General features: G+C 43.9%; 1 long non-coding RNA gene across 2 annotated transcripts; it reads left to right on the top strand.

The window, feature by feature from the left end:
* The first annotated feature begins 37,600 nt into the window (after positions 1–37,600).
* LOC138428257 (uncharacterized) lies at positions 37,601–61,310 on the top strand. Of its 2 annotated transcripts, none has more exons than XR_011252361.1 (3): positions 37,601–37,741; positions 50,898–51,055; positions 58,121–61,310. It is a non-coding gene; the product is annotated as an uncharacterized lncRNA (long non-coding RNA). The 2 variants fall into 2 exon arrangements; XR_011252362.1 differs by having other exon boundaries at positions 37,626–37,741; positions 50,893–51,055.
* The last annotated feature ends 10,779 nt before the right edge of the window (positions 61,311–72,089 follow it).

Here is a 72,089-nt window from a genome sequence, read left to right as displayed (position 1 = left end):
AGCTCATTACACAGTTCTTTCTCTGCTTCTCGGCCCTTCTCTACTCTGCCTTGCTGGCTCTTCTACTTGACCTGCCATGGCAGGCCCCCTTCAACCGTGTAGATTCTTCCATCAGGCTCTCCATCCTCGGCAGTCTCTCCTCCCTTCTCCCAGATACTCCTCAGTTCTTATTACCCTGACACAGTTTCGCAACCAGTGAGGTCTGAGCAAATGCTCGATGAGCTTGTTATTTACTTATGGCACCAAGACGTGACTCTACCATTTCCCCTATTTATTGCCCCCAGCAGAATTCATGATGCTTGTTAGCATGATGAACAATCCCAGGGATGGATTTGAGTTGGACGTACTGTGGTAGACATTGTTAGTTGCCCATCTAATGTTTCCCTTCTTTTTGATCCATGAGATTCTTATTTTATTCAGTATAGTAACATGCCCAGCCATAGCCCTTTAATCTTAAGCCTAAGATAATCACAACACTCATACTCCCATTTCTCAGCTTCTGTTATAGCCAGGAGCGACCATGTGACACTGTAATGGAAACTATACAAGACCCCTTTGGGAAAGGATTTATTTCCTAATTACAAGGCACAATGTTTGAAGAGAAAGTGCATTGGTGAACCTTTAACTTCTCCCTGCCTTGAACATCATTAGAATGTTTGGGACCCATACTTACCATTTTGCAACCATAAGGCAATAAGCCCGAGAATGAAAAGTCAACACATTAAATATGGTAAATAGAAGGATAGGAAGAAGTTGGATGATTGTTGTCTTTGTTGGATCAGTACATCAACATGCAGCTACCTCTCAACTTCCTGTTGTTTTTCAGTCACTAAGTCATGTCCGACTCTTTGCATCCCCATGGGCTACAGCATGCCAGGCCTCCCTGTTCCTCACTATCTCTGGGAGTTTGCCCAAGTTCCTATCCATTGAATCAGTGATGCCAACCATCCAACCATCCAACCATCTCATCCTCTGTGGTCCCCTTCTCCTTTTGCCTCCAATCTTTCCCAACATAAAGGTCTTTTCTAATTGTTCACATCAGGTGGCCAAAGTATTGGTGCTTCAGCTTTAGCATCAGTCCTTCTGTCTTGACTAGTTAAGCCACTGTGTTAGTCAGTTATTCTATTACTTGCGTCTGAAAGCATTTCTAACTTGTGCAACCATATTCATATTTTGAGAGCCTGAAGCAATGCATGAACATTGTACACAGAACCAAATGCTTTGAACCCGTACAGGAACAGATGTTGTCCTATGAAAAAGAAACTTTCAGGAAATTAACATCATATGCATATGCATCTAAGTATTCTCCACTTACCAGGCAAATAAACCCTCTCAATGACAAAGGATGACGTGTCAATTGTAGTCATAACAATTAATTAAATAATAGAACAAAGGAAACTGTAGAAAGAGAACATTAATCCCACTGGCCAAGGAAAAAGTAACATTGGCTCACATTTTTAAATAATTAAATTTTTATCTGCAAAGAAGATCCCACTAATATTTACATATTAACTTTATTTCACTATTTGTTAACGAAAGCTCCATCCCCTTGTCTTCGTGATTCCTTGAGAGATCTTTTCTCAGAGCAATAGTCCTGCCTGTCTTTCCATCCTACTCTTTCCTTTCCATGCAGAGAGTGAGTTGCCTGATAAGAAAGTTTTGGAGGAGGTTCTGGGCATATTGTACCCAGCTTCTCCCCGGCTAGAGTACGTGCTATGTGTGTTCAGTAATGTCTGACTGTTGGCGACCCCGTGGGCTGTAGCCCGCCAGGCCCCTCTGTCCATGGGATTCTCCAGGCAAGAATACTGGAGTGGACTGCCATTTCTTCCTCCAGGGCATCTTCCAAATCCAGGGTCTGAACCTGTGTCTCCTACATCTCCTGCATCGGCAGGCAGGTTCTTTACCACTAGCACCACCTTAGATTATATAAATTAGCATATAAATTATGTCTGCATGGTAATTGCAGCTGTGAGTCTGGACAAGCTTATCTGGGGAAAGTTATATAAAATACAGTCAAAGACCAAGACCTTCAGAATACTAACATTTAATGGTCAAGTAGAGGGGTATGAGTCTAGCAAGGAGAATGACAATGAGAAGTTATAGAAGTTATAGGAAGAAAACCAAGAAAATATTGTGCAAGCTGGGAGGAAAGGCGTATAGAAGAGAGTTGTGCTCAACTCTGCAAAACATTGCCAAGACAGGGAAGAAGAGAGCTGAAAAGTGTTCATCCCCTGACTTTAGTCCCTGAGACTTTAACCAGAGTGTCATCACTGGAGTGATGGGGCAGAAACCTTGTTGGAGTGTGAGTACTGAGTGAAAAGTGTTTAGGAGAGGACACAGTAACTTTAAGAAAAATTCTGCTAGAATTTAGTGTGAAGGGATGAAAAGAGAGGGAGGTCTAAAGCTGAAGAGTATTTTTAAAATGTGATTTAAGATGATTTAATGAGTCCAATGGTAAGGGTTTGCTTGAGAAGAAGAGTCTGAATATATCAAAGAAAAAGAATTATTTTTAAGTGTGAGGTTCCTAAAGAGATGGGAGAGGGTCAAAGGCAAAGTGGAGCCTAAGAATTGACTTTAGGTGGGAGGATGAATAGCTCTTCCATCTTTAAAGGAAGGAAGGAAGCATAGAGGTAGGTTTGTAGATCAGAAGGCAACGCGTTCTTGTTGGATGGCCTCCATCTCCTGTGTGAAGGGAATGAGATCACAGGCTGAAAGTGAAGGGGGAGCTACAGGCTGAGGAGGAGAGTGGAGGAGACCTGAGTAGCAACTGAGGGTAAGACATTGAGTTGACCGGCACCCTCGTGTGGACAGTATTTGTGACCCATTTGAGGTGGATTGTCATGAACTTACAGTGAACGAGTAATAATTTTTTGAAAAGTGAAGCACAGGTATTTTAAAATTCTCCCTAAATACTCTATTGCCTGGGTTTGTTTATATCACCCATTTAGAAAAATCCTGGTTGTTTGTCAAGTCTTGTCTTCTTGTATGTCCAGTTATTTTTTATTGAGTGCTTAGCTGCTAAATAGAAGCCATCAGCATATCATCACACAGTTTCTATAAGGCAGACATTCAGGGCCAGTTTATCTGGGTGGTTCTATTTAGGTTCTATTTAGGGTGCTCCCATGACGGTTTCCGTGGTGGCTCAGTGATAAAAAAAACAACAAAAAAGAAAACAAACAAAAAAACGCGCCTGCCAGTGCAGGAGATGTGGGTTCAATCCCTGAGTTGAGAAGACCCCCTGGAAAGGAAATGGCAACCCATTCCAGTATTCTTGCCGGTATAATCCCATTGACAGAGGAGCCTGGTGGGCTACAGTCCATAGGGTGGCGAAAGAGTCAGATGTGACTGAGCGACTGAAGAACAGCCGCAGCGGGAGTTTGTACTCAAGGTATTAACCAGAGCTGTGGTCGTCTCGAGGCTGGGCTGGAGCTGTGGGATCCCTTCCCAGGTTGGAGCACTCACCTGGCTGTTGCTGAAAGGCTGTGGCCTCAGTTTCTCAGCATGTGGACTCTGCAGAGAGCCGCTTGGGAGCCCTCTGACTTGGCAGCTGCCTTCCCAGAAGGAGTGGTGTAAGGAGCAAGATGGAAGGGAGTGCTCACCTGTTTTTGATTGAGTGTTTGGCAGAGAAAATTTGAGACACTGGGTGCTGTTTCCTTCCTTCCAAGAATATTTGCCGTTGTTGCTGGCAAAGAGCTGGGTTAAGGGCACTGGCCATCCCAGGTCCTTCATCCAGTCAGGAATGGATAAGAAATGCTTGTCCCTGTGAGGATGCAGATATTGCCAGTGCACTCTTATTTCTTGGGTGTGGCCCTTTGGTGACCTGACTAATTTCATGAGGTGCTTACCAGACAGGCCTTGAACTCCAAGCTTTGAGGCCCCAGACGCTGGAGACTCTCGGAATTTCTGCCTAGTTCTCAGTCTCCCAGCTGTGCTTTCAGAATTAGAGGTGCCTGAAGGGCCCTGGTTCTCAGACATTAGGGGACATCAGAATGAACTCGATGGTTTGTTGAAGCAGATTTCTGGGTCTCATTCCCAGGTTTCTGATTGAGTGGATCCAGGGTGGAACCTGAGAATGTGCATTTTGAACCAGTTCCTGGGTGCTCACATCTGGAGAAACGCCATTCAAGAGGAAAGGCAGCCTTGAATGGGCTTCCTTCCTCTTTGGAATTTGACAGTTTGTTTTCTCACTGCCTGCGTAACTTGTCAGTGTCATTAAACTGATGTTTCTTTTAACATGTTTCTTATGATCAGAGAGAGGGTTGTTCTGAACCATCTACTCTGCTGTTGCTGGAAGAAAAACTTTCAAACTAATAATAATGACTAACACAACAGAGAAAGTATGATGTATCAGACCAAGGCTGGCATGACTGCTGATGGAACAACCCTACAGGGTGTCACACACATTGTCTTTCAAATGCTTGGCAGCACCATGCTGGTGGAGTTGTGCAATCCAGCAGCCCTCTGTAGCTGGGTCCTGTGCAAAGATCTCAGTATATATTATTTCATTTATCCTCACAAACTTCCTGTCACCCTTATTTTCAGATGAGGAAAGTGAAATTTAAAAGGAATAACTTTCCAAAGGTCACAGGGTTTGCCAATTGCTAAGACTCTATTACTCAGTATGTGGGAAACCAAGTTTGGATTAAGCCTTTGACCTCCCTGCCTTCCCGGTCTGTAAAATGGGCACAAGAGTATTTATTCTCCACTTCAGAACTAGGTAGAGCAAACTAATGAAGCAGTGGACTTATACTCTTGAGAGTTTTGGGGATAAGAGAATTAACTTTCAGAAAATGGTTTTGTGACAAAGGCAGAAACACCTCCAGTTGTTAAGCAAGCAAATGAAGACGACCAATGGAGCAGAGCTAAGGCCAAAGCGGCTGTTTCAAAGAGCCCTGCAGAGCCATGGTGGGATGAAACCAACTTTCAAATGGCACCCTGCTTTAATAAAAAGCAATGGCTTTAAAAAGCAGTGGTTTCATCTACTGGGGCATGTTAGACCAGGTTTCTCCTCCCCTTGTTTCCCTGTTTCTCTTCAAGACATCAGGTGTTGAATTCATTTCTTCTTTCTTTTTCTCTCCTCCCTCAATGACTAATGGCCAAATGTTCACTTAAAAAGTAAGGATTTTGAGAGCCTCTAGACACTTCAGAGGACAGAGGATGAGATGGTTGGATGGCATCACTGACTTGACAGACACGAGTTTGAGCAATCTTTGGGAGTTGGTGATGGACAGGGAAGCCTGGCGTGCTGTAGTCCATGGGGTTGCAAAGAGTCACACAGACTGAGTGACTGAACTGACTGAGACACTTCAGACATTATTATTGCAACATATAGCTCTTTACCTGCAGGTCACAGGTTCTCGGGTAGGTTGGGTCAATAGTGATAAGTCTGATACTGGCCATTGGTCAGTTGCATGGTTCACGTGAAATGGGCTGATGGGCTTGGCTCGCACACCAATCCACATGGGAAGGGCATGGCCAGATGCTGGTTGGCATGTTCAACACAGAGCCTGTGGCCTCAGCTGGAAGGGATTCAGCTTTGCTGAGATTGCCTCCTGGAGATATGTATATGCAGTAAGAGAGAAAGGCATGAGCTGCTTGGAAAGAGAGAGATGAGAGATTGTCTGAACGTTCCACCTTCTTGACTACAAAGAAGATACCTCTTTCCAGACCCAGGGAGGAGGTTGGCTTCCTGGTTTGTCCTTCACTTTGGGACACTTTATCCAGCAGAGAAGACAGTTGTCGGTAGTAAATGATGCAGGTAATGTTGTACAGAAGAAAATGCTCTTGCTGTTTCTAATAGAGAGGAGCCGAGTGGAGAACACCCAGGAAGGGGAGTAAGACAGGAATGCACGGGCATGAATGTACTTAGAGGGAGAGACCTGTCTTTCCTCTTCCACGCATAAACCATCAAGCGAGATTCTGGGGAGCAAGCGACAGGACGTCCTGCTGCTTCTCTGTTGTCTGGTTTTCTCCCAGCTGACTTCATGCTTTTACAGGAAGGCAGGATCTCAGCCCACTGCTCCTGTTATCTCCTGTGGGGTCAATGTCAAGGATAGATGTGGATACGGCCACCCCCCAACTCCTGTCCTCCACTGAGGGGTATTATGTATTGCCGTCTCTGAGTCTAGGTGTTTTCAGACCAGTTTTGGCTCAAGAAACATACAAAATGCTTTTAAGTTTTTTTTATTTTTTCAAAGAGGCACCTACATTTTTTAAGCTCCTTTTTTTCTTTTCTTAAATTTTATTTTACTATGTTGTCCCTATTACCAAAGTCCTTGTCTGAATCCAAGGGTCTTCCTGACTTTGGTCTGAGTGTTTGAATCTTCATCACATCATCAGTAGAATGGAATATGGTGAGATTCAAATTTCAGTGGGTTGATGTGTGAATGACATCGCAAAGGCAGCAGTGAAGAAGACGAACTCTTCTTTCCAGAAATCTGGTGGTGGGGGAGAAAGACAGAGCAACAGGGAGGTGGGGGGCAAGGGATTGCAGGGAGGTTTCTTAAGATGAGCGAGGAATTGTGCACATATTTTCAGTCTGAGAGATGGTGACGAGAGAGAATAAAATTGTGCTGGACAGAAGGGGCATGCCAGAGAAGCAGGAGAGGAGAGGAATCAACTGCATGCTGCTGCTGCTGCTAAGTTGCTTCAGTCGTGTCCGACTCTGTGCGACCCACAGACAGCAGCCCAGCAGTCTCTGCCGTCCTTGGGATTCTCCAGGCAAGAACACTGGAGTGGGTTGCCATTTCCTTCTCCAATGCATGAAAGTGAAAAGTGAAAGTGAAGTCGCTCAGTCATGTCCGACTCTTCGCAACACCATGGACTGCAGCCTACCAGGCTCCTCTGCCCATGGGATTTTCCAGGCAAGAGTACTGGAGTGGGGTGCCATTGCCTTCTCCGAATCAACTGCATAGGAGGAGGTAATCCCGAGGAAGACGAGGTTCCGAGGAAGGGAAGAGTGCTGTTATAGACCTATGTCAGACGTGGAGAGGTGAGTTTTGGGCGCTCCCTCAACAGTGCTCTATCTTCTTTGCACAGTAAAAGTCAGAGCTGTTCACTGAGAGGTGACTGGGAGCCTGAGGAATTGCCAAAGATTTGTGGGGAAGAGGAAGGAGATCACAAAGAAACAAGCGGAGGACTGCTGGCTGGGCTGGGTTGAATGAATTTATCCTCTCTATCTGTATACGGAGAGCATCTTTAAAGTCATCCAGCAAAGCTTGCTTTTCAGTCATGTGGTGGGGGTCACTGCTTTCTATTACACAAGGAGGTTTGACGGGAAGATTGGAGGGAAAACAGGCTATAGAAAATTCCACCCACAATATACATGGAATGGGGGGGGGAAGCCCAATTGGGGTTGTCAAAAAGTTTTCAAAGAACTTTACCAAAAAAACAAAACAAAACAAAGCAACCTCTCTCTTATTTAAGTCAAAGCAGCATGGAAAATAATAATATGGCATTCAAGCTCCATTCTCTCTGTTGGGGGCGATGCTTGAAGAAAAAAGTGTATTCTGTGGTTAGTCATATTTTAATTGGTTACAATATGAAGCAAAAGTTCAAAATGAAATGCTAGAAATGTCTCCCCTCTGGAACATTCAATTAAGATCCATGGGGGGAAAAAAACCCTCAAAAATGACAGCCAGAGAAAAACAACAACAAAAGTCACTGTGAGCCTAGATTTAGGCAGGCAGATGGCGTTGAAATGAGTCAAGTGTGTGTGTGTGTGTAGGGGGGGTGGGGGATGGGTACATTGAGGATGGGGTGGGGAGAGGGGAGGCTGAAGGAGTTAACCCTGGTCACTCAGCCCAGCCTTTGCACTAAGCATTAGTCCCCCTGCAAGGGTGTTTTGCTCTGAGCAAAAGTGTAATATGGACAGAATTCCTCCTAAGCACCTGGAGATCTGCCTTTCCACGCCCTTCTTGGCCATTGTAGTTCCTGCTTCCAACCCTTAGGAATATCCAGTGTCTTTTCTCACGCCTTCACTCAAAGGATTTGAAATGTATTCACACTTAGGTAAAAATAACTGAAGATAGAAAAGACCAGTTACTTATCTCAGGGGTATTCTCACTTTAATAAGGCGAATCTTAGGTAAAATAAATGTTACTGGACTCTGAAATAGCATCACATGCAGAGACGCCTGTTCTGCTTATTCATTAAAAGCACTCTGAGACCATCCCCCTTGCCTGCCAGGAAGAAACCTATGCGGGATAGCTTAGCGAATTGTTTGAGTTCTGGAAGGAGGCTGAGAAATTTTAACATGTTGTATCGCTCAAGATGATGTTAGAATCATCATAATAAAAAGCAAACGGTTATTATAGACAAAATGATCTGTGAACTCTTTAGCGTTTAACATTGCACCTGACAATTTTTTTGTTTTTCCTCAAAGGAGACATTACACGCCTCCCAGGTGGGTCCCAGGCCCATCACACATCCACCTGCAGAGAAGCAAGTGCCTGTCTGTGCCCACAGGTTTGGCAAAATCCTTGGCCATCACACCCTGTACCGAAGTCCTCATGCAGAGCCAACCTGGTCCCTTGTGAGTGCACTTGGTCCTCATAGCCACTGTGTGAAGGAGGCACGTAGTCTCAGTGGTACAGAAAGGGGAGCCGAGACAGAGCTCAAGCGAGTTGCCCAAACACACACAGTATGCAGGTGGTGGAGCTGGGATTTGAACCCCAGGCTTCAAAGGGGTAGAGTAAGTCTGGATTCTAAGCACTGCGAACTGTCTTTGAGAACTTGAGATGGACATCATAGAAGCGGTTATTTCTGAACTGGTGTTGAAGGATGAGTTTTCCAGGTTGGCATTGGGGTGAGTGGGATTAGGTTGCTTTTCCACACATGTGACAGATCCTCAGAGATTTGGGGAAGACAGTAGCTTGGCAAGGTGGACGGCTTAGGATGGACGTGGAAGTGGGGCTGATCATCCATCCCATGTCAGTTAGCACATGACAACCTGAGTTTTCATCTATCTTCCCAGCATAGTCACAAATGGCACCTTGGGTTTGGCTCGTGTTATGTGGTCCCCTCCCTTTGGGGGCCCTGTTCACGTGGAACCTTGAATGGCCTGTTGCAGAGTTTGGATTTTATTCTATGGGGTGGGATGACAGGTTTGATGCCCAGAATTTCTTGGGAAAAGGATGGGAGTCCGAGAAAGGAGCCTAATCCTATGGTACCAAATGACCCGCTTTGTTGCCTTGTGAAAATGAAATGAAATGGTTGAGAGTAGATGCGTAGCAGTCCATTGGTCAGTATAGACTCACTCCTCGTGCTCACTGCTTTTTTTCTCTTCTTCTCTTTCTCCTCTTTCCCCCACCCTCCCACTTCATTCCTCCTCTTCCTTTCCTCATTTTCTTCTCCTGACCATTATTCCTGGGAATCATAACCCAGCCCCCTCTCTCCTCTGCAGTTACTCTTCTCCGCTCTTCCCCTGCCTAACTTCCCTTCCTTTCTCAGGAAGCAGGGGCTGGAGAGCTTTCAGAGGGGCAGGTGCAGGGAAGGATGGTGAACCCATCCTAAGAAATAGAATCTAAGGACCATCTTAAGGTAGCCTGACTGTGGGAGGCCATTCGACCTTTGAAAAATTACCTTGAATTTTAAAATCTCCGCAAACTCAACTGAAGGCTGTTACATTGGATACTTATTCAACCTCATCCTGTAGTAGAGGGGGAAAAAAGTCCCACAACAACTGAAAGCCCACGTTTTAATTCTCACAGCTGGGGATCTGGTCAGGGTCATGTTTTATCAATATAAACAGCATACAGCCGGCAGTCTAATATTCATATCTAATAGAGCGAGCATCACACATCCGCGTCACACATCAAACACCGTATGTTTTTGAAGCAGATATCAAATAACGTTTCCACTCTCGATTATGTTCTCTTTGTTCTAGGGCACTAGAAAAGAAATGAGTAAAAAGTCCCTGGTCACATTATTTTGGAAGCTGATACCAGCAGGCTAAACAGTGAGCAAGGGAAGGGCTGGGGGAAATGATACCTATTTATTAAGCACCATCAATACATGAGGAACATGATAGACATTACGTTACATCTTCCAACAGCCTTATGAGTAGGAACTCTTATTCCCATTTTACAGGTGAGGAAACCATGGCCAGAGAGTAAATACTTGATAGTCATACCAACAGGAAATGCTAGAGCTGGGATCCAAGTTCAAGTGCTTCATAACAGCAGCCATATTTTTGCAACTACTAATACCCTAATGTCACCAAAATATATATCCATGGATAAATTCATAGTGAGGGGTCTGCCTGACATTGGATCTGCTTATGGCTTATCCAGTATACACCACTATGGCATCCAGCCCATTAGATCATTCCTTCCTTGATGCTGGTTTCCTGACCTTCCTTCTAATGCCCCGGCTGCCTCCCAATCCCCTTTACCGGTTCACCTTCTCCTGGAGATTTTAAATCTCTTTAAACTACCCACTTCTCTCCACCTGTTCTGCCAGTGTGTGTTAGTCTCTCAGTCATGTCTGACTCTTTTGTGATCCCATGGACTATAGCCCATGAGACTCCTCTGTCCATGGGATTTCCCAGGCAAGAATACTGGAGTGGGTTGCCGTGGCCTCCTCCCGGGGATCGTCCTGACCCAGGGACTGAATTCAGGTCTCCTGCACTGCAGGCAGATTCTTTACTGTCTGAGCCATGTACCCCAGTCCAAAGCATCAGTTTCTTCTACCTTGACTGTTCATAGGCCTCTGAATACTCTTGGAGAGACTTCAAGTGTGTGCACTACAGAGACCACCCTCTACTGACCTCTTATAATAGCCTCCCATATGCTTAGGGTAAAATAGGGAAATAGTAATGATCCTTACCATAGCCAGAAACATCTGTGTGTTCTCCACGCCCTCCACCTCCAGTTTCATCTTAGGACCCTCTATCCCTCGCTTTCTGCTCCTGACATTCTGGCTTTCTCTTTGTCCCTCAAATGACCATGTTTGTTTTAGCATCAAGGCCTGTGGGTAGACTTGTCTCCTGGTCTGAATGCTGCTACCCCAGTCTTTGCTGAGCTCTTGTTTATCTTTCCAGAGCTAAACTTCTTCAGGAAAATTTCCCAGAATGCCTGAAGAGTAGCGTGAGTCTTTCTGTTACGGGCTCTCCTGGCACCTTGTACTTCTCTTTCATAATAGTTATCACAGGTGACTATTTGTGTAGTGTTTGGTTTAATGTCTCTCTCTGCTGCTAGTTTCTAAGTCCTTGAGGACTTAGTCAAGACCCTCCACTGCACTCCCATCATCCAGAACAGTACCTGTATCATGTAGAATAAGTTAATGAGAGAAAAAATATTTCAGTTTTCAAAATCATTAATGCCAAGGTAAATTTGCAGTGCTGTTGTGTATAATATTAATGTGATTTGAAGATCAAAACTCATAGTCCATGCCTTCCCAACTGCTTCCTCACCTCAATGCCCTTTTCCAGTGAGTCCAGGGTTCTACCCGGATGTCTACCAATACTGCCACTTCTACAAACTCTGTTTTGAGTACATTTCCCTCCTGCGTCCCCTCTGGTTCTCATCATCTCCATTTCAGCTACTGGCATCGCCATTTCCTTTACCTCTTTCTTTCTTTATTTTTTATGTATTTTTTTCCTTTACCTCTTTAAAGTCAAAACAAAAGATGCTTTAAAAAGCATGTATAGAGTACATTTTTGATTATAAAAAATTTATATGTTCATTGTAGAAATTTGAACAATGTATTTATAAAAAAGTAAGAAAGTGAAAATGAGTTTTGTCTAGCCAGCAATAATCATTATAAATATTTTGGTTACAATTCTTATTTTTTCACATACATATACATTATTTTTTAAATGTGGCAGGGTTCTGCCTTTTGTTTTTGTTTTTTTTTTTTATTTTTATTTATTTATTTGTTGACTTTACAATACTGTATTGCTTTTGCCATACATTGACATGAATCTGCCACAGGTGTACGTGAGTTCCCAACCCTGAACCCCCCTCCCACCACCCTCCCCATATCATCTCTCTGGATTATCCCAGTGCACCAGCCCCAAGCATCCTGTATCCTGTATCAAACCTAGACTAGTGATTCATTTCTTACATGAAAGTATACATGTTTCAATGCCATTCTCCCAAATCATCCCACCCTCTCCCTCTCCCACAGAGTCCAAAAGTCTGTTCTTTACATCTGTGTCTCTTTTGCTGTCTCGCATACAGGGTTATCATTACCATCTTTCTAAATTCCATATATATGCTTTAGTATACTGTATTGGTGTTTTTCTTTCTGGCTTACTTCACTCTGTATAATCGGCTCCAGTTTCATCCACCTCATTAGAACTGATTCAGATGTATTCTTTATAATGGCTGAGTAATACTCCATTGTGTATATGTACCACAGCTTTCTTATCCATTTGTCTGCTGATGGACATCTAGGTTGCTTCCATGTCCTGGCTATTATAAACAGTGCTGCGATGAACATTGGGGTACATGTGTCTCTTATTATTATGGGAATTTTCAAAGTAGAAAAAATATAAATGAATAATTATCACCATTTTGTCATTCTTGTTTTATTTCATTCCTTTATTTTTGAGTATTGTGAAGCAAATTCCAGATTTCATATAATTTCACCCTATAATATCTCAGTATGCATTTCTAACACTGAAAGCTTAAAAAAATAAGTAAAATGTTATTGTTACACCTTAACAAAACTAAGAGCAAATACTCAATTTCATTTAATATTTAGTCCACGTTTGGCTTTCTGTGTCCAAAATGTTTTTTTTTTTTTTTTACAGTTAGCTTGTTTGATTTAGAATCCAAAGTCTACATACTTTATTTGATTTATACATACAGATTTTAAAAAATTAGGAACATATTATGCAAGCTCTTTATAATCTGCTTTTTAAATTAATGTCTTATGCACATTTTCCCATGTATTAAAAATTTTTGTTCAGTGATTTTAAGGTCTATACAATATTCCATACTTCTTACATTCAACAGTTTAGTCTTATTGGACATTTAGCTTATTTTCAAATGTATCACCCATGAGAAAGGCTTTGATATACATACATGAGAAGTGACTCATGGGATGTAGAAAACCTGGGCTCAAGATGAATAAGCCTATTTGTTAGATTTTCTGATACTGCCAAATTGCTCTCCAGAAGGTATGCATCAGTTTTCCCATGAACAGTGTATTCCTTACAAACACTAGGTATTACAATATAAAAATTATTATTGCTTTTATCCAAGTCAATAGGTAAAATAATACTTTTTATTTTTATTTTCATTCTTTAGTGTGGTTAAATGTGACTTCATATGTTTAGTAGCCTTTTAGATTTTAGGGGGAAATTTTTATGTTCATATTATTTGTCCATTTTTCTAATATGTTTTATACTTTCATTGTTAATTTGTAAGGGTTTTTGGTGTGTTTGTTTTATTTTTTGGTAAACTTTACCAAGGTCATCTTGTAAGTAGTGTATTTTGGAGTTTGTTGTTTGTCTTTCTAAAATTATGTTTTATTCTTCCCTATTACATCCTTAATCAATCCTTTTTTTTTTTTTTTTTGCTTTTTTAACTGGGGTATAGTTTCTTTCCCAAGTAGCACAATGGTAAAGAGTCTGCCTGACAGTTCAGGAGATACAAGAGACAAGAGTTTGATCTCTGGATTGGGAAGATCCACTGGAGTAGGAAATGGCCATCCACTCAGGTATTCTTGCCTGGAAAATTCCGTGGACAGAGAAGCTTGGTGGGCCACAGTCCATGGGGTCACAAAGAGTCAGACATGACTGAGTGTGCAAGCACACACTCATAGTTGCTTTACAATGCTGTGTTCATTTCTGCAGGACAATGAAGTGAATCAGCTGTATGTCTATTTTTGATCCTTGTTCCCTAACAGTTTCTTAAATGTGCCAACTCTTCTTTCATATCATAATGCTGCGACTCTAACTGAACTTCTCAACAGCTCTTTCCTCTGACTGACTTAGAAAAACATCACTCTCTTTTCTGGTCCATTGTGAGGGCTGCTGGCTATTGAGTATAACTATAGCCACTTTCATTGCATTGCTTCTCTATTCGTGACTGGATAATAGCTTTTTATAGCATATCAGATGAAATCTAAACTTTTCTTCCCACCATTGAGTAACATCCATAGTTTGATTTAAACACTCTTTTCTAAACTTATTCGTGACTCCTCTTGTGCAGGGACCATCCATGGCAGCCTGGATGATGTTCTTGCGCTCTTCATCAGACAGCTCTTCTAACCCTGTTCTTGTTTATCCTCTTTGTGAAGGACACTCCAATCCAAACCTCTCCACCTTTCAAGGTCCACCTTCAAGTCCCACCTGCTCTGTGGAGTCTTCTGTGAGTTGTCTCAGCCCAGAGATCTCTTCTTCCCGTAGGTCTCCAAATACTTAGTCAGATCCATAGATCTTTTGGCATCTCTTGATTATTCAATGAGCCCGGTGGGCTGCCGTCTATGGGGTCACACAGAGTCGGACACAACAGAAGCAACTTAGCAGCAGCAGCAGCAATTATTCAACTATATAAATTTGGCTTCCTCAGTAGGAGTTTGATGACCTTTTTGAGAGCAGGCACTGTATCACCTTCTTTTGATTCTCCTGTATTGCTTGCCCCACGTTTGGACACTTACTAACAACGAATTCTTAATGACTTGAGTCTACTCGGGAGGATAACATTACACGTTTTCTAAGAACAGAACAGGTACTTTCAATCATTTTCCCAGTAGTGATCAAAATGTTTACAGAACATCTATAATCTTTAACCCTGTCTTCCCTTTGACTAGGTCCATAAAGCATACCAGGAATGATTGGATTACATCTTCATTCAACAAGAGTACAGTAGAATTTTCCTTTGTATACAATGGTAACTGACTCCCTGTAAGCAATTTAATGATGTCAGTAGATGGACCAGCTGCAGTGTTCCTGTTTCAGCTGGGAGAAGGGGAGCTATGAGAGTCAATAGATTTCTTTAGAAGCCGAATGACAAACTCAAGATGATCATCACAGAAGCCGTATTCCATTATTAGGAAGAAAAGACAGATGAGCTCAGCCCTCACTTAATAAAAGTTAAACACACAGGTAAAAAGGGAATCCATTTGCTTATGCTCATATCAGAGGAGAACTTTGAAAGTCAAGGGGGTATATCCAGTTGTTTTCAGAGAGGCATCTCCTGGGAACCATCAATGTCATCCACAGAAAGTCACTATCTTTGCTTTAGTGGAGGATAGATCATCTCCCAGTGGGTCAGCTTTTCAAGATTCCATGATGAATTCTACTCCTAGAAATGTCTGAACCAAAGAAGAATCTTAAGGATTCTGATTCTAAATACAAACTTAAGCTGTGAGATAATTGTCCTGGCTAAGTGGCAGGTCTTCAGAGAAATTAGTAGAATGACATTTTAACAGAGTTCATGTTGTTTTGTTCAAAGTATTTTAGGTACCTAAAAAAGTGCTTGGCAGTGAGTAGGCACCCAATAAATATTTGTTGAGTTTAATTCAATTGAACTGTTCTTAAATTTTTGGTCTTGTGGTTGCATGGATACATATGTATACACTTATAAATAGAAATAAAAAGTGCATGCTTGCACATGTTCCAAGTCACTAAATGTACTGACTATAATGGTAGGTTTCAATTAACAGAGTCTCTCACCATTCACTCACCCATTCAGTCGATATTTGTTGGGTGACTATTAAGTACCAGTCACTGTGGTTGTTATCAGGGGTACAGCCTGGCACCCACCTGCCTGTATTTACAGTGTCCAGGAAAGATAGTCAGGTAAACAGATTGCTATAGTAGAGGTGTCAGATGCAGTGGTAATCAAAGGCAGCGTAAGGACAGCTACCCCCATCTTAGGATATCAGGGATGGTTTCTCCAAGGAGGTGCTGCTCAAGCTGAGACTGAAGGATGGAGGCCTTTCTGGAGCAGCCCAGAGAGCAGAGGAAAAAGGTGTGTCTGCTTGCCTGTCTAAGGAAGATCCTCCTCCTGCTCTTTCCTCAAGCATCTGCCCCCACCTTCTCCCCGCTGGTGGTGAGATGGGGCCACTCTGACATGGGAAACACGGATCCCAGATGAACTGTGTCAGCGCTTGCTGGTGTGGGATGGGTGGGGCACGGGCTGTGCGTCCTTCCTCCAGTGAGTGCTCTGCATGCCTCCTGCCTGTGACTCGCCCAGGGCCCAGTCCAGTGGCCGGGGCCTCCAGGACTCCGCTGCACTGTGGTGGGCAGTGCCGCTGTGCTGGTTGCAAGCACCACCACCCCTGGGCTCTCAGGCCTCCCTGCTACTGTCACTTCCTCAAAGAAATCCTGGACTCCCTGCCTTAGTCTCCTGAGTGTCTATAAGTAAGCCAGCGTCCATAGGGAGACCCTCATCTCTTTCTCTATTTCCAGAAAAGTGGAGAGAATAATGTGCTATATGAAGTTTATTCCCCTGAACTCAAGGGGCCCAGAATTCCTTCCTGGGCTCCCCTCTCTATAGGCTCCGTTGAGACTCTCTTGTGCTCTCTTACCTTGGCTTCCGCCTGGAGGAACAACTCTGTAAGCACTGTCCGTGGCTCCTGATTTCTGTGGTGTTGAGACTATATCATAACAAAGGCCATTATTTAGTGAGTACCTACTATGAGCCAGGGATTTTGCTATCATGATCTTCAATAATATTAACAACCCTGCAAAATAAATAGCAGTATCAGGTGAGAAAACAGACTCAAGAGAAATTTAATAATGTGCCCAGGGTCATACTAAGGTACAGATTTAGAATTCCAACTCTGGTGCATCTTGTTCCAAAGCCAAGAGCTTTCTAGACTGTCAAATGACTATCCCTCCACCCCATCATTCTCCTAATGCCTTGTTTCCAAGGCAGTCCTCTGTCAGAAAGCATTAGCTTTCTACACCCCGTCTCCCCATCATGGTAGGAAAGAGGTTTCTGCCTCCAGATTGTCTCAGGCAGCCCCCTGATGACAGCGCACATGATTCCAGGACATTCAGGTGCATTCTGTCATGGTCAGGAGCGTGTGACGTCTCCTACCTCCCAATCCCAACGCTTAAAACAGTGGCAAAAAAGAGCTCTGTAATGGATTTTAACCTTTGAGTTTATTAATATTTTTAAATGGTTGTGGTACAGCAGCCACTAAGAATACAAAGACAGGAGAGAAATCCTACCCTCAAGTCCAGTGAAAGAGCCAGATTCAAGGTCAAATAATGATGACAATGTAGTACAGCAAATGCAACATTGGACTGTATATAAGGAAGAGTGATGAGAGACAGGCAAGACCAGCTCTGCTTAGGGAGTTGGGGAGAATTCAGAGGCAGACGAGGCTTGGTCCGGGCAATGAAGGATGAGTCGGAGTTTGGTGGACAAATAAGGGAGGGACAGAACACTGGGGTCAAAGGGAGTCTGGAGTCCATTGCAGGGTCCTGTCCTGGATGGCTGACGTTACTTGCATGGGCCAGGATCAGGCACTTACTCAGCTCCCCTTTTCATGGAAAGCATGCTATAAAAGCTACCAGTGGATCTTCACTAAATCTTATCTGGCTTTGCGTGTCCGATGCAACTTCAGAAACATCTGGGCCAATGTTCTTGTTTCCTCAGATGAGCACAAAACCCCTTAGTCCTAATGTTTTCTGCAGCAGGAAGGGCCTTCCAGGAGTCCATGTTGTAAAGGAAGCTGGAGCTACTCAGCTTGCAGTTGTCATCAGCGTGCAGCGGGACCCTCCTAGGCACGCCAGCACACCCAAGCTACCAGCAGCCAGCAAGGAGAAAGGGGCTGACCGTCTTCCCATTTCTTCCTTTGATGATAGGGAGTCTGTTAATGATGAGTGGGAAAGTCAGTATTTCCCAAGAAAGGACATTTTAGTGTTTTTAAGTAACATTTCTATGTTTTTGTTGTTGCTCAGTCTCTGTCATGTCTGACTCTTTGTGACCCCGTGGACTGCAGCACGCCAGGCTTCCCGTCCTTCACTATCTCACAGAGCTTGTGCAAACGCACGTCCGTTGATTTGGTGATGCCATCCAAACACTGCATCCTCTGCTGCCCCCTTCTCCTCCTGCCCCCAATCCCTCCCAGCATCAGCGTCTTTTCCAATGAGTCGGCTCTTTGCATCAGGTGGCCAAAGTATTGGAGCTTCAGCTTCAGTGTTAGTCCTTCCAATGAATATTCAGGGTTGACTTCCTTTAGGATTGACTGGTTTGATCTCCTTGCTGTCCAAGGGGCTCTCAAGAGTCTTCTCCAACACCACATTTTGAAAGCGTCAGTTCTTTGACACTCAGCCTTCTTTATCATCTAATTGCAAAAGTAACACATGTTCATTGTACAAAAGTTGAAAAGTAGGGAAGAAAATATTACCTATCCAACTTTTACTAAGAGTAATGATGTCAATATTCTGTTCTTCATGTGTGCATTTGAGAAAAAACAGAAAAAGAATAATAGTGTGCTGTACAAACTCTTTTTCACTTATTAGTATGATGGAAATATTATATCATTAGTACACTTCTGGTGTGTTATTTTTAATGGCTTTATAATATTCTCTACCTTATTCATGACTTATTTAAAGTCTTCTATCACTGGGCAAGGGCATCCCAGGTGGCACCAGTGGTAAAGAACCTGCCTGCCAATGCATGAGACCCAGGAGCCGCCATTTGTATCGCTGGGTCAAGAAGATCCCCTAGAGGAGGAAATGGCAACCTACCCCAGTATTCTTGCTTAGAGAATCCCATGGACAGAGGAGCCTGGTGAGCTAGATAGAGTTCTTGGAGTCATAAAGAGTGGGACACAACTGAGTGTTTAAGCACATCACTAGGCGTGGAGATTGTTTTTTTAATTTTTTACAGTCATAAAACTGTGATAAACATCTTGTAGCTAAATCCTTGGGCACATATGTGATTACTCTAATTCCAGGAAGAGTGTTAAGCAGGCATACCAGGTTGAGAAGTAAGCCTTCCAGGCAGCCGTGTGGATGGCAGCTTGCTTGAGAAGTTGTCTCCTTGGTTGCCTGGGCTTAGGATGGTGGACCAACCAGAACCCTGGGCTCCCCTTGCTAAGCTGGTTCGGAACTGATACCACCAGGGACTCCTGCTTTGGCTCTGAGCCTGGCTATTGGACTGGGGCCTCCCAGTTGAGAGTCACCACTTAAGGTGGGATAGCACCATGGGGAGAGGAGAGGGTTCTCTCTAAATTTGCATGACACCAGGCTTCTATTCAGTGTTTTGGATAATTAAAAGTAGACCCCCACCCAGGCCACATTTTTAGTCTAAAATGTACTGCAGGTGGATTTTGGAATTGGTTCCTGGGAGACAGAGAGAAGCACCATCCCCTGGAATATCTAAACTAGGTGGAGAAGTAGCCTCAGACGTGTTGTGCAGAGCAGACCCTCCACAGGCCACGTTCCTGATGACTTCCGCAGTCCTCTCATCTGGTGAATATCAGACCTGATTTTAGAGGATGACCAGACTCAGAATATAAGCTTTGAATAACTAAGTCAACCCCTGTGGAGTGACAGACACATCCTTCTTCTCCATAACTTCAGCCTTAAATCCTCTGTTCTCTCTGATGTTTGGGGAGGGCCCATGCCTTCCTTAGTTTCCTTGGTTGGGTGATGCTCGGCTTGCCTGCAGTGACGGCCGAGGCACCCTCTAGGGCCCTCTGCCTGGGTAATGGAGCCTCCTACAGAAGTCCCGCCAGAATGAGAAGGGGATGAATCCATACCCAGCTGTCCCCACCTTCTAGTCCCTGGCTTGCAATGTAATGAGGACCCTTGGAACAGGGCCATAGACTTCCTGCTTCTCCCTCTGGGGTCCTCAACTTTTTTTTTTCACTTGGAGTTAAAATGACTGGCACAGCAGGAACACAAACATGGTTGTGAGATGGTGATGAGGCTATAGCATCATTGCCACGGCCTGGCCTGCATTTGTCCCAAACCTCATTCAACACACATTCATCACTAGAATGGGATATATTCATTTATTTATCACTGCAGTCTTTAAAGGCAAGAATCTTGAACTTGTTCACTGGTCTATCCTCAGGCACGTAGTATGCCCTCAATAAACATTTATTAATGAGTGGATGAATGAAGGAATGGAGCGTGTCCTGTGGCCAAGGTACTGTGCTAGATGCTGGGAAAGCAACCGGGTAGGATGGAAAGGCCACGAGATTTGCAGTCACACGGTCGGTCATGGGTTCCCATCCACGTTCTGGCCTCCGTTTCCTCTTTCAGGAAATGGGGCTCACAGTGCCCCCCTTATACGGAGAGTGTGATGATTGTAACTGTTGGTCAGTGCCTAGTCCCGCACCTGGGCGGTTATCATCCATCTCCTTCTGCACATCCTGGACCACACATCTCCCTGAGGACTCAGCCAGGCTGAGAAGATGCTTGAGAAGCGAGGGCTGCCTGTTCGGCATTGGGCCACCGCTCCCTGGTACCTGGTGGAGAAAGCTGGCTGTGCTTGCATCATGTCATCCATCTCTTTTCAGGCCACCACCTGGAGCCGGGAACTGGAACGTGTGAGCTCCAGCAGCAGCTGGTTCATCTTATAGCCACAGCCCAGACACATGGTGAATTTAGGAAAGAGAAGAAGAGGTGTTCATCTCTCTCTGAGGGAAAAAAAAAAGAAAGGAGCGAGGCCTCACTTTTACCGTGTACACCGGCATGTTGGCTTGGCAGCTGATCTATTTCATTTTATAGTTTACTTTGCAGAAGACTGTTTGATTCCAGCGTGTGCACACCAGAGGTTCGCTGAATTTAAAAGTCAAGCGTGGAAGATGTCCACTGTCTACATCAGAGGAGGCCAGGCAGTGGCGTGAATCATAATTCTTTGTGCACTTAAATTCCCCAAACTCCTTGCTTATGTGCTTAAATAAAAGGCTCTGTATTGAGTACCAGTTATTAGCCAGTTGATTACATTTCAGAAGAATGTCTGAACTTCCCAAGGCTTCTATTTCACACCAGAAACCTAGGCTGAAATATTTTCATGTGGTAACACTTTTGATAGAGGCAAAATAATTTAAACAAATAATTAGCCTTGAGAACAAAAGTGTACACAAAAGCACAATTAATGAATTTACTAATTGTCCTTCCCTGCTGTGGACATTGCTCAAAGTTGAATTTTAAGCTGTTACATAAATATAAACTACTGTAGCAAGCCACACAACTGGATGACTCACCATTAGTCATTACTGTTGCCTCGAAAACAAACCTGAGCTCTCAGAGAGAAAATGTGTTCACCTAAGCAGACATTATTTGGAAAATAAAGCCAGTCTTACATGATAAACTGTTCTTTGAGTCTGTGGGAAAACACACACACACACACAAGAGATTTGTGGGTTTTAATGCCTTATGTAAATATCAGACAGGCAACATTTACCTTTTTCAAAATTCTCCATTAGCCGAAAGGGATGAATTTGGTCTGGCCTGGCCACGTGGTCCAATGCGTCCCCTCTCTCTCTCTCTCCATCCCACCCTTTTGCTGAAATGGAATAAAAAAGGTAAACTAAAGTGCCTTTGTGCTTAATACTTTGTGTATGTGATGGAGGCAGCTTTCTACTCCTCCCTGTCTTCTTCTTCTTCTGCCTCTTCTTCTTCAGTTCCTACAGAAGCAGTGTTCTCTGGCTTTGCCTGGAAGGCTGCATATAGAAACTGTAGAACAGAAGCTGTTTTCATATGTTCCCAGCCTGGGAACAAAAAGTGGGTGAAGGCAACAGAGGGATAGTCAAGGGTTAGATAAACTCCTGGCAGAACTGTCAGATGTTTCCTCAAACAGAACAACAAAGAAAGCTCCTTGTATCCCTTAGGGCAATTGTTTTTCAATATGGCTCCAAAGATTCGTTATTTTTAATTATTATATTTTATGTGAAATAACACTACAGCAATCACCTAAAAACAATGCACTTTACATTAAACCTACTTGTATTAATAGAAAGAATGATCCTCTGTGTCTCTGACTTTGGATCTTAAGGGACTGCATGTAGATTAACACTGGTTCATAAAATGGGACACTCAGACAACCCCTCATATCTCTCTAAGTGATGGACGGTTCTAGAGTAGTACAGGTCTGATCTCAATAGTATGAGTATGTGCTTAGTCACTCTGTTGCAGGAAGGAGGACCCCTTCCAGGGCCTGAAACTGGGCTCTTGTCTAACATGTGGAAATGAATTGTCCGAGGAGACACATGTGCTGACAAAGCAAGAGACTTTATTGGGAAAGGGCACCCGGGTGGAGAGCAGTAGGATAAGGGAATCCAGGAGAATTGCTCTGCCGCGTGGCTCGCAATGTCAGGTTTTATGGTGATGGGATTAGTTTCCGGGTGGTCTTTGGCCAATCATTCTAATCCAGAGTCTTTCCTGGTGGCGCACGCATCACTCAGCCAAGACAGATGCTATCGAGAGGGATTCTGGGAAGTGGACGGACATGCGGTGTCTCATTTAGACCTTTCCCGAACTCTTCCGGTTGGTGGTGGCTTATTAGTTCCATATTCCTTATCAGGATCTCCTGTCATAAAACAACTCATGAAAATGGTTACTATGGTGTCTGGCCAAGGTGGGCGGTTTCAATCAGTGTACTTCTAACAACTTAGTTGTGCCTGACTCTTTGCAACCCCACAGACGGTAGCCTGCTAGGCTCCTCAGTCCATGGGATTCTGTAGGCAATAATGCTGGAGTGGATTGCCATTTCCTCCTCCAAGGGATCTTCCCAACCCAGGGATTGAACCCTTGACTCCTGTGTCTCCTGCACTGGCAGGCAGATTCTTTATGACTAGCATCACCTGGGGATCTCAGTAGAGACAACTGCAGGTGATAAGAAGCCCCAGGATTCTGGAAGGGTCTGCAGTGGATTTTCCAGAGGGGACAAAAAGAAAATCAGTGGTCTAACAAAGTGGGGTTCAAGCACTAAAACATATTTGGAAGAACTGCTTTGTGGTATTCCATTGGAGGGGTGCGGGGAGAACTATGTAGAACCAGGATGGGGAGCCAGAGGAAGCGGTGATCAGTAGCACCTCTTCTTCTCTGGTTCAAGCAAGTCTCCATCACATCCACAGTTGGAGGTCTAGAGGCCTGGGTCCCTGGTGTGGCTGGTGCAGGGGAAGCAGCAGTGAATGATGTAATTTTAGAAGCTTCCTCCAGAGTCCTCTCCACCAACAGGAGGTTCCTATTGTAAAGATCTGTTCAAACTCCTTCCTGCCTCCCGCTGAGAAGGAGGGAGGTGGCAGGGAAGGGGGCAGGATGGTCTTACTGTTAGCAGTGTCCATGCCTTCACCATCTCTTCAGTTTTGCTTGTCCAGACAGTGTGCTTCTGATGCTTTGGGTAATTTCAACAGAAAAGAAGGCCTGCGTGCCTGTGTGTGGGGGAGGAGGTGGGGAGGGGAGGGAGTGGGCAGCGGAGGGAGGGGATCTGACTTTGAGGGGACAAAGGACACAGAAAAAAGAAGGAGAGAGGTAGGCAAGGCAAGCCAAGGTATTTTTCCATCTTTAAATTTTGCTCAGGGCCATCCAAGTCCACCAGTGCAAGCCCTGGCTCCCCTGAGATGGACTGGAGAGAAATTTCTACAGGCAGAAAAATCTAAGCTGCCAGGGCTCTTCTTAGTCCCGGGCAGTGGGGAATGTGCCTGCTTGCAGAGGTGTCCTGTGGGAGGGAAAAGTCCTGGGGGGGGGGGTCCTGGGGGACAGTCTGCATCAAAGGGGGCGTGGGGGGCTGCGTCTGTTGCTGCTGACGCCTTCCCACTGATCTCTGTACTTAGCATCCCACAGAAGTGGCTGGGCGCCCAGACTCCCTGTCTCCTGCCTGCATTTGGATCCTGGTTCAGTTATCTTCCACCTCTGTGACCTTGGGACAGAGTTGGTGACCTTTCTGTGTCTCAATTTCCTCCTCTGTAAAGTGGGGATAGTCAGAGGACCTACCTAACAGATCTGCTGTAAAGAGCAAATGAGATAATCAGTAGAAAGCACTAGAATAGTATCTGGTACCGACTGTCATAAATGTTAGCTAAAATCACAATTGCTTTCTCTTCCAAAGAGAGCAAAATTTGCCCTTGTATCCAAGAAAGGATCAGAAAGACTTTGAGTCTTTTATTTATTTATTTATTTTCCTGGAATGGTTTCCAGAATGATTTGGCTTCTGGAGAGGGAATTATAAGGCAGCTGAACTTCACTGGTTCTGTCTTCCACTCATTATCGTGCAGGAGTAACACAGGTTAATCGCATAGCTAATTAAGAGATAACATTAATGGAATCTGAGTTGGTGCCCTGATAAAGCTGAGCCTTGGCAGATAAATGCTGAGGTGGAGCCAAGCCATTTATTTGAGGAGCAGCAGGGCTCCTATCAGGGCACCAACTCCGGTTCCATTAAAGTTATTGATATTACGCCCCAATCTAAAACTGTAAGGAAATTCAATGCCTCTTTCCGTTTCTTCTTTCTGAGTCCGCCTGGTGTTAGTGGTACTGGTGGAACAGAATACAACTCTGGCTAGGTGATACCAGCCCCTATAATCGAACGACACACTTAATAATGAATTAACAAATAATGAATGAACATTACAGAAATTCATTCAGAGCCAACACTGCTGCAATTAATATGCTGCCATTGGCTGGGGGACACTGACAGGGCATCCGGCAGAATCGGATCCTTCCCTGAATTGATCAGTTGTCTCTTTCAGGGCTTTGCCTCCGAGCAAATCAATGAAGGACCTGAAGTACCATTTCTGTATTTCTCCTTGTCTCCTTGCAGTTCACTTGATGAAAGGGTTTTGGAGATTTCCTTTCCTCCTTGCTTTAATAAATTCTCTCATGGCTTCTTTAATTGTTGCTTTTTTTTTTTTTTTAACTTTCTTGGGAAGTAATGATCAATTACTGCATCCAGCAAGCTGATGGCTGGCAAATTCTATTTGACATAATGCAGCCATGATTTAGAGGAAGAGCTATTATACTAACTTCATGGCTACTTCATGAGGAGCCTTGGCAATTATACTGTTCCCTCCCCGAGGGCTCAGGCATCGGACAGTTGGCCACGTGCATTTCTGAGAGCCTCCCACAGCCTAAAACACCACTTGACCCCAGCTCAGGACATCTGCCTCGGAACACAGTCATTCCTGGTTGTGGATTTGCCAACATCTTGGCCAACTACATCCTCACAATTTCCTGCACTCAGGCTGTAGTTGCCCCTTGTCTCTGTTCCCTAAAAGCCCCCACTGGGGCAGATTTCCGTCAGAGTTAGTAACCTCCATCAGCCACTGAAGCAACTGGACTTCACTTGGCATTCCTGTGCTGCAAATTTTAAATACCAGTCGTGTAATGAGAAGTAAACAGTGGGGCCATCTGAAAATCACACATCAATAAAGAACAGCCTCCTTGCTGGTACAGGCATAACTGGAAGCCACTCTGAATTGTACCCAAAGGCCATCTCGGCCACTTTTAAAACCTTGAATTCTCTGAGCCTTGAGATAATGTCCCTAAAACAGAATTCCCGGCACATGTAAAGGCTCAACAGCAGTAGTTCTGGTTATTCTTGTCGCTATATTGCTGTTTCACAGTCTAGACCTAAGTGAAAGCAAAGACGACTTCCATAGAGATATGAAGTAGGAAGAGATGAGGAGCTGCTGCTGCTGCTGCTAAGTCGCTTCAGTCGTGTCCGACTCTGTGCAACCCCATAGACGGCAGCCCACCAGGCTCCTCTATCCACAGGATTCTCCAGGCAAGAACACTGGAGTGGGTTGCCATTTCCTTCTCCATGATGAGGAACTAGCCCGTCACAGTAATGAACCTGGATAACAGGAACATGCATACTAGGCTCTTTGATTTTGGCATCCTGTATTATGGTTTCAAGGAGGAGTGAATTTAAATGCAAGGAAAGTTCTGTCATTTTTTAAGCTGTATAAATTAACAATGTTTCCCTGGTGGCCTGGTTGTAAAGAATCTGCCTGCAATGCAGGAGACCCGGGTTCAGTTCCTGGGTTGGGAAGATTCCCTGGAGAAGGAAATGGCAACACACTCCAGTATTCTTGCCTGGAGAATTCCATGGAGAGAGGAGCCTGGCAGGCCAGAGCCCATGGGTCACAAAGAGTTGAACATGACTGAACGACTAACACTTTCACTTTCGCACTTTTCCTGCAAATTACTACTTTGAAAATCTGACATTCGCCTCCTTTTGTGCTCTTCAAAATTCCCATTTATTGAGTCTCAAAAGCCGATATATTCCTTTCAGCAGTTTTCCAGAGAAATCTGAGCACACCTGAGACCCTGAAACTCAAGGGGAAAAATAATTTTTCCCCTCCTGAAATTTTAAGCAGAGATTCTATAATCTGATTGGACGTCATAGTTTTGTCACCCTAGATAAAGATCTGCCATTCAGCTTTAAAAACTCATCATTACACTATTTACTACAATTGTCTTAGGAAACCAGTAACCCGTGATAACAAAAATAGTGTAGGGAAACTACACGCAGAGGTCCTCATAGTAGGAGAAAGAAGTGGCAAGGTAAAGAAACTCACAATTAAGAATTAAATCTCAAAAATCTACACACAAAGCAAACCAGAGTTGTATGGAGATGGTGACCTACCGTGCCTGTGTACTGAAGAGTAAATTCTATTCTGTCCGGCCCTTGATAAATACACACAATTTCCATGTGGAGCTAACTCTAATTACCGCCTGTGTCAATATGAGGTACGTGTCCAAGAACACAGAATAGCTAGTGGACATGAGGATTCTATTGGTATTTTTTCTTAGGGTGTAGGAGACTAGGGAACAAAGCTTGGGTTTCTGAACCCCAAACGAGCCAGTTCCCTTCTGCGTATGTCCTTCCATATCTCGTTCCATTTGCAACAAGAATGCTCTACAAAGATGCTTTGCAAGATGCTGCGTGAGAGTGGCCATGTGGGCAAGCAGAAACCTCCGACGTTGTTAGAACATATAAGATATGCCAGGGTTGGAGTTAGAATATCTGTCCTGATCATCTTGCTGGGAGGAATCCAGCTTCTTTTTTTTTTTTTTTCATGGTTAACTTCTTTATTGTTTTTTATTTATTTATTTTTCTTTTTTAAATTTAATTTAATTTTTTTTTTAGTTTTTTATTTTTTAAAATTTTAAAATCTTTAATTCTTACATGCGTTCCCAAACATGAACCCCCCTCCCACCTCCCTCCCCATAACATCTCTCTGGCTCATCCCCATGCACCAGCCCCAAGCATGCTGCATCCTGCGTCAGACATAGACTGGCGTGGAATCCAGCTTCTATCTTCTGTTCTTCTCTGAAGTCTTCATGAATTCCAGGTTTGCTCCCATCTCCTTAGTTCTTTTCTCTTTCCCACACCTTGACTTGTACAATATGTTACACACCATCTGTATCCTTTCACCCAATTCTTTGTAATTCCTTTCAACTCAGTTTTCATTTACTTCGTGAGGGCAGAAACAGTTTCATGTATTTCTCCCTGTTCCCTGAGCCAACTGCACAGTCTCTAGAATATAGAAGGGGTTTCTCAAAGTGTTTATTAAATTGAATTATTGAACGTAGTCCTCGGATCATTCCTTCTCACTGACTGTGTTCGTCTCCCTGAATACCTTAGGAAAATGGCTTTCAAACATTACACTTTCATATCTCATTGTACATCTTTCAAGCGGTCAACATCTTCTCTCCTGGGATTTCAAAAATGTTCCCAGCTTCTGAGGGTGGGTCCTTGTATTTTCCATCCCCCACATTTTCCCACTGGGAAATTGCCTCTGTTTCCTTTGCTCAGCTAACCTCCCCTGGGTGGCTTCTGTGTCCACGTTGAGTGTGAAATGGAGAGACAGTAAACTTCCAAGCCTATTGCCATGGAGGGTTTCAACAGTGATAGAAACCCAGAGACTCAGCGCTTCTGCTCAATGCGGGAGGCATCTTGAGCCCTGGTCCTTGCTAGAAGTTATTCTTCCAACAGGAGGAAGGTGCAGTACAGATCCATCTTCCCTCGATACAGCTCAAGGGGACAAGCAAGCCATCCCCAAAGTGGAAACAACCATTCTCCAGAAATACTTTTCTGGCAGCAGGTATTTTTGAAGTGGGCATTGCAGAAAATCAGATGCTCTTTAACAACAAATGGGTATCGTCCCTACTTTTTTTTTTAAAGATTTTTTTTTTTTGATGTGGGTCTTTTTTAAAGTCTTTACTGAATCTGTTACAATGTTGCCTCCATTTTTTTTAATGCTTTGGTTTTCTGGCCACAAGACATGTGGGGATCTTAGCTCCAGGGGTTGAACCTGCACCCCCTGCATTGGAAAGCAAAGTCAATCGCTGGGCCACCAGGAAAGTCCCATGCCCGCTTTTTTTTTAACTAAAAAGTCACATGTGCTATCTAATCATTTCCGGCAGATAGCACTAAGTGTCTGTGTCAAGCCAGAGTCTACCCAGAAGAACAGAGCTTGCATCAGTTCCATAGAGGGACTTTATTGTGAGGTATTGGTTACAAAGGTATTGGAAGATTTGAAAAACAAAAATACAGGTGACATGAAGGTAAACCAGAGATTTATAATGTCAGGAAATGTGTAAGTCTTAAAGGTCAGTGGGAGGCAGTTGTGTTTCCAGAGCCCAGTGGAGTCACAGGGTGAGGGCCTGTCTCCAAGATGTGGAGCCACAGAGGCAATGACAGAAATGCCACCTGAAGCAGAAACAGGGAAGAAACACCTTGGGTTCTCTTCCTCCAGCTCTAAATTATCCAGAGTAATTTAAAACCTAGGACTTGGCAATAATTCCAGCGCAGACTTTTATGGGACACATTCGAGAAATTTAGAAACCCCTGGACATGCAAAAATAATCTCAACCAAATCAGAACAGAGACTAAGCTTATCCACAACCATCTATGAGGTTGCTGGTATTATTTTCTTTAACTATTCCTTTTATGAGGAATAAATGGAACTCGATAACAGATAATCCATACTTGATAACTTGATAATCCATACTCCAGTACGGATTCATTTATGGTTTCTTGCATATAATTATACTTCATGGATTATCACACCTAGTTCTCATTTCATAGCATATGCTCAGTCATTTCAATTAATGTTTTTATTGTCTTCATAAAGTCTAGCTGGAAGGATTCTTCCAGGTATTGTCACAGATAGATATTCAAGTAGGGTGGTCCCTTCTTGGCCATTATAGGAATAATATTGGTGTCCAACCTAGACATATAGGATGTGGTCTTTATGACAGTTATTCCTGACTGGAAAAGCTACAGGTTACACAACCATAGAGACATTTCTTACTTATCTTTAAGGGCAGGTCATCCCTGACATTTTGTTTCATTAGACAAGTGAAGCATTTCTTAAAAGTTTCTCTTAAAAAATCTTATCCAACCCCCCATTAGGTCTTCCTCTATTTCCTCTCTTTCTTTCTCTTCCTTGTGAACATATTTCTCTCTTCAAAGCTAAGACAGTATCCCAGGCTCTGATTTTCTTGTATCTGAACTTTCTTTGTTTTCTCCTTCAGAAACTTCCATCTCACAAATTCATTAGAAACAAGTGTCATCCTTTATTGGCTTCCCAGGGGGCACCGTGGTAAAGAATCCGCTTGCCAATGCAGGAGATGAAGGTTAGATTCCCTGGGTCAGGAAGATCCCCTGGAGGAGGAAATGGCAACTCACTGCAGTATTCTTGCCTGGGAAATTTCATGGACAGAGGAACATGGTGGGCTACAGTCCAGGGGGTCACAAAGAATCAGACACGACTGAGTGAATGAGCATGCATGTCACTCTTTATCAACCAAAGTGCTTTTACTGTTCAGTTTAGTTTCTGTTTTGGCCCCTGGCTGTTTACGCTTTCCTGTTTTCCTTTCCCTGTCCCCCTCCCCAACCCTGGTACCTGGTCTGCCCAGGACCTCCACCCCGGGAGCATCTCCATGCCCTTTTCTGTACTTCGCTGCCTCTCTCTGCACAGAGCCCTTTCCTTCCTCCCAAGCTCCAGATGGCCTCGCCTCCGGTTCAATCTACCCTGCACAAGTTGTTGAAACTTCCTCTGTTCTCAGGGTAGAGCAGAAATATGCCATCCTCTGAGGTGTCACAGAGGAAAATCTCCTTTTAAGTTGGCTCTTTGAGAGACACGGACAAATTGACATGGTCATCATATTCAACACCTGGAAGAAGCAACCGTAATGTTTTATTTCAACCTCACTTCAGTTCATAAAACAAGCTCTGCGTGGCCTCCCTTCCGTGCTTCCTCTGTCCTGCCCCAACAGGAAGCCTCTTCCTCAAAGTACAAATCAGGGCTGCAAATCCAGGTTAAAGCAAGCTCCATGGCAATCCAGAGCCTTCCACCCGACCCCAGACTCCCTCGACCCCCCATCCTGGTAGCTGAGGAAAGGGGACTCCTGTCCTTTCAAGGGCAGGGACCCTCTGTGGAGACTTCTCAGGCTCTTGTCTTAATGAGCTTAACTCCAGAGATGGGCAGCTAGCGCATCCCCGCTGAGCATAATTACCATGATGGGGCACCTGGGGAGAGATTGTCACACAGATAACTGGGTCTCAGGCTATTTAGTGCTTTACAGATGAGAGTAAGGTGGTGACTTGGAAAAATGAGGTCTGGTTCAGGTAGGAAGATGGCTATGGTTCATTTTCTCCCCTCCTGTAGAAGCATCAACTGTTGTGTTTCTAATTGATGTGCAGAAGCCCAGGGCACAAAATGGACTCAGGTGAGAAATCCTAGGATCCCAAGGCCGGATGGGGCCATAGGAGTCATCCTGTCCACCCGCAGCCTCAGGCGGGGCTGCTTGCAAAACCACCTTGGAAGGAGGGCTCTCTTCCCTTTTCATCATCACCTGGGGAGGCCTGAGCACGCAGATAACCGAGGGCTACCTGGGCATTGACACACTACAAAGGATGATCTGTGTGTGTGTTCTTCTGGCTCTTCTTGTTTAAAAGTCTTAGCCGGGGTCAGGGGCAAGTCCCTAACACACGCCACTTACAGCAACACACCAAAATGTCAGAAATTCACCAGGCAGCCTGAACATACTGAAGAACACACAAAGAAAATACACTGAATCATCTTGTGCAAAATCACACCTCGGTGAGGAGCTGAGAGAGGACAGTGATCTTTTTTAACCACTGTCAAACTCTCACTGAGAGTGGCAGGATGGAATGGGCTTCTGCTTTCCCCCAAAGAAACAGCTGGTGGAGGACCCAAAATAGGGGATGGTGGGGGTGGGGTGGATTTGACAGGTGGTCCTGAGACCTCTGATGTTCAGATGCCTGCAGAAAAGAATCTGCTAAGTGCAGGTTAGGTAGAGGGGGTCTGGGGCCAGCAGTCCCCTGTGTGGTCTCTGTGCATTTATTGCCTTAGGGATGTAACAGTGCTGAGAAGACCTAACATAAATAAGGCAGGTGGTGTGGGCTGCAGGACTGGCAGAGGGAGACTGCCGCCCCCTGGCTGGACTAGGTGATGTCCACCAGGAGCCTTGACACAGTCCCAAGATTTCAGGGTGCGAGGAAAGTTTGTAGGGCAAAGAAGACAAGTGGAGCTTTTTCTTTCGACTGTCCACACTTCGAGCCATTGGACATCACATGTCCTTGAAGAGTCTAGAGGAGACTGTCTACTTAGCTGTAGGTAGACAAACTGAGCTTGTAATATTCAGATTACCCTCTCCAGACAGCTGATTCATCAGGTCTTGGACTGGGTTCCCATTGTCTGAACTCCAAAGCCACCAAAGGCAATTCTGGTGTAGGTGAGCATCTGATGACCTTACCAATGCTCCCCTTTAATTAATCAATAAATATTTACTTTACAATTTCTATCTGGCCAGCTCTCTGCTGAATGCAGCGGAAGACACCACTGGTAGAAGATAACTCACCCCTCCCCACGGAAGAATCACCATCTCATTAGGGGGCAGGAGACTTCACAAGCTGAAAGTATTAGATGTAAGTCAGGGACAAATGCCATGGGGCGATTCCACGTGAACTGGGGTTTTGGGTGTAGGGCTGCCGTGTGTGGTTGTGTCACCCTAGTTGCAATCTGTGTCAAATGGAGTGTTTGAGAAAGACTTGGCAAGGTTTGGGATGTGGGGAGGCATCATTTGCAAAGCCACAGAGCAGCAAGGGGCTTCCAGAATGAAAGCTCTGAAAATGTGGGCAGAGAGCAGAGCTACTGGACCACCAAGGGCATTGGTGGGTAGAACTGATGAGCTTTCCCTTCACAGTGAGAAGGCTACTCAGAAGAAGGGCTTGTCCTCCTCCTCTTCTTCAAGCCTTATTAGATACCAAGCCACAGCAATCAGGACTCTAGATTTTTCTACCTAAAATTACTTTTTACCATTTTCTACTTCTTCCTCACCTGTGTCCTCATATACTTTGTAAGCTCCTATCTCATTGAGATTATTTTCATTATGCACTACAGATTTATGCCTCTACTTCCTGACCAAAAAAAAAAAACCAAACCTATTCTTGTAGACTGGATTATTCTTTCCCTACCACCTTCTTGCTTATAAAGAGAATTCTGTCTCATTTCTCAAGACCCAGTGGACGTATTATATTCTCCTTGAAGCAAAACCATCTCCAATCTCTTCTCTTCCAAAATAGAGCTAAGCAAATTTTCATTTTGCAGCAACCTGGTATCTTGAACAAAGCAAAAAGATAGGGTTTACCCTGTAGTAGTATAATTTATCTTCAATTCTACCTGTCTCCTGCATGAGCCTAGGACCTCCTTGGGGTCAAAAAGCCATGTGATCCACTTTTATTTTCTTGAGGCCTCAAACAGTGCATCGTATTGGGCAGGAGACATTTTTTTGGTGGGTGGGTGATTGAATGGTTCATGAACAGGGCATTTTCAGTTTGTGGAGTCCCCTAAACATCAGAGGAATGCAGCCTTGCTGACACTATCAATGAGCCCCATACAGGTTTTTAAATAGGGGATGACATTATTGTTCCATTTTAGGTTACTTATAAGGAAAATATTAATGAAAAGTGGGAGTGTAAGGATGATTTCTTGACTAGGCGAGAAGCCTAGAGATTCTCCCTAGTGAGATACACTGCCTTACTCCTTGATAATAACTCCTTGGATCTCAGTGTCTTCAAATTCAATAACATCTGCAGCAGAAGCTCATGGCTGAGATCTGAGCTGGGCCCTGTGTTTCAGACTGTGTCTCAGTTGGGGCATCTGCTATTGGATAAGCTGAGCTTTCATATGGCATCTCAGAAAAACCTCCTGGGGCCCTGTAAGTCAGGAATAAATAAACCTACAGTTCTAATCTCCAGAATTTTGTTAAATTACAACTGGCAATGGAAAGTGGTTCTTGTTGCAACTAAGGGAAATACTTTAAGGACAAGAACCAACACTACATGCATAGAAATTGGAGGAGTTTCAGAGAACACCAAAAAAGTATAAAGACAAAGGAAAATAGGTCCCATGTGTGCTTAGTCACTTAGTCATGTCCTCCTCTCTGTGACCCCATGGGCTGAAGCCCACAAGGCTCCTCTGTTCATGGAGATTCTCCAGGCAAGAATACTGAGTGGGTTGACATGCCCTCCTCCAGGGGATCTTCCCAACCCAGGGATCGAACCCAGGCCTCCTGCACTGTAGGCAGATTCTTTACCATCTGAGTTACTAGGGAAGCCAAAATAGGTCCCATGAAATTTAATAACAGTTAGACAGTAAGACCTAGAGACAGAAATGGCAACCCACTTCAGTATTCTTCCCTGGAGAATTCTATGGACACAGCAGCCTGGTGGGCTACAGTCCATGAGGTCGCAAAGAGTGACACGACTGAGCGACTGACACACACACAGACAGTAAGAGGGAAGAGGTGGTGGAACAGGCTAAACTGGACCAAGGCAAGTGGAAATGATGTATGGGTTTCTGAAGCAACAAAGATGAGGTCCACAGGAGGTGAGAATAGGGAAATAGTTTCAACAGATGGGTCTAGGATTCTGAGTTTCATTTATGAGGGGATGTAGGTGGTATTTCAGGAAGAAGGAGTCAGAAACAAAGTATCCAAACTCCAAAGATATCTAACCAGGGCTTCTATTTCCCTGACTCCCGATGCCTGTATGAGGTAAATGAAAAAGCCAAACTAAACCAATGTGAGCAGAAGTAGTGTCTTCAAGACCAAGAAGGTTGAGTCCCCAGTGTGCCTTCCCAATACTCTCTTCTGTGTCTATAAGCTCCAGATTAAAGTTGGAAGCTTCTCTAGGTTGCCAAAACCTGGATCCTGAGTTATGGCTTGGAAGAAGGCCACTCAGGAAAACCACCAGAGGAGGCATAACCATCTTGGTCTTTGTGTAAAAGAGACATGAACTCTTACTGGGTTAATCCTTTGAAATTGGAGGTTGCTCATCACAACAGTTGGGCTATCTTTCTTAATTCAGGGTAGAGGGCTAGTTAAATCTGGGGAGCACAGCTAAGTTATAGCCTAAATTGCCATCTGAGATAGGCACCAGTAGGGCAGGAAGAGTTCTAGGTGGTCTTGGGCACATACAAAGCTGGGAGGAATCTAGGGCAGCAGTTCTTTCCCCCCACTGATTTTTTTCTGGGGTCAGGCAGCCTTTGACCATTGATTTTTTTCCTTTAATTTTATTGGAGTATAGTTGCTTTACAGTGTTGTGTTAGTTTCTACTGTACAGCAAAGTGAATCCGCTATATGTATATATATATATATCCCCTCTTTTCTTTGGATTTCCTTCCCCATTTAGGTCAGCAGGGCTTCCCTGGTGGCTCAGACATTAAAGAATTTGCCTGCAATGCAGGATACCCAGGTTCAATCTCTGGATTGGGAAGATCTGGAAAAAGGAACAGCTACCCACTCCAGTATTGCCTGGAGAACCCCATGGACAGAGGAGCCTGGTGGGGTCCAGCCCATGGGGTCGTAAAGAGTCTAACACACTTTAGGTCACCACAGAGTACTGAGTAGAGTTCCCTGTGCCATACACTAAGTTCTCATTACTTAATGTATTTTGTACATAGCAGTGTATATATGTTGTCCATTGATCTTAGCCACTGATTAAGTCATAATCCCTGGTCTGTCAGCATGCACTTCATTTCCTTGCACCTCATGTTTTCACCTGCTTGAAGCTCTACAGTAATCTGCATCTTGAGTTCACAAGTGCACATTTCAGAAGACGTTTAGAAATGTCCCTCTTCCCCACACAGCCGTGTTCAGGCCAGTCTTTTCTTCTGTCCTCCAAGACAATTATTCTTGGGGCTCTTGCCCCTTAGACTGAGAAAAAGGCTATAGCTGGAGGCAGCTGAGCTTCACAGAGCCTACGGCAGGGCAGAGCTCCACGTGGAGGAAGCCAGTGACCTACTGGGAGTTATCTCAAGACCCAAAGACTCCTTTGTCTCTCAAAAACGACCCCATGAAGGTAAGCAAGAGGCAGAGCGAGCTTCACAGCAAACAGGAACTGAAGCGCATCCAGCAAGTGGTGGCTGGGGTGCCAAAGCAAACCTCCTCTCAGTTGACAAGGGGGCACAGAAATAGAATCAAATGTGGCCCATACTGCTTGCAGTGGGAAAGAAGATTCTAAACCTCAGGGCAGATCTGTAAGCGAGAAGGGGCTGGAAATACCCTCTTTCTCTTTCTTTCTCCCTCTCTTTCTGTGGCTGCTTAAAGAAACAGACAGACCAGCACATCAAGATGGCTGCGATGGCTCTCCGGCTCCTCACGCTGGCTGACACCCCTGCGCGTCGGGTGGGCCCCGTCTGCCAAGCGAGCCTCACTAGGCTGCTGATCAATCCTCACTCGCCAGTGACTAGACTGCCAGCCGGCTGGGGATGGCTGCCTAGCAGAGTGGAAATAGCCCTTGGGTTCTTCTCCGAGGCCCCTCCCACTTGGCCTCCTAGAGGAGAGACTGAGGGGGGGTGGGTGTGAGGCCAGCCACGCCCCCCTGCCCCCCGACCGTGTTTCCTGTCATGCGCAGAATGACAGTGTTTGGTGCCGCTTCCAAGGAGGGCCCGGAGAATCGAAGCAGATTGAAAGCTTTGGATAGACCGGAGGTCAGACTGCCTTTGTGGCAGATGCACATTCTGTCACCAGGTTGGGGGAACACAAGCCATTGTGCATTCTCCTTAGGATTTCTGACAGGAATAGAGAGGTTCTGCGCCGTCTATGCCCTCTTCCTAGGATAATAGGCACACAGAATGCTTACTCCCTACACAGAGGCTGGGATCTGCTGTCCTCGATGCTCAAGGAGGGCAACTGCCTCAACAGCCCAGCCCAGGACCCGCTGAGCCTGGTGGGGCTGAGGAGTGGGGAGTGTGGCACTGGGGTGTCTGTGTACGTGTGTGTTGTGCACATGTGGAGTTTAGGCAACATGTCTTCTGGAATTTTTGTTACCAGTTGGAGTAGCCGTCTGAGGGACTCTCAGGCACAGTGGCTGGACCTGGCACATAAGAGAAGCCCAGGGTCCAACCGGCTGTCTGTAGACTGAAGAGGCCCCATAAGTCATGGGTCACTCTTCTGGGCCAGCAGAGCAGCACAGTCAGTAGACAAGGCACTCATCTCCTCCCCTCCTAATGATATCCTCGACTGCAGCTGTCTTTCCCAAACCCAGGTCCCTCTTCTCTCCCTGAGCGATGGTTCATGGTTCTTACCTCCAGCTGGGCTTGGCCTCTTCTCACTTCACTATCTCCTCTCTGACCACCCTCTTCCCTCTGTGGAGTCTATTGTAGGAATAGCCCTGGAATTTTGTCACAAATCCTGTGGTTTGCGAACTTCTCTGGGCTTCCTAGATGGCGTGGTAGTAAAGAATTCACCTGCAAGGCAGAAGACCCTGGTTCAATCCCTAGGTCAGAAAGATCTCCTAGAGAAGGGAATGGCTACCGACTCCAGAATTCTTGTCTGGAGAATTCCATGGACAGAGGAGCCTGATTTAATCCCATGGCTAGAGTTCATAGGGTTGCACAGAGTCAGACAGGACTGAGCAACTAACACTTTTACTTACTTTCTCTAGATAATGAGTACAGTGGGGGCTGGGCCCCTGTCTTTTACATTTTGGCTTCCCTCTGCAGTGCCGATAATAGTACTATTCAACTATTAACCTTGAAATAAATTTTGGCTAAAATGAATCCGTTCTCAGGAAGCCACAAATTAAAGGTTTGCCCCCTGCAACTATATGCCTTGGAAAGAAATATTAAAGACAAACCCCCTTACATATGGCCCTGCTTTCACCTGTCAGGGCTTTGTCAAGAACTGGCAGTCCTGTTGATTGATAAATCCCACAGTGCTTGGCTGGTCATCGCCCTGCCCACCGTGAGACCATTGGAAACTCCCCCTCCTTGCTATCATTTGTCGCTGGCTCCAAAGCTAGAATCACTCAGTAGTAAGTTTTGGTTTTAAGGCTCATGCAGAAGTATTTTCATTTGTGTCCTTTTTTTTTCCATCTGACTCTAATCCTTCTCAACTTCAGATCTTTGCACAAACCTCCCGTGTTATCATTGGGGAGCTCTGGGCTCAGAGCTAAGGTAGGAAGCAAAAAGGCCCAAATCTGCACGTTTTATTTCATTGGTACATGTAGTTAATCCATCTGCAAACTGTTCATTGGATAGCATTGCAGGCTTCTCTCTCTGGGAACACTAAGGTATGTGTATTCAACAGTGGAAAATAAACATAAGATTTTATTACAAAGTGCCACCGCCGCTCCTGGCATGAGTAATTTGTGCACCTGCATTTTTAAAATGTTTCAAAGTTTTTCCCCTTGGTGGCTTCCGTGGTAACACACATTCACTTCCTGGCCGTCACAGCCTGGGCCTTCTAGGCGCCTGTCATGTCTACCCCTGCTTCCGCAGAAGCCACTGTCTTCAGAGCAGATGCAGTGACCGCCCCTGGAAGCCTTGGAGGGTAAGGGTACCTGTGTTGTCCTGATGAATGCCTTCCTCCCAAGAATAGGCAAAAGTGTGGGAGGGTTAATCCTTAGTGCAAAGGGGGTGGGGGTGGACTTTCAGGGGAAGAGTTAAGGTCTGATCTGCCCTCCCCAGATTTGGGAATGGTTTCTGAGGTTGCCCCTCCTCCACACCCTTTGCTTCTCAGTCTGCTTTTTCATAAGCATAGGAACCCCATCTTTTGTAGCTCATCACTGAGGTTCTTTAGCAAAGAAGATGATACAGTGTGAACCAGACAGAACTGGGACACCCAGTCAGCCAGAGAGCCTAGAGAATGACAGGAGTATTGGGGGAGGAGGGCGCTATGATTCCAAATGGGGTTCAGCATCCTGGCTATCTTTTCTCCTTTCCTTCCCCTTCTTCTGCATGATTCTGATTTTCGCAGGTGTCTGTGTGCTCAGCACTCACTAACAGTTTCCCCTGCAATATCTGTAATCTCCTGGAAACATTCCTTGAAGCCTTGCAATGTCCCCCACAACCACCCAGAAGGCTGGCAGTTCCAAGTCATCTTTGGCACATTCGTGCTTTCTTAAAGTCATATCACCACATATGACACTCTCCTCCCTGCAACGGCAGGTCTCAGAAGATGATAATAATGACCCAGCACTACACCAACTTGATCGTTAGAGTTTCTGCTCTCTAAGCAGCACCAGGCACATAACTTGATCTAAAGAGTATTTATTTATCTGTCCAAGGATGCAAATGGAGACAGAGGGAGTGCCACTGATGGAATCACGGGGTGTGAAATCTTCATTGTTCAATGTGATCCACAGCCATGGAATGCTTGTTTCATTTAAATAATACCGGGTTTTCAAACACTGCACACCATCTGGCTTGAGAGCTGCCTGACTCAGGCACAGGAGTGGATGGTTGTGGCATTTTGAATAGTTTAACTGCAAACCTGTTCTGGTTTTGCTTGAGGGTTAGTAATGGAATAGTTGCTTTCAATGTTGAGGATCAAGTCCCTTATTCTTGCTGTGGGTGCAGCTTCTATTGACCAAATGGCCATCTCTGAACTTGACTGTCTAGGAGAATAATTTTAATAGGGTTCTCTTGCAGAAGAATAAAAGAACCTCACTTTGATATCCTCTGTGATGCTTTGTTGTTGTTTAGTCCCTAAATTGTGTCCAACTCTTTGCAACCCCATGGATTGCAGCAGTGCCAGGCTTCCCTGTCCTTCACGTTCCCCTGGAGTTTGCTCAACTCATGGCCATTGAGTTGGTGATGCCAGCCAACCACTGCATCCTCTGTCATCCCCTTCTCTTCCTGTCTTCAGTCTTTCCCAGCATCAGGGTCTTTTCCAATGAGTCAGCTCTTCACATCAAGCGGCCAAAGTACTGGAGCTTTAGCTTCAGCATCGGTCCTTCAAATGAATACTCAGGATTGATTTCCTTGAGGATTGACTGATTTTATCTCCTTCCTGTCCAAGGGACTCTGAAGACTCTTCTCCAACACCACACTTCAAAAGCATCAATTCTTCGGTGCTCAGCCTTCTTAATGGTCCAACTCTCACATCTGTATGTGACTGCTGGAAAAACCATGGCTCTGACTATATGGAGCTTGTGGGCAAAGCGCTCCCTCTGCTTTTTAATATGCTGTTTAGGTTTGTCATAGCTTTTCTTCTGAGGAGCAAACATTTTTTAATTTTGTGGCCACAGTCACAGCCCTCAGTGATTTTGGAGCACAAGAAAAGAAAATTGGCCACTGTTTCTACCTTTCCCCATCTGTTTGCCATGAAGTGATGGGAGCAGATGCCATGATCTTAATTTTTTGAATGTTGACTTTTAAGCCAGCTTTTTCACTCTCCTCCTTCCATTAGAGTGGTATCATCTGTGTATCTGAGGCTGTTGATATTTCTCCTGGCAATCTTGATTCCAGCTTGTGCTTCATCCAGCCCAGCATTTCGCATGATGTAGTCTGCATGTAAGTTAAATAAGCAGGGTGACAATATACAGCCTTGATGTACTCCTTTCCCAATTTGGAACCAGTCGGTTGTTCCATGTTCAGTTCTAACTTTGGCTTCTTTACCTGCATGCAAGTTTCTCAGGAGACAGGTAGGATGTTCTGGTATTCAAATCTCTTGAAGAATTTTCCACAGTTTGTTGTGATCCACATAGTCAAAGGCTTTAGCACAGTCAGTGAAGCAGAAATAGATATTTTTCTGGAATTCCCTTGCTTTTTCTATGATCCAGCAGATGTTGGCAATTTGATCTCTGGTTCCTCTGCCTTTTCTAAGTCCAGCTTGAACATCCAGAAGTTCTCAGTTCACATGCTATTGAAACCTAGCTTAATGGATTTTGAGCATTACCTTGCTAGCTTGTGAGATGAGCACAATTCTACAGTAATCTGAACACTTTTTGGCATTACCTTTCTTTGGAATTGGAATGAAAGCTGACCTTTTCCAGTTCTGTGGCCACTGCTGAGTTTTCCAAATTTGCTGACATATTGAGTGCAGCATTTTAACAGCATCATCTTTTAGAGTTTGAAATAGCTCAACTGGAATGCCATCACCTCCACTAGCTTTGTTCATAGTAATACTTCCTAAGACCTACTTGTCTTCACATTCCAGGATATCTGGCTTTAGATGAGTGACCACACAAATGTGGTTATCAGAGTTATTAGGACTTTTTTTGTATAGTTCTTCTGTATATTCTTGCCACTTCTTAATCTCTTCTGCTTCTGTTAGTTCCTTGCTGTTTCTCTCCTTTATTGTGCCCATCTTTGGATGAAATGTTCCCTTGGTATCTCTAATTTTCTTGATGAGATCTCTAGTCTTTCCCATTCCATTGTTTTCCTCTATTTCTTTGCATTGTTCACTTAAGAAGGCTTTCTTATCTCTCCTTGCTGTTCTCTGGAATTCTGTATTCAGTTGGGTATGTCTTTCCCTTTCTTCTTTTCCATTTTGCCTCTATTCTTTTCTCAGCTTCTTTTCTAAAGCTATGATGCTTTAGTCAAATTATAAAATTAAATCCTGGGAAAGATTTCTCAAGGAATCCCCTAGAAGTTTCTAACTGGCTCCTCTGCTAAGTCCTGCCTTAAATAGAAGTATGAACTTCATCCCAAAGCAAAGATGCTTGCTGTTGTCACTAAAAACCACATATGCACAACACATGCAGACCTGCATTTGAGCACATGCACACCCTATTTGTTTGTGGAGAAATCAGAGGCTTGCTTCGATGTAGTTATCTGGATTGTCTTGTGCTCAGATTGCTCATGTAATGTTACTCTGCATGTTTGCTAAGTCACTTCAGTCATGTCCGACTCTGTGGAACCCTGTGAACTGTAGCCCACCAAGCTCTTCTGTCCATGGGATTCTCCAGGCAAGAATACTGGAGTGGGTTGCCATGCCCTCCTCCAGGGGATCTTCCTGACCCAGGGACCGAACCTGCATCTTTTATATCTCCTGCATTGGCAGGCAGATTCTTTTACTCTGATGCTGCTGCTGCTGCTGCTGCTAAGTCACTTCAGTCGTGTCCGACTCTGTGTGACCCCATAGACGGCAGCCCACCAGGCTCCCCCGTCCCTGGGAGTCTCCAGGCAAGAACACTGGAGTGGGTTACCATTTCCTTCTCCAATGCATGAACGTGAAAAGTGAAAGTGAAGTCGCTCAGTCGTGTCCAACTCTTCGCGACCCCATGGACTGCAGCCCACCAGGCTCCTCCATCCATGGGAGTTTCCAGGCAAGAGTACTGGAGTGGGGTGCCACTGCTTTCTCTTTTACTCTGCCTACAGAACATGATGAGCAGACTGGTGATAACTGAGGAGAAGGCTGTCCCCTTCAGCTGGGTCGAGTGGCTCTTGACAAATATCCCTTGACTTGGATTCATTATTGCTCAGGCTTTTTCCTCAGTTTTAGGCAAAGAGGCTATTTAAATTAATCATCTCATTGATTCAGGGTGAGGATACTGGATTTGGATAAGTGATGCTGTTAAAATGAACCCTACAGCTCTAGTTCCTTCATATAATAAAGGCCTCCTGTTCTTCCCATCATGTTCGTATATGATCTGGGGGGTGAGGTGAGACTCTGTACAATGATGCCAGCCAGGGGGCTGGTCTGTGTCTTCTGTCACCTCCATCTCTACCACACAGCTCCAAGGTAGCCTCAGAAAGCAGGAGAGAAAAGAGTATCTAGAGCATATGCAGCCACTCGACCTGCCTTGACTTAAAAACCCTCCTCGGTACAAAAGGGGCAGGGAATACCTGCTCACGGGTGCCAGGCAGGGGGCAGGTCTCACCACTGATACCTTGCCTTCATTATCTGGATAATTCACGAGACAAGATCCAGCTCCAATTACAAATAATCGTTCCATTTCTCTTCTCATCACATCTTAGTGCTGGTGGAAGGAACACGTGCAGAAGGCCATGTTCTTGAAGTTTTCCTTCTTGGGTACAAATTTAGTACCTTCCACAGGAGGGATGGGCTCAAGATAAGTTGTAAATGGACCTGATTATAGTTATGTTATGACCACACACGTGCCTGGGGTGTTCTTCAATCTGTCTCAACCACTTCAGTCTGGCTTAGTGATTCTTTACAGTAGCAAAACTTCTTTCACTTGTAATTTGAAAAAGGCACTATAAAATCAGGCTATAAATAATATTTCATTAGTAGTTTCAAAGGCATTATGTTTTGAAGCATGATACTAGCTTGAAGTGAAGTGAAGTGAAGTTGCTCAGTTGTGTCCGACTCTTTGCGACCCCATGGACTGTAGCCTACCAGGCTCCTCTGTCCATGGGATTTTCCAGGCAATAGTACTGGAGTGGATTGCCATTTAGTTTACCATACCTAAATCCTTCCCATTGTCTATTATTTAAGCTTGCTTTTGACATAACTACTCCTAACATAATGTTTCTGACATACCAGGCCTATGTTATTTAAATGTTGATGATACTGATAATATGTTTTTCAGTCATTCTAAAATATTTCTTATATTAGTGACTTGTCTTGTCTTTGAAACTGTGATTGGAAACAATAGAATAGTGAAACTCCTTCAAGAGTTTTGTTAAATGGTATTTGGACCACTTGGAATAGAAGCTACATTGTTCTTAGCTCCAAGTTTCATATGTTTGTATGCAGCCGCTTTCTTGTGTCTGAAATAAATTTGCTGTAGTCTTTGTCTCCATTCTAAACGTACTGTACAAACAAGGGCCTGCTTCTCGGGAGAGTAACCAAGCCAAGGATGTCATGTTCCATCTTGATGATGAAATGCAGATTTGTTGTTAAAAGGCAAAGTCTTCATTTTCAAAAGTGGAATAGAAATGATGCTTTAGAAGATTTTAGCTAATGAAATTTACCCTCTTCTCCCCCTCCTAAAAAAAAAAAGAAAAAGAATTTAGGGATATACTCTGGAGCTTAGCCCAGAGTATTTCATTTGGCTTCAAAATGCATACGTTTTCTTTTACTTCATCATCTTGCCTTATGGTATTTTATTGTGCAGAGGGTAGCAAACCAATGTCGATCACCTTGTTGAGCTCAGGACCACTGCCTGCTTGGTTTGCCTGATTTGTTTCCATGGCTTGTGGCTGTTGAAGCTGAACCTGTGTGGTTTCTGGCTGGTCCAAGTTGAGGAAGCTGAACCCAAATGGTGCCGTCGCTCTACAGCCTCTTCATTAGCCCAGACGTGTCTGTCAGGTTCCCTCTCCCCTGTGTAGTCCTTTCTTCATCTTCTTTGAAGTCATTTGTGCAAGATAGGAGGCTGGGAATGCCTCTTCCCTTCCAACATTTCTATCAGCTTAGGCTGAGTTTTCAGTTTGGACTCTGCTTTGGGAGTTTCTGGAAAAGGAAATGGCAACCCACTCCAGGGTTCTTGTCTGGAGAATCCCGTGGACAGAGGAGCCTGGTGGGCTGCTGTCTGTAGGGTCACACAGAGTCGGACGTGGCTGAAGCAACTTAGCATGCATGCATGCATTGGAGAAGGAAATGGCAACCCACTCCAGTATTCTTGCCTGGAGAATCCCAGGGACAGAGGAGCCTGGTGGGCTGCTGTCCATAGAGTCGCATAGAGTCAGACATAACGAAGCGACTTAGCTTGCATGCATTGGGAGTTTCTAGGCTTTGAGAGGATATACTTTTCCAGCTCACCAATGAGTCTGGGAAGATGTTTTTTTTTTCAGCCTCCTCAGTCAGTTCTCCACAAATATCCAAACATGAAAGTCTCATTTTGCTCTTTTGTTTCTGTTCCCATGGCTTGGGTGAGCCACAGTGGATGCAGGTTGCCACTGTGGACAGGACGAGGAGTACAGATGAATGGAGCTCTCCAGCTCCATTCAACACAGCTGCCCTCAAGTTACCAAAGGCTTGTGTGGAGATAGCCCTGTGAAGAGGAAGGTTCTGCAGGGGAACCTGCCAGAACCTCAGAAGATGCAACAAACTCAGTTGCTGGGAGAAGCATCCACTTTCCTTCCTGTGGGGTGCTGGGGAGCTAGGCATCAAATAGTTTTTTGGGTTTTTGTTGTTGTTTGTTTTCTGATTTTTTTTTTCCTGCTTTGTTACAAACTCCAGTGTGACTTTGAAAATTCAGTTTCAGACTGTCCCACGCATCTCTCATCCTCAAGACCAGGAGGGAAGAAATCAGACCCAGGGTTTCACCAGGATAGTAGTACAGTGGAATGGATCAACCAAGATGCTTTTAAATGCCTGCAGTTTCTCAGTGCAGAAGAATGCAGATGAGGCATCTGTTAGACCAGCGTGGTGGTCTCCAGGTGCCTAGTGGCTCTGGGGAAAAATATCAAAGAACCTCTAGGAGACAGACAGCAGCGACCCACACACCAGAGGGGTCCCATCCGAGGCAAGGCTACATGGCTCACCCTGATGTTAACGTGGATGAAGGAAGGGACTGAATGACATTCCCAACCCACAGTGATTCCATTTCATCATTTTGTACACATACATTCACGATGTGCTATATGTTATATATAATTTACTAAAGCATGCTTTTAAAAATAGATTTGAGGAGCATGGAGCCCCCAGAAGCGTATGTTATTGTACTGGGCTTGAGTGTCTGCTTCCCTCCCACAGGGGACTGCTGAGGGTCTATTTGAGGGCATGAATATGGAAAATTCAGCTCCAGCTCCCCCACCCCGCTCCCCAAACAGCACTGCAGAACTATGCTGAGCTCCTGTGGTTTGGAAAGAACAGATGCAAGAGACAAAATAAGTAAAGAAGGAATTTGGGGAATGGGTCCTAAGAATCACCATGTTTCCTATCACTCGCAGAAAATGCATCTCTTTTCAGGGGTACTGTACATCTGTGTGGCTCCAAACCACCAATTATTTTTCCAAGCAGCCTAATTACAGCCTTCTCCTGAAAATGCCAAACACTCCGATGAAATACAGCTTCAAAAACTTTCACTTACGTTAATTGGTTCCAATTACTCAGACCTACTTTGGCCCCCCCAAAAACATGCGAGCCAAGTTCTTTTTTTTTTTCCCCTCTCTTCCCATTCACTTTTTCCAGAAAAAACAGTAGAGAGCTACCCCCTGAATTCTACATATTTTATTAGAACACGACCTAACAGGACAGGAAGTATAATTGAAGGAGGCGGGGAGGACCCTGTCCCGGTGGACACTGACCCTCCACATCTGCACGGGCCCTGAGAGGCCACAGATGTCACAGGCCTTCCTCTCGAACCACTCTGAATGTAATCTGCTGGGCTTGGTTTGCTGACTGTATATGCACGTCAAAGACTGTGGCCATGGATTATTTATAAGATGTTCACTTCCAATTAGCGCCACTTAAAACGTGAGCTTCAAGTTGGCACATGCAGCAGCCGCAGTCTGCTCTGAAAGGTTGGGCAGGTCAGGGGTGGTAAGTAAGCCTCTTGCTGAGAGAGTGTGCACACGTTAGCTGAAGTAGCATTTGGAAGCTGCCCTGTTTGCAGACAGACTCTTATTTCAGTTAGCAGCGCTTTATGTGACATCATGAAAGACATACAAGGGCCCTTTTTCAGGGCCAGATCCAGGATGGATCTGGGAGCCGTGGGTCGTTTGAGTCCATGACTCCTCAAGCGCCCACTTGGAGAATCAGCAGGTCTCATTTCAGATCTGTGTCTGCCTCTGTGGAAAACCCCCATTTTCTAACATGATTGAGACTCACAGGCATTGCCTCTTTACTCCACGATCTAGTATGGTGGGAAGAACTACTGGGAAAATCAGTTTAATTTACCCATTTTAACCAAATCTAATTAACCAAATTTAATTAACCCATTTGCTGAGGTTAATGAAACCCTTGTTAACTTGAGTCAGGAGGGGCATGAACAGGAGGGCCTTTGAAGCTCAGATCCCTAATAGGATCCATGCCTTTGGGAGCCGTGAACCTCGCAAAGCCAGGGTAAGGAGGTTGGTACTTTGAATCTTTTCTCAGGAAGGGAGTCAAGGGGGCATTCTGCAGAGACAGTGGACAGCACTCTAGTCTCTCCTAAAGTTATTCAGAGCTTGAAATTGTCATTTAGTCTAAAACCCAGGGGATTTCAGGTATCAAGGGCATATCCCATAAAATTGCAGTAGGTCATTCCTTTGCCAAGTGGAAATGACCTGGGGTCCACTTGCACTGTCTAGTAGCTGTCCTGCTGTTCCATATTATCAGAAGCCCCATTCTCAGTTAAGGGTGTTTACGAGGCAGACATCCAGACCCAGACTGATGGTTCTCCTGCCTGGAGTTCAGGATCAGGACGATGAACTGGCAAGATCACTGTGTTTTAGTTGGCAGGTGTCACTGTCGCAAAACTCCCCTTCATCTGGCATTGGCTGAGAGCCCCATCCACTGACTCAACTCAGGGGCTTGAACACCATGCAGTCTGGTGCCCTTCTCTCCTCTGTGGTGGTGTTTCTTTAGTGGTTCCTGAACTCTTCTGAACCTTGGGAGACAGCTTCCAAAGCATGTCTTTAGCAGGAAGGTGGCCCCCCTCTTTTTTGGAATGTCAAGTTTGATCCTAGGAGATAAAGAATTTAGAACCTTTGCACACGTGGAGAGGCTAGGAGCTGAACAGAATCTTCTGCAGTCAGAGTGCATCTGCCAGGACTTGGAGGAGGTTGAGAGTAGAGAGCGGCGGGGTGTGGGGGGTGTCTCAGAATTCCACTGGCAGTTTTTTCCTTCTTGATTCAAACGATGGTGTGATCTGTTCAGGACTGATCTGGCCAGGAGGAGAGGTTTGAGGCTCTCACACATCACTGAATGCAATGGGCTCAAAATCTAGGGTTGAGCAAGGAGGGGCTCAAAGTAGCTTAAGAGGCGTTTTGCTCCTCTCAGAAGGCTGTTGCTTCCAGTCACACTCTCCATGTCTGTGACCTTGAGTTCAAAGTATAGAAACGCCAAGTGAAGCCTTTCTGTTCTTTAAAGGGATGTGTTCAGTAAGCCCCCTCCTCCCTCAGTCTTTGGAAAGAAGAATGTACAAAATGCTAGATAAATGGTTTTATTCCTGATCCACCAAACAGGGAAGGGAAGAAAGCAGCTGAATGCAATAGAATGGATTTCCGTAGGATGGAACAATGTCAGTGGGAAAACACAGTAACAAGATTGGGATCAGATTTACCACAAGAGCAGAGCTTTTTCTGTACTGATTATTTAAGTCTTCTTCAAAAGAATTTTCCTGAGATGGTAGAAAAACTCAATGAAAAGGCTTCATTTCTTCATTTATGGGTGGAGATGGAAAAAATACATTAAAAAAGTATAACAAAAACGGACATTATGAGATATAGAAAGTATTTTGGGAGTATTTTCCTGGAAATTTTCTAGTCTTTCAGAAAGTGCTCTTTTCCTAATATGTCTCGAGTCTTCTCCATCTCCCTCATACATTGTTTAGATAAAGGCCTCCAAATGACTTTTAGCCATCATTCTGAAGCAAAAGTGGTTTAGGTGTACCAGAATTGAAATAGTTCTATGTTAATGAATTGATAAAGTGGTATTCCTGTTGGGTCCTTTTTATCCTTCCCTTAGAGGGTCAGCGAGGCCAAGAATTCATTCATGGAGCAAATATTCAAGCCTACTGTTGGAAATACAAAGGAATACAGGGGATGCATTTTGTTCTCAGGGAATGATTAATCTAGTGATTTAAAGAAGATCAACACACAAACAAGGTTGAAGTTCCTACACATTGCCAACCACAGGCAAGTCAAGTCAGTATTGACTTTATTATCCAAATCAGCACCAGAGTGATCATTTTCAGACATCATGGGGGCAATCAAACACACACAGGTGCCACGCACAGCACGAGGATCCTGGAGGTATTTAGTGCTCATCTACATCCTCTCCCGAGGCTGCTGGTCCCAGAACCATGGGGGGAGCTGATGTACTCAGGGCCACAGAGCTTCAGGTGACAGAGAAGGGCTGGAGCATACATTTCCTTACTCCAATTCCAGAGCTCCCATTCAATTTCATAATGAAAAGTTTATTTCACCTCAGCTTTCCTTTGTGACATTCCCTTAACAGCACTGAGATATGAAACCCAAGATGCGCGTTCTGGTCTCTGGGTCACCCTTGACCAGCCATGAGTGTTTAAGCAAGATGCAGACCTCTCTAGATTTCAGATTCCTCATCGATCAGATGAGGTAATTAGACTTTTCCAGTGCTCGCCACACTTCTCCATCAAAGTACCTCTCCTAGCAGAGCAGAGTGGATGATGATCGGAATAAGAGTTTGGAGGTGTGTCAGTAAGTGGCTCCCTACAAGCAAGAAATGCATTTGAAGTGTTGGGATTTGTCATAGTGGTTTGTGTGACTTCTGCATTTTACTTAATATATCTGTGTTTGTTTTCATGTAAAAGCAATGTTTGAAATGTCTTACTGTCAGTTGGAGTTAATTTGCCAAGGGGAGCCGGTTTATCCTGGGGTGTAAGGGCGGGGTGGTATTCTACACTTCTTTCCTCCTCATGGATACCCTGCTCTGTGTCCATGTTTCTTATTTCGCCCTGCACTCCTCTTCCTGGCTTCAACAATGTAAGCAGCTTTCTCACCATGGTGTTCAGTGGCACTCAAGAATGCCTGTTTGTTTAAGAGAGTACCTGAGAGGGAAATTAGCAACCTAGGCAGAGTGTCTAGAAAAGGACACAGATATTTATCAGATGGAAACAGGAGGCTGCTCTTCTAGATAAGATCGGCGGCTAGTTCATCACCCTGGACTCTATCTGATGGAAATCTGCCTTGGTACTGAGCCACATTTTAATACTTTTCTGGAAAGAGGTGAGCCGTGGATGTTGTTGTTGAGTCTCTAAGTTGTGTTTGACTCTTTGTGACCCCATGAAATGCAGCATGCCAGGCTTCCCTGTCCTTCACTATCTTCCGGAGTTTGCTCAAACTCATGTCCATTGAGTCAGTGATGCCATCCAAACATCTAATCCTCTGTCACCCCCTTCTCCTCCTGCCCCCAATCTTGCCCAGCATCAGCATCTTTTCCAATGAGTCAGTTCTTTGCATCAGGTGGCCAAAGTATTGGAGTTTCAGCTTCAGATCAAAGTCCTTTGAATGAATATTCTGGGTTGATTTCCTTTAGGATTGACTGATTTGATCTTGCTGTCCAAGGGACTCTCAAGAGTCTTCTCCAGTACCACAGTTTGAAAGTAAAAGCTGTGACAAACCTAGATAGTGTATTAAAAAGCAGAGACACCACTTAGCTGACAAAAGTCCATATAGGTAAAGCTATGGTTTTTCCAATACTCGTGTACAGATGTGAGAGTTGGGCTATGGATAAATATTTGGATTTCAAAGACACTAGATTAAACCTCTTTGAAAAAAAATGCAACATTACCTCTTATTCAGATGCAAATCCTTTGAGTACCTCAGCTTGCCAACACCAAAGCAGAGAATCAGTTTCTAGTTTGATTTTCCTCCACTCCACTCCTCTCTGACTGTGGCTCCCATCACCTTCTGGGTGTATATGTGTTGGGGGAGGATTTAGGATAGAGGGTGAAAATGGGGATGTTTCTCACCCAGTCCTGGGCAGTGATCAGCAAGGACAGGGAGATCGGCCAAATTTCTTGTCTGCTGCAGCAGCAAAGCCCTTCTCCCCAGTGGCTCTTCCAGATGGAAATTACTCAAGTGTTCTGACCATTTCCCAGAGAGTGAAGTAGACAGGATGAGGAGGCATGTTCGCTCTTTTGAGCAAACCAAGCCCACGTGCATCATGCTGCTTGCGGGCATCCTCAGGCACCTTGCACACAGTAGGTACCCAAGAATGGCTTATCAGATTCACGAATCAGTGCTAGTTCATCACTGAAACGTTGGCACATGGCTTATGAAAAAGAAAACTTGAAAACCTTAAAACCCAGTATCTCAGCTCAGGTTTAGTTTCAAATCCTATAAATATTTAGAGACTAACAAACAGCTCTAGATGAATCTAGGTTGTGGAATTTAGGCTCACCAAGTGGTTTCAACTCTGGTTAAAGAGTCCAAGCACAAGACAAGCTTTCTAAAAATACTGATGCCCAGGCCGCACTCCAGTGTAACTGAATCAGAAACTCTAGGGAGGGACCTGGGTATAGGCAATTCAATTTTTTTTTTCCAGGTAATTCTGGGGCATAAGATTATGAATGACTCATCTAACCAGGCAGGTGAAGTCATTTTCCCTGGACCTCCCCAGGCTGGGGGTAGTGCTGGCTTCCCATCCAATCCTGTGCTCTTTCCCACACACCCCAGCAGCCCTCCTTTACCCCTGTGGCCTGTGGGAGAACTTGAACTTTTCCACTGGGAAAAGGGAGCAGTTGTTGACCCACTAACCCCCTGGAAACAAGTGCTTCAGCACCATGGGAATTTTCCTGGTCCTATTTGTGGAAATGGTCCAACGTTGGATGTTTTTCCAGGAAAGGATATTATGAGCAGGGTCCCTTTGGTAACTGCCTATAAGCATTATTTGTGAGGCATGGGAAGATTCTAGCCCTAAAATATCCCCTTTGCCTTCAGTTACTTATGCTGAAAGGCATCTCCCAGGAATATTTAGAGGGGGTTAAGATAGATTACTTCATAGAATATAAATGAGGCTGTAGGTGACCTCTTTTCTCTCTGCTAGTCTAAATGAAGGGCTGATCATTGGAGTACCTAGCACAGTGCTTGGCCCTAATAGTTTTACAATATGTATATGGTAACTTTTTACAGTTTAATTGAATATTTTTTATTTTATTGAAGTATAGTTGATGGTTGCTGCTGCTGCTAAGTCTCTTCAGTCATGTCCGACTCTGTGTGACCCCATAGACGGCAGCCCACCAGGCTCCACTGTCCCTGAGATTCTCCAGGCAAGAACACTGGAGTGGGTTGCCATTTCCTTCTCCAATGCATGAAAGTGAAAAGTGTAAGTAAAGTTGCTCAGTCGTGTCGGACTCTTTGCGACCCCATGGACTGCAGCTCACCAGGCTCCTCTGTCCATGGGATTTTCCAGGCAAGAGTACTGGAGTGGGTTGCCATTGCCTTCTCCTAGTTGATGGTACAATGTTATATAAGTTGTAAGTGTATGATGTAGTGATTCACAGTTTTAGATGTTATTGTAGTTACTGTAAATTACTGGCTACATTCCCTGTGGTGTGTAGTGCATAGCTTATTTTGTACATAATGGTTTATATCTCTTAATGCTACACCCTCATATTTCCCCTCCTGTATTCCCTTCCTCCATTGGTTACCACCAGCTTGTACTCTGTATCTGTGAATCTGTTTCTCTTTTGTTATATTCACTGGTTTGTTGTATTTTTAAAATTTTACATATAAGTGACATCATACAGTCTTTATCTTTCTTTATCTGACTTATATCACTTAGCATAATGCCCTCCAAGGCACTTAGCAATATACCCTCCATCCATATTGCTGCAAATGGCAAAATTTCATTCTTTTTTGTGGCTGAGTAGTATTCCAGTGTGTGTGTGTGTGTGTGTGTGTGTGTGTGTGTATTCTACATCTTCTTCATCTTTCTATCTGTTGATAGACACTTAGGTTGCTTCCATAGCTTGGCAAGTACAAATAATGCTGTTATGAATATTGAGGTGCATATATCTTTTTGAATTAGTGCTTTTGGGTTTTTGGTTATATAGCCAGGAGTGAAATTGCAGGGACATACAGCAGTTCAATTTTTAGAACTCTTATGTGTAAGAAAACCATGCTGGGTTTAGGTACATTGTCTAATTTAATTATTACCACCGCACTTAGGAGGTAGTTGTTATTATCCTTGTAATGAGGATATACATTCTGAGACTCACATTCTAATTCTGATGCCTATGGGTTTCAATGAAACCAGAAGATTCTCTGAGCTCAGACTAACACTTTGGCTTCATTTATGAAATGGGCCCTTGACATAAGAGGGAGGGGGCATGATTTTCTCTGGGGATGCCTGATATTTAATTGTTTATCAAAGATTCAAGCCTTATAAACATTAGTGCATCAGCTTTTTCCAAAAGTGGAAAAACCAAAGCCTTTGAGTCTCTTGGTTTGGTGTTCAAATCCCAGTCTGATCATTTTCTGGCTGTTAAAGAAAAAAAGGAAAAAAGACTGAACTCGTATGACCCCCACTCTCAGAAGGAGGGAAGAAGAGAGGGAAAAAAAGAAGAGATGACGAGGGCAGGGAAATGGAGAGTAAGGAGGAGTATGCAGAAGAAGGGAAATAAAGAAAAAGAGAAGAGAGGGAGCAGTGGCGGGGGGTGGGGGTGGGGAGGTGGAGGAGGACCCTCAGAGTGTGATGGGAGGCAGGAGCTGGATGCTGTGGGGACCTAGCTACGCTGCACCGCAGGGCGTAGGACACTCTAGAGGAGCAGTGCTTTTTACTTTTAAAAGTTTTTATTTTTACTTTATTCTGCTTTACAGTACTGTATTGCTTTTGCCATACATTGACATGAATCAGCCACGGGTGTACATGAGTTCCCAATCCTGAACCCCCCTCCCACCTCCCACCCCACATCATCTCTCTGGATCATCCCCATGCACCAGCCCCAAGCATCCTATATCCTGTATCGAACATAGACTGGTGAGAAGTGCTTTTTAAAGCACATTTCATTCTTTTCTTTCTGTGTTTATTTTAATTGAAGGGTAATTGCTTTACAATATTGTGTTGGTTTCTGCCAAACATCATCATGAGTCAGCCATAGGTATACATATGAAAGATGCCAAGCAGAAGACCAGGAGCTGCTGTGAGGAAGAGAAGACTCGCATTAGGAACAAACAGGTGGAGGCAGGTCTGAGGGAGGGTTCCCACAGACCCAGGGCCGAGGAAGAGTGGAATTGGTTCCAGAGGAATTTGGTGACAGAGAAGATGCAGGAAGCAAAAGGAAACGTTGGGTCAGTGAAGGCGCCGAAGGGCTTCTCTGTAGGCCAGAATTAAAGACATTGTAAAAGTGAAAGGCATAAAGCAGAACACTTTTGACCAGAAGAATGTACCTCTTTGAAGTGTCTGCCTCCCAAAAAAAGTATGTCGTGGACTCTAGCTTTTGAAAAAAAGGAGAAGGAAAAAAACTGGTCCAAGTGAATCAAAGGAAGTGATAAATCTGCCTGCACCCCTCCCCTGAAACAAAGTACGTGGAGCTTAATTAATGCATTTAGCTACCTGACCAGCAAAACCTCATTTTCAGTCCTGTCTTGGGGCCTCATCTAATTCAGGAGTTCTGGGGAGAGGAAAATCACTTTTAAGTGCTGCCTCTGAGGATGACCATGAGTGTTGTTAACTCCTTGGGAAGAAACCAAACCCATATATTCAGTGTATTATAATGCTTATAAGTGTCTTGTTGAAGGAAGTGTCCTCTAATATAGAGACATGGGTCATGAAATAAGGAAAAGTAAGCAGATTTGGGGAGGTGGAGAGACACTGGCAGAACTAACAGGACTGCTCTTAATTTTCAGACCCTGGACAGTGTGGGAGGGAAGGTTTCAGACAGGAAAAGAGGTAGAGAGGACACGGACGATGTGAGGTGTCTATTGTGAGAACCTGAGAAGAGAAAACGGAAGCCACTCAGAGATGGGGCCCTGTGAGAAGAAAGGGATTGCGTCACGCTAAATTGGAAGGGGTTACATTTCTAGAGAAGGGACAATACCCACAGGCGATGGAATCAAGCACCAAGTATTATACCGACCTGGGAGAACCAGGGAAGAGGCTACGGATGAGCAAAAATGGGCAGGTCCACTATTTCTCCGTGTCTTTCTCCTGTCTCTCTGTGCTTCTGCTGTCTCTGGGGCTGTCTCTCTGACTCAAAGCTAGCTGAAATGGCAAGAAGCAGTATTCAAAATTTTTTAAAAGGCAAAAAGTAACATCACAGGCAAAGGTGGGACCATTTACACAGAACCATGTCTTTTTCTTCTTTTTTTTTTTTTCCACTTAGGGAGATGTCTAAGAGGATAGGTGGCTGTATCAAAGATTTAGAAAATGATGGTCAAGCAGATATTTAAATAAATGGCAAGAGTAGTGCTTCTTGCATGTAGATACATCTCTTAATTTCTTTGTTATTTGATTTCAGAACACTGGAGCGTTACTGAGGTTTACTCATAAATTTGGAGGAGAGTTTTTTGCACATTGGGCCAACCCTGCCGAGGAAGGCAAGGAGAAGCCAAGGGGCATGGCAGAAAGAGCACGGAAATGGGGGTGCCAAAGCTCTGGCTCTTTTCCTTTGCTCTTCTGGAATATTCAGCCTTGGCATGTCACCAGACTCAGTTTCGATTTTTCCCATTAGTATCAGGACTAGGTTATCCCAAAGATCTGATTCTAAAAAGCTATTTTTCTAAATTGGCCTCTCATCAGGAACTGGTTAACAAAAATTTAGAGGTTTGACATTTTCATTATCTCCTGATATCTGTTTCAAAAAACTGCTTTCCGTTTATTGGCTTATGAATCCAGGAGAAATCGCATTGGTTGTACTTAAGCCTTCCTTTTGCTAATATCCTGTCAAGATGTGGTTGAGATTTATAGTTCTTTCTAGGCAGCTCCAATATAGTCTTCTTGAAGAGAAAGTAGCTTCAAAGAGCTGTTCTGTTCCTGTTCTAATACAATAAGTACAAGGAGCTGTCTCTCAAATAGCCGTGGGCCAGGCCAGCTCTTCCTGGGTAGTTGGTCATATTTCCATTGGAAAGACAGTGGAGACGGGCAGGACTAAAAGCTGGGTGCTTCTCTACCGCCCCTCCCCCCACTCACCCTCTATGTGTTTGGGGTAAATTATTTATACTTCTGAAGCCTCAGTTTCCTCATCTATGAAACTAAGATAATAACTGTGTTTCATAGGGTTATATGTATGAAATGCAATAACACAAAAAAACCACTTAACATTATGTCTGATCCAGAGTACAGAAAATGAATGTAAACTGTAATTGTAATGGAAGGGATTGGGGGCAGGAGGAGAAGGGGACGACAGAGGATGAGATGGCTGGATGGCATCACTGACTCGATGGACGTGAGTCTGAGTGAACTCCGGGAGTTGGTGATGGACGGGAGGCCTGGTGTGCTGCGATGCATGGGGTCACAACGAGTCGGACATGACTGAGTGACTGAACTGCACTGAACTGAACTGTCATTAATACAGTTACCAGGAACTTCTTAAATTATAATGAGTAGCCTCAAATTAAATTCTATTCGCTGCTCTCGTGGTTTGTGACTCAGATGCTTTCTTCCCTCCCCTCTCTGATTCTCATTGCTGAGTAGTTACATTAAAAATGTAACAAGCTGAATATCATTTAATAATAACAGTTAATTCAGGAGAATTATTTTCTCTCTCTTTTTTTTTAATCACTTTTGTTCACTCCACCTACCTTTCTGTTGGGGTCTTCGGGGTTAATGAGGAGCAGCTTTATACTTGGATAGTTGGTTAATCACCAAGTAGAATGTGGGAAGAAAGCTACTCAGATGCTTTTCATCTTAGCATCCAATTCCCAGGGAACTCTGGAAAAAAATTTTTTTCCTCGTCTAAGGCCACCTACAGTATTAGGTAATTATTAGAGCTGATTGCATATCAGAGCCTAAATACAGTGTTATAGAACCGTGCTTCACTCATTCCCCCCTCACGGCAAATGAATCAGAAGCACTGCCATGTATTTTTGAAGAGTAAATCTTTGTGCTAATTAATTATATTAATATCAACATGTTGATATTGATATAATTAGCACAGTGGATGACACTGATATAATTAGCACAAATATTTACTCTTCAAAAATAAGTGGCAGTGCATATGCATATAATAACCTTAATAATAACACTGAACAGTTATAGCACCATTTTCTCCAAGGAGCTTATAAAAATACATAAATAGCAAACAAACCAAAACTCAAACCTCTTTGAGAATTTTAATAGCATCACTGAGCAAGGTTGAAGGGGATGACTTGGTCAGAAGAAAGCCCATGAATAGATTCTGATGGGAGTCTTTCCCCAAAATGAAGTGACTCTCCAAATAGCTCCTGATAAGCCTAAAACTAAGAGCTGCACCAAATTATGTAATGGGATTGAAATTGAAAAGGAATCCTTCTCTTTCCTTATTCTAATTAATGTTCAGCTAATCTAAAGCCACAGTGATTTGGTTTTAAAACTAAACAGAATTGGGTAAAAGTAGGGGTGTCAGCGAGTAAGACAGAAAAATATATTTGGGCCATCCTGTCTTCAGTGTCTTTGACCTAGAAAGACCATGGGCCCACTGGCCAGAAAACCTGTCCCTAGGTCTTTCTCTCCTTTGTTTGATGATACAGGCTCCATGCCTCTTCAGATAACTGTGACAGCAAGAGCGCGTTTGGGATGACTGTGTGCGGTTCCATGAGAGGAGAGGGTGGGCATGGTGCCTAATGGTTCCATTGGCACTCTGCTGTCAGGGGCCTCTGAGAACCAACTTTCCCACTGTGTTTGTGATGGGAGATATCAATCTCAACCAATTTCTTATTCCTTTATTTGAGCACAGGCTAATCGAGTCATACATTTTCTTACCGTAACAACCATATCAACAGCCACCACGGTTTTGAAGCCGCTGTGGCACACACACGTATCTGCCCACACAAATACACAACACGCACACCACCAAACAGAGCCTCGAGTTCAGATGAGCTCACTGATGAACATGGTAGATACAGGCTGGGAGACTTTTCCAATATGTTGTGTTTTATAACACTCTGATTTACTGGCAAACCTCTGAAAAGGAAGCATGGTTTTACGGACTGACAGAAAGGAACATGCGTTGTGTTAACCCTCTTTCCCCCCGAGGATGGACTCCTGTAATGGACCATTCCAGATGTTCTGCTGCTTAACACCTCTTTGGACGTGAAGATTGCACAGCAGGAGGCAACATCTGGGGGAAAAGAAGACTTAGAATATTGGTGTGTGCCTGGTATGATTCTTGGGTAGATTCTTCTTTTTTCTGACATGGACCCTTTTTTTTTTTTTAAGTCTTTATTCAGTTTGTTACAGCACTGCTTCTGTTATTTATGTTCTGTCTTTTTTGGCTGCAAGGTATATGGGATCTTAGTTCCTTAAGCAGGGGTTGAACCCACATCCCCTGCATTGGAAGGTGAAGTCTTAACCACTGGACTGCTAGAGAAGTCCCTAGTCTCTTGTAGATTAGTATTTTTAATTTCTGGGTGCACAGCAGAGAGGTAGATCAATATTTCTTCTCGAGTTTTGAGTTTTGAATTATCTAAAGAATTTTTCTTTCTTGCATTCGTGCAGTTTTAGAATTCCAGATATAAACTGACCTTCCTCATTACCCTAAATTGTATGGTGTTGCAACTTCTTATTTGATAAAACCGCTTTGGTCTTTCAATAAAGGGCTTCGTTGTTATCATGGTGAGAAATAGTAGACAGTCTCATGAACATCATTGCTCGGACTGTGCTTGGTTCTTGGATCGGGGGGAGGTTGAATTTCAGTCCTAATGCTTATGATTGTTTCATTTCATTTTGACATTGTAATTGAGACAAATCTCTGCCAGTTCCCCCATGCCCCACCTCATCACCACATCTCTATATTCTTGCTTCCAAGTTTAATCTTCCACTGCAATTTGAACGTAACAGCGTTGGAGTGGATGACACATACAGTAATCATTTTGCATTGTAGCCTCAGTCCGTGACGTTTTGCAAAGCAGGTATCCAAAGGCACACACTGAACTCATTTTGCCAGTGTAATCTTGCCTTTTAATAGCTTCCTAACAGGGTATCCAAAGAAACACTCTGGAAACATTTTGCCCTCCTAATTTCATGTTGTAATGACATCAAAATGTCATAAAGCAATTACCATCCCAAGCACAAAATCTTTAGAAGTTACTTTCTCCATAGGCTCATTAACTTCTTTCTAGCTTTAATATCTTGATTGTTTAAAGAAATGTTCAATGCTAATTGAGAGACTTCATTTAAAATTGAATACCATTTATTTAGCACAGACTTTCTTTCTGTTTCTGTCTCCCTCTTTCAACCCATTTGCACTAGGCTAACAGGACCCTGGATTTATAGATGCATACACACCTTTTGACCTCTCCAGCTAAAATTCGAAGTGGAATTGATCTGGTACAATGCAAAAATCAGCATAAAGCCCGGACTGCTTCGAGGACAAAGGGATCAGTAGATACTGAAGATGTCCTTGGTAGCAAGGCTGTCCCAGAGCTTCTGCAGTGGCCCCAAAATACCAGGCTGTGTCCCTATTATGAGACTTGGAACAAACGTGAGGTGCTTAATGGGAGAAGTTCAACACAACCATCAGCCTTCAACTCCCTTTATTTCTCATGATTGAGATCTGCCAGGCGCATTTCTTCAAATGAAAAGTCTAAATCCAGAGAACCGACAGTGACAAATTGGATTCAGTCTCATTCTGTGATACCGGCTGTGATTTGCAGCTGTCCTCTCCTGCAACATATACAGGAGGAGTCTGAGCTTGTGTTTTTCTGCGGGCTGTCTGTCTGAAATAAATAAGGAATGGGGAACAACCTCGACAACCTTTTCTACAGAAGCATGAGGGCCAATTTGCTTCTCCCACACATGCCAGGTAATCTTCATATCTTAACCTTTAGCTCTCAGAGCACATTCTTATCTGGATAATGGAAGGGTTGGAAATAAGCTCAACTCATTTGCACAAAGCAATGCCAAGGAGTCACGGCCTCTCTACTCAAATCAAGAGATAAGATGGCCTCTGACTTTCTCTATAGACTCTCTGTCCAAGACTAAATAACACAGGGATGTTCTTGCCAAATATTTTTTTCTTCTGTTTTGAGATCCCTCCAAGGTGACCTATAGAGCTCTTAGCAACCAGTTTAATCCTTTACCGATGGTGGAGAGACAAAAGGATTGGTTCAGATGTTTGAAAATAAAGCTAAAACTGGGAGGGGCTACTTGGTTAATAATAAATAGCAAGAAAGATATATGAATAAAAATAAGCATCTTAATGATTTACCATTGCTATGAAACCAATAGGTTGGTGATCCAATTCGATATCCGCAAATTTGTATAATCCTCGGGGTAAAACAATTTAATGGGCTGTCTCTTTTATAGTTACAAAAGGCCTTTCATGTGATCAATTATACATAAGAGTACAATAAATGTAACTTTCTTCATACTAATCACATCTAACTTAAATTCTCTTGTTGGTCTTTGGAGTGTATGTAGCATTCCCAATAAAGTTTTTAGTTCTGACTCTTACCAAAAGTTAATCTGCCCAGAACTTCCAAGTAAATCTTCAATACGAGGGACTTTTTTCCACACTAAATAAAATGGTTCAGACAATACACTTTGTTAGGAAACTACTGCCTCCTCCTGTTCTGGTCCCTTCTACAACACGACAATCCTGCTGCTTTAGTCAGCCAGTGGGCAGTGGGGGGTTGGTTTGATTGTCTTTCTTCTGTTTGGTTTTGTTTGTAGTTTGTTGGAAAGGCAGCCTAGCACTGTGTTAACACTGTCACCCGAGGCTAGCAAAACTTGTCTAAGAGATGGAGATTGCCAGTCTTCACTCCAGTGACAGGTCCCAGGAGGCCGTCGGACCCTCCCAGATTCCTATAAAGCCCAGATTCCCATCTGTTTTATTAGATGTTTAATTAGTTTGCTCCTCTATGAAACCAGAAAGTAAAATGAAAGCCCTCATCATGAACCACTTAAATTAGAGGTAAAGGTCACAAAGACTCTAAAGTTAGCGAAAAATAAGAAATGACTAAATTCCCCGAATTGCTTGAATGAAGAAACTGATGCTTGACTATGAGTTAGTTGATTTAATAAACTTTCTTGTAGCCACTACCAAGTACCAGAAACTGTTCTAGGTGATATAAATGCAGTCATAAGATTTAACTCTGTAGCACTTCAAACAGTAGAATGAACTTCAAGGCATTCCCCTGTACCTACACACAATGTATAGACAATTCAAGTATGAAGCATCTCAGAACATAGAGAATAGGACTGAAGAAAAATAATAGGGAAAGGCAGTGGATATATATTTTTTCCCAAGCCTCCAAGCATAAAATGAAAGATATATGAGATAGGAGATTTCTTAAAGTCCCAGTTGGGAGATTAGTTAATCCCTTGAGGATTAATTTTAGGGCTGCACATCCTGAGAAAGTTACATTATGTGGAAATTTAGGAAAATCTAGGTCTAATCACTAAAATAAAAGATGGGAGTGTGTGTGTGTGTGTGTGTGTGTATGAGTGTGTGTAATTTGCCTGAGATTATCTAAGAAAGCACATTCTAAAGACTCACTTGTTGCTGCCTTGATCCATGATTTTGGCCTCTCTAGTGAGGTTTGCTAAAGAAATCAGGCTGCCAGCAAAGTACAGCAAATTGGGAAAATGAACTGGAACATCATAATCTGCTTCAGCTCTAGCAAAGAAAAAGACATCTGGTAGACCACTTGGAAGCCAGCCAGTGATGAAGACTTCAATTAAAATAAAGAACATGTCCTCAGGAGAGCATCTCTGAGCTCAAGAAGTTATGAGTCCAGTGTGCTACTTGAAAGCCAACTACTAGAGAAAAATCATTTTCAAATAAAGCAATACAGAGAAAGCAAGCTTTGAATTCTTTCAAGTAACCTCTTCCTACATGTACTGTCCCAATTGATGACTTAACAGGAGCTGGGGATACCACCACTCAGTGCTGGAAATAGGGTCTCACACAGGAAATGAAGCTGAATGTCCCCATAATGTCTCTGTCAGTGTTTGTTGCTCAGTCATGTCTGACTCTGCGACCCCATGGACTGTAGGCCATCAGGCTCCTCTGTCCATGGCATTCTCCAGGCAAGAATACTGGAGTGGGTTACCATTCCTGTCTCCAGGGGATCTTCTCGACCCAGGGATTGAATCTGGGTCTCCCGCATTGCAGGCAGATTCTTTACCCCCTGAGCCACCGTGGAAGCCCCATATTGTCTCTGGGGAAGCTGTGGAGGGTGCCATGGTGGAGCTGAGCATGGGTGGACTAGAGGTTGGGGGACCTAGGTTCCAGTTCCAACTCCGCCACTTTTGATCCTTGAACCTCGGGCAAGAGACTTCATCCTTGTCAGTTTCTATTTTCCCAGCTGAAAAACAAGGATAATAAAACCTACCTCATAGGACTAAAGAAAGAAATACACCATATATTCTATGGAAAGACATTTAATACAATGCTTGTCGTATGTTAATACTGTGGCTACAGTATGTTAAAGAGAATAAACCAGAGAGAAGAGAAATTCTTTGCTAAGATAGATTCTTTGCTAAGAATCAGGTGTTAATTTTCATAGTAGATAAACAGAATCTCATGCAGACAGCATCGATGAAATAAACACCCAGACTTGCAAAATACTGTTGTGCTTTCCTGAAAGAAGTATCATGCAGCTATGGAAGAGATAAAAGTGTTTTGTAGCATCCCAGACACAGACTCAACGATTGAACGTAGACACCACTGGACACATAGTCAGCAAATTTCCACTTAGGAAAAGGAGTCAGTGGTCAGTGTTTGCAAGGTAATGAGGGCTCCGTAAATTGAAGTTGCACAGAAATTCTCAATAGACTATATGCACTAGTTTCTTGGTATACCAGTAACTGAGTGTTTTTATTAATTAGTATTCTTGATATCAAATTTATAACAAGAACATTTCTGTACTATAGTTATTCCCCAAAATCCTGGAAACCATGAAATCAAACACTGTGGTGATTCAAGAGGATTAGCACAGGGTATGCCCCTAACTCTTGAAGGGGTTATTTTTTTTTTAATTGAAATATAGTTAGTTACAATGGTGTGTTAGTTTCTGGGGTACAGCAAAGTGATTCAGTTATATATATATGTGTATATATATATATATATGAAATATACAGTATTCTTTTCCATTATGGCTTATTATAGGATATTGAATATAGTTCCCTGTGCCGTACAGTAGGAACATGTTGTTTATCTATTGAATATTTTATATATGGTGATGGTTCAGCCATAAAGCATCTGCTTGCCAGTGCAGGAGATGTAGGTTTGATCCCTGGTTTGGGAAGATCCCCTGAAGAAAGAAATGGCAACCCACTCCAGTATTCTTACCTGGGAAATCCCATGGACCATTCATGGGGTTGCAAAGAGTTTGCCGCGGTTTAATGACTAGATAACAACAGCGACAGAACTGCTGACCCCACACTCCTAATTCATCCCTCCCCCGCCCCTTCTCCCCTTTGACAACATAGGTTTGTTTCCTGTGTCTATGAGTCTGTTTCTGTTTTGTAGATATGTTCATTTGTATCATATTTTAGATTCTACATGTAAGTGACATCATATGATATTTGTCTTTCTCTAAGATTCCTCACTTAATGTGGTAATCTCTAGGTCCACCCATGTTGGTTTCTTCCATATCTTGGCTATTGTAAATAGTGCTGCCATGAACATAGGGGTGCGTGAATATTTTCAAATTATAGTTTCGCCCAGATATATGCCAGCAGTAGGATTGCTGAATTATATGGCAACTCTGCTTTTAGTTTTTTCAGAAACTTCCATACTGTTCTCCATAGTGGCTGTGCCAACTTACATTCCCAGTGTAACAGGGTAATTCTTAAAAAGAATCATCAGGTAATACCTTAGAAAGAATTTGTTCAATAAGCCATTCTTATTTATTAAGCCAAACAAAATGCAACACTACTAAACCTTTTGTTTTACATTCTTAAAGCATGTATTACATTCTTAAAGCATTTATAGTTAATCTGAATTAATTATAAAGGTTATGTATGTATGTGAAGTCGTTCAGTCATGTCCGACTCTTTCCGACCCCATGGACTGTAGCCTACTGGGCTCCTTAGTCCGTGGAATTTTCCAGGCAAGAGTACTGAAGTGGGTTGCCATTTCCTTCTCCAGGGGATCTTCCCAACCCAGGGATTGAACCTGGGTCTCCTGCACTGCAGGCAGACACTTTACCATCTGAGCCACCAGGAGGCCTCCCTTCTAATTATAAAGATTGGCACAGGCTATGTATATATATAGTACTAATATATATTGAAGAATGAATGAAAGAATATGCCTCAAACAGTTCACTGGGAATGATGCCTTGTGGGAAAGGTGCTTACAAGCCATAAGAGCACCAGCAGGGCGCATGTTAGGACTGGGGAAGGAGAGGAGAAAGGTTTAACGGAGGGAAAGTTATAGAAACAAAACTTGCCTTAGATCTCAGATCCATCTGGGAGGAGCTGGTCCTTACCTTCCCAACTCCAGGAAATGGCTTTGTTGGGCTAGTGACCCCAGGAAAGCTAACCTTCACTAGTAAGCCCTAGTTTTCTGTTTGGAAATTGATGGATGAACTCTGAAATGAAGAAAGGCAAATGATGATTCTTCGGAATGAATGACTGCAGATTACAATAGGAGGGGTCCCCCCTCCATCGCTAACAGAGAGCCAACACCCTGCTGATGTAGAGAAATAGCTTTCCTTCCCCTCTACTCTCTCTCTGTCTGTCTCTGAAACCATAGGAGAATGAGGGACTGGGGGAAGAAGGACAGGGTGTGGATGCCATGAGCCATTGGGCTGTCTTGACCATGGAGTTTCTCAGGCGCTTCCCAGAGCAGCTGAGAGTCCACACACCTCATTTTCAGGAAGGTTCTCAAAAGCAGCACAAGGATGTCACCATTTCCACTTGACACTCAGTCCTTTCTGCTCCCACCTGGTTTGTCAGTACTGTCATCCTCATTCAGAACCAGAAAATCTCTGGCAAGAGCCTGAAGATCCATAGCCAGCTCTCCGCTGCTTTGTTCAGGGCCAGCCCCCATCAGCTGGCTGTCAGGGAAACTCGTACTTGCCTTGTCCCGAGTCCTAAGACATTGATCAGATGCTTAAGAAGGTGTGTTGCAACTCAATGCTTTTTTGGCTCCAGTAACACCATTTTCTGCAGAAGTTGTTCAACCACAGGATGGCCTTTTCACCAACCTCGATTTCTATGGATTGAAGCCCTCCTGTGACATATCTCAAGTGGGCAGGATGTCAGGTGGCGTCTCCTTTAGAAAGGACCCAGATTGCTAGGGATGACGGGCCATCCCACGCCTGAGCCCATTAGTGCTCTTCCCGTGGTGATGGAAACCAGGGAGCTGTCTGCTTTCAGTCACGTGTGGCTCTCGTTTGGAGAGCATGGTGCTGGGCAGCTGTGGAGAGCCTTTTAGAAGGAAGAAATCACCCTGAAGGAATGAGTAGTACCTCAAGATTATGGTGCTTGGAGTCCCAGGGAGTTGTCTTGTAAACCAAGATATACAGCCCCATCCTCTGGAGAGGGGGGCAGCTGGTGACCTGCTTTATTGCCCTGCCTTTGAGCCCAGAGAATCACTGTTAACTTCAGTATCTCTTCCTGGCTGGCCAGTTGCTCTTATTGTCCATCTCTGAGCAGCTTCATAGTTAATGCAGGAATTCACGGTGTGTATCTGGTGGGGAAGCAATTTAAGACTGAGGTGCTAGTTCTTTCTTCTTTCTCTCCGTCGTTCCCCTTGTTGCTGATGTACTTGATGCTGCCTTCTGCTCTAGCCAGCATCAGTTCAGTTCAGTTCAGTCACTCAGTCGTGTCCAACTCTTTGCAACCTCACAAATCACAGCACACCAGGCCTCCCTGTCCATCGCCAACTCCCAGAGTTTACCCAAACTCATGTCCATTGAGTCGGTGATGCCATCCAGCCATCTCATCCTCTGTCGTCCCCTTCTCCTCCTGCCCTCAATCTCTCCCAGCCTCAGGATCTTTTCCAGTGAGTCAACTCTTCACATGAGGTGGCCAAAGTATTGGAGTTTCAGCTTCAGCATCAGTCATTCCAATGAACACCCAGGACTTATCCCCTTTAGGATGGATTGGTTGGGTCTGCTTGCAGTCCAAGGGACTCTCAAGAGTCTTCTCCAACACCACAGTTCAAAAGCATCAATTCTTCGGTGCTCAGCTTTTTTCTCAGTCCAACTCTCACATCCATACATGACCACAGGAAAAACCATAGCCTTGACTAGACAGACCTTTGTTGACAAAGTAATGTCTCTGCTCTTCAATATGCTATCTAGCTTGGTCATAAATTTTCTTCCAAGAAGTAAGTGTCTTTTAATTTCATGGCTGCAATCACCATCTGCAGTGATTTTGGAGCCCCCCAAAATAAAGTCTGACTAGCCAGCATGACTTCCTACCAATCCTACAAATAGGAAAGAGGAGGCATGCGAGAGAAAGCCATTTAGGTCTAACCTAATCCTCCATAAGGGCAGAACTCTGGTCTAACTTGTTCATCACTGTGTGTTTAGAGCCTGGGACAGAGCTGAGGTCAAATTTATAATAAACTGCAGGCTTGCTGTGTTGATTCAGTTGTGTCTGACTCTTTTTGACCCTGTGGATTGTATCCCACCAGGCTCCTCTTTCCATGGGATTTTTCAGGCAAGAATACTGGAGTGGGTTGCCATGTTCTCCTCCAGGAGATCTTCCTGAACCAGGGATGAAACCTGCATTTCTTAAGTCTCCTGCATTGGCAGGCCAGTCCTTTACCACTACTACCACCTGGAAAGCCCTGTAATAAACTAGAGACTTTCAAAACTCTTGACCCAGTCAGAATGGCTGCTATCAAAAAGTCCACAAACAATAAATGCTGGAGAGGGTGCAGAGAAAAGGGAACCGTCTTACACTGTTGGTGGGAATGCAAACTAGTATAGCCACTATGGAGAACAGTGTGGAGATTCCTTAAAAAACTGGACATAGAACTGCCATATGACCCAGCAATCCCACTGATGGGCATACACACCAAGGAAACCAGAATTGAAAGAGACAAATGTATCCCAGTCTTCATCACAGCGCTGTTTACACTATTTTGGACATGGAAACAACCTAGATGCCCATCGGCAGAAGAATGGATAAGAAAGCTGTGGTACATATACACAATGGAATATTACTCAGCTAGGTAATCATTTGAATCAGTTCTAATGAGGTGGATGAAACTGGAGCCTATTATACAGAGAGAGTGGTAAATCAGAAAGAAAAACACCAATATAGTATATGAATGCATATATATGGAATTTAGAAAGATGGTAACGATGACCCTATATGCAAGACAGCAAAAGAGACACAGATATGAAGAACAGACTTTTGGACAATGTGGGAGAAGGTGAGGGTGGGATGATTTGAGAGAATAGCATTGAAACATGTATATTACCATATGTGAAATAGATCGCCAGCTCCAGGTTTGATGCATGCAACAGGGCACTCAAAGTCGGTGCACTGGGACAACTCTGAAAGATGGGATGGGGAGGAAGATGGGAGGGGGGTTCAGGATGGGGGACACTTGTACACCTGTGGCTGATTCATGTCAGTTCAGTTCAGTTCAGTCGCTCAGTCCTGTCCAACTGTTTGCAACCCCATGGACTGCAGCACGCCAGGCCTCCCTGTCCATCACCAACTCCCAGAGTTTACCCAAACTCATGTCCATTGAGTCAGTGATGCCATCCAGCCATCTCATCCTCTGTTGTGCCCTTCTCCTCCCACCTTCAATCTTTCCCAGCATCAGGGTCTTTTCAAATGAGTCAGCTCTTTGCAGCAGGTGGCCAAAGTATTGGAGTTTCAGCTTTAGCATCAGTCCTTCCAGTGAACACTCAGGACTGATCTCCTTTAGGATAGACTGGTTGGATCTCCTTGCAGTCCAAGGGACTCTCAAAAGCCTTCTCCAACACCACAGCTCAAAACCATCAATTCTTTGGCGCTCAGCTTTCTTAATAGTCCAACTGTCACATCCATACATGACTAGTGGAAAAATCATAGCCTTGGCTAGACTGACCTTTGTAGGCAAAGTAATGTCTCTGCTTTTTAATATACTGTCTGATTCATATCACTGTATGGCAAAAACCACCACAGTATTTTAATTAGCCTCTAGTTAAAATATATTAATTAATTTAAAAAAAACTCTTGACCTGATTGGGAGAACTACCCAAAGGTACCAGACCATATCCCCTCCTTTTATAGTGCCCTGTCTTCTGTGAATCACCCTGTGTCACAGTTGAGGTGCACTTTCCCTGCTAAAGAAGGTTAAAACTACAGCAAAATAATGAAAATGATACTACTATTTATAATAAGAAATGTAAATTTGGTTTCTTACCTACTTCCCGGCACAGAGCTCCTGGTGCAGCTTGAGTGGGTAAGTTCAGTTCAGAGGTAAAAATAGGAGTAAGCCCAGTGGTTTGCCAAAACAGTCTTCAGAAACAAAGCTGATATGTTGTTTAGCTGCCTAACTTCTGTGTCTGTTACCCAGTCAGTCTAGAATTTTCAGAAGGAGCCCATTAAAGGTGCTTTGGCCCACTCACACTGCAGGACCATTTTGTTGACTGTCAAGTCTGGTGAAGTAGTTTTGTGAATGGTTTCTCAGTGGTCCAGATCCCATGTAGCCAAGGAGAGAGGAATAGAGCGTGAATATGAGGCTTAGCGCAAGGACTTCCACCCCCATCCCCAAACGCTCAAAGCACAGAGGATGCTCTCACATTAAGTAATCTCTCTTCCAACAATTTAAGAAACTGGTCTCCCTGAGAGATGTGTGCTTCATACATCTGTACATGGAATCAAGTCCACTTACTGATGGATGTCCGACTGAGTACCTCCTCATGCAGTTCAGTCCTTCAATAGATGTGAGTTCCAGGAAGGCAACTCTTAGTCTTTCAGTTTGCCATTGCATGCCCAGAGGCTGGAATGGAGCCTGAATCAGAGTAACTGCTCAAGTAACTGCTTTTTTTAAATGTTTGTTAAATTAATGAATGAATGAAGTCACCTCAAACTAAGCTAAATTATTTAGCTCATCTCTATCTAAGTGGAAACTCATTTCGGACGATTTTTCTCTACTTTTCAGTCAACTCAGCAGTATTCTTTAATGATTCAGGCCCTTCAAAGTACCTCCTAATGGGTTTGGTTATTTTATTTATTCTGTTTTGCTCAATCACAGATAAATTTGCATTCGATTGGACCTAAATGGTTGGCAAAGACCCATCCTTGGCTACGACCCATCTAACCATAACACAGAAGGCTGAATTTGGGCAAATTTCCACAGGAGCAAAATATTTTCCACATACATTCAATTATTCATTTATGGGTGGACTGCTGTGCTTGAGTATCATCTATATGTTTTAGTTTCCTTCTTTCTCCAGTTTTCCAGCATTTGAAACTTTCTTCTAATAAATGGCTGTAGGGCTGAAGGATCACAAACCAGTTCATCTTGCCAAATAAAAGGACTGCATTATCCTCAGCTCCTGACACAGTGAACTCTGAATTCCACTCTCTAATGGAAACTTCTGTCCTCTTACTTATCTACATGTGCAAATCCTTTCTTTCCTGACCTCAGTCCAAGGGCTGTTTTCTTCGTGAAAATGTTCTGTAGACATAGTTAGCTACTGTCTCTCTCCCTGTTCCCAAAAGCACCAGGTTTGAATGTCTTTTAGCTCTTATCACATTTTGATAGAAGTTCATCAGAGTTTTCACTGTGACTCTTGAGAGTCCCTTGAACAGCAAGGAGATAAAATCAGTCAATCCTAAAGGAAATCAACCCTGAATATTCACTGGAAGGACTGATACTAAAGATCCAATATTATGAGCACCTGATGTGAGGAGCTGACTCAATGGAAAAGACACTGATGCTGGGAAAGATTGAAGGCAGGAGAAGGGGATGACAGTGCATGAGATGGTTAGACAGCATCACTGTCTCAGTGGACATGAGTTTGAGTTTGAGCAAGCTCCAGGAGATGGTGAATGACAGTGAAGCCTGGCATGCTACAGTCAGACATGACTTAGTGACTGAACAACATCATTGTGACCCAGCACATAGACTCTGATCCAGACTCCCCAAGTTCAAATCCTGGCTCTCCTACTTAATGGCTGTGTGATCGAGGGCAAATTATTTCTCTCTGATTCAGTTTCTCATCTGATTTATAAAAAAAAATGGGAGGGGGGATAATAGTAGGACCTACCTCACAGAGTTGTCAGCATTCAATGATTTAATACATGAAAAAAAACTTAGAATAATGTCCAGCATGTCAAGGACTGATAATTATTAGTTCTTCTAAAAATTATGATTCTTTCACATATGTTTGCCTCACCAATTAAATGGTCATCTCCTACAGTGTTTGATGTATGAATTTGGTATCTTCAACTTCCAAATCCTAGAGCAGCATCTGGCACACAGTTGAAGTAGTATAAATGCCTGCCAGTGGATGGAAGATAGCCACTGACTGTGATGATAAAAGTGAGGTATGGGCATCGTCTGTCTCAGCATGGGCTCTGAGAGTAGGGGAGGACCACTGAGTGTGGGATGATGATCGAGGAAGGAGACTGTTAAGACTGGGAACCCTTCACCCACCTTCTGGGGTCCCAGCCTTAGAGGCAGACAAAAGAGAACTATAATTTCCTTTTCAGGTCAGTGATCTGTTCAGCCCAAGACATGGAATAGATTGGCCCAAGACGTGTGAGAAGTGAGTATCCATTCTGACCCTTAAGAGCATCGCCTTCTTTTTCTTGTCCCATTGACTCTTGGTCCATCTCTGTGAGCAGAAATAACCCACTGGCCCCAAAATCATGAGAGGCATGTTGAGCAGACCAGAAACCTGCCTAAGGCTCACTGACATCACCACAATGCTCTCAGCTCCCAGGTTCATATCAGGGCCCAGAGCTCAGACACCAGCCTAGCTCAGCACTGCGGCTGCTGCTGCTAAGTTGCTTCAGTCGTGTTTGACTCTGCAACCCCATAGACGGCAGCCCATCAGGCTCCCGCAGCCCATCAGGCTCCCTCATCCCTGGGATTCTCCAGGCAAGAACACTGGAGTGGGTTGCCATTTCCTTCTCCAATACATGAAAGTGAAAAGTGAAAGTGAAGTCGCTCAGTCGTGCCCGACTTTTAGCGACCACATGGACTGCAGCCTACCAGGCTCCTCCATCCATGGGATTTTCCAGGCAAGAGTACTGGAGTGGGGTGCCGTTGCCTTCTCCACTAGCTCAGCAGAGCAGCAAGCAAAACCTAGTCAGGGTCACCCAAAATGACTGTAGGTCAGTGAGCTGGAAATAAATGCTTCTTGTTGCAGGCACAGAGATATTGTGGTTGTTTGTAGGTAGCACGGTTAGACTCACACATGAGAAACTTAAGAAGCAGGAGGAAAGGCAGAAATAGCCGAATTTTACCTTCCTGATACTTTAAAAAAATATATCTTAATGCAACACTTTTAAATTTTATTTCTATGAAGCAATTTGGAGAAGCTTGATTATTTCCTTAAGGCAAATTTGTATAATTTATTATCATGGTCAGTAGGATTTGACAATAATAAACTGTATATAGGCTTCCCAGGTGGCGCTAGTGGCAAAGAATCTGCCTACCAATGCAGGAGACACAAAAGACTCGAGTTTGATCCCTGGGTCTGAAAAATTCCCTGGAGTAGGAAATGGCAACCTGCTCCAGTATTCTTGCCTGGAAAATTCCATGGACAGAGGAGCCTGGCAGGCTACAGTCCATGTGGCCACAAAGAGTGGGACACAACTGAGAGACTGAGAACATACAAACCATATATAATACTAGTTTTTCTACACATTTCTTTTTAAAAAATGTTTTAAAAATCAAAGCAGAGTTGATTTACAATGTTGTGTTAGTTTCTGGTGTACAGCAAAGTGATGTGGTTACATATATATCAGTTCATATATATATAATTTCTAAATATATATATATTCTTTTATATTATAGGTTATTACAAGATACTGAAGATAGCTCCCTGTGCTATACAGTAGGACCTTGTTGTTTATCTATTTTGTGTCTGCTAATACCAAACTCCTAATTTGTCCCTCCTCCCCATCTCCATTGGTAATCATATGTTTCTTTTCTAGGTTTGTGAATCCTTGTCTGTTTTGTAAAGAAGTTCATTTGTATTATATTTTAGATTCCACATATAAATGATATCATATGATACTTGTCTTTCTCTGTCTGACTTGCTTCACTTAGTATGATAATCTCTGGGTCCATCCGTGTTGCTGCAAATGGTATTATTTCATTCTTTTTTATGGCTGAGTAATATTCCATTGACTATCTATACCACATCTTTATCCATTCATGTGGATAGACTTTTAGATTGCTTCTATGTCTTGGTTATTGTAAATAGTGCTGCTGTAAACATTGGAGTTCATGTATCTGTTTGAATTAATTTTCTCTCATTTCTTTAATTTTATTTTTAAAATTTTTGTATAATTATAAAGGTTACACTGCATTTATAGTTATTACAAAACATTGACTCTATTCCCCGTTGTTGTACAATACATCCTTGTATCCTGTCTTATACCCAGTACCTTCCTTATACTTTCATCTGGACTGCCTCAAGGTAGGCCAGAAGTTCTACAGCCCATGACCTGCAGGACAAGAGCAGCTGCAGCCTGCCTCTATTTCTGTTTGTAACACGCACTTAAACTTAGAGTTCGCATGTGAAATTCCTCATGCATGTTTTCCCACAGAGTAGAGGGGAAAGTTAGGAGAATCCCCTCTAATGGTAAGTGGCATTTGAGATGCCCCTGGTGGCTCAGATGGTAAAGCGTCTGCCTACAATGAGGGAGACTCAGGTTCAATCCCTGGGTCGGGAAGATCTCCTGGAGAAGGAAATAGCAACCCACTCCAGTATCCTTGTCTAGGAAATCTCATGGATGGAGGAACCTAGTAGGCTACAGTCCATAGGGTCGCAAAGAGTTGGACATGACTGAACGACTTCACTTTCAACCCAGTATGATCCATGCAAGTTGTAAATGACACCTTTTGATTGGCATCTAAAGGGGGATTGATTGCTTCAAGCATTCCAGTAAAGCCCCAATTCTTCTCGAAGGGCTACTAGGTGGACTGGAAACTATAAATCTGAAGAACTGGAATCGATAAGATTTGGTTGGTTTCCTGCCTGTCTTAAGGCTCTCCTAGTGGCTCAGATGGTAAAGAATTTGCCTACAATTCAGGAGACCTGGGTTCAATCCCTGGGTCAGGAAGATCCCCTGGAGA

The sequence above is a fragment of the Ovis canadensis genome, chromosome 23, assembly GCF_042477335.2.
Source record: "Ovis canadensis isolate MfBH-ARS-UI-01 breed Bighorn chromosome 23, ARS-UI_OviCan_v2, whole genome shotgun sequence".
In the NCBI taxonomy this organism is placed as follows: Eukaryota; Metazoa; Chordata; class Mammalia; order Artiodactyla; family Bovidae; genus Ovis; species Ovis canadensis.
The sequence above is the reverse complement of the archived record's forward strand: the minus strand, read 5'-3'. Positions and strand labels throughout refer to the sequence as shown.